The following is a 72,089-nucleotide window of genomic DNA, read 5'->3' on the forward strand; positions in this document are numbered from 1 at the left end:
CGGTTAAGGTTCAGGCCATCCAGGATTGGACTCAGCCGACATCTCTAAAAAGTCTGCAGAAATTCCTGGGCTTTGCTAATTTTTATCGTCGCTTCATCTGTAATTTTTCTAGCATTGCCAGACCATTGGCCGATTTGACCAAGAAGGGTGCTGATTTGGTTAATTGGTCTTCTGCTGCCGTGGAAGCTTTTCAGGAGTTGAAGCGTCGTTTTTGCTGTGCCCCTGTGTTGTGTCAACCTGATGTTTCTCTTCCGTTCCAGGTCGAGGTTGATGCTTCTGAGATTGGTGCAGGGGCGGTTTTGTCACAGAGAGGTTCTGGTTGCTCAGTGTTCAAACCATGTGCTTTCTTTTCCAGGAAATTTTCTGCTGCTGAGCGTAATTATGATGTGGGCAACCGAGAGTTGCTGGCCATGAAGTGGGCATTCGAGGAGTGGCGTCATTGGCTTGAGGGTGCTAAGCATCGCGTGGTGGTTTTGACTGATCATAAGAACCTTACTTATCTTGAGTCTGCCAAGCGCTTGAATCCTAGACAGGCCCGTTGGTCGTTATTTTTTGCTCGTTTTGATTTTGTGATTTCATACCTTCCGGGCTCTAAAAATGTGAAGGCGGATGCTCTGTCTAGGAGTTTTGTGCCCGACTCTCCGGGGTTATCTGAGCCGGCGAGTATCCTCAAGGAAGGAGTCATTGTGTCTGCCATCTCCCCTGATTTGCGGAGAGTGTTGCAGAAATTTCAGGCTAATAAACCTGATCGTTGTCCGGCCGAGAAACTGTTCGTCCCTGATAGGTGGACTAGTAAAGTTATCTCTGAACTTCATTGTTCGGTGCTGGCCGGTCATCCAGGAATCTTTGGTACCAGGAAGTTGGTTGCTAGATCCTTCTGGTGGCCATCTCTGTCGCGGGATGTGCGTGCTTTTGTGCAGTCCTGTGGAATTTGTGCTAGGGCTAAGCCCTGCTGTTCACGTGCCAGTGGGTTGCTTTTGCCCTTGCCGGTCCCGAAGAGGCCTTGGACACATATTTCGATGGATTTCATTTCTGACCTTCCCGTTTCTCAAAAAATGTCGGTCATTTGGGTGGTCTGTGATCGCTTTTCTAAAATGGTCCATCTGGTGCCCTTGGTTAAATTGCCTTCCTCCTCTGATTTGGTGCCTTTGTTCTTCCAGCATGTGGTTCGTTTACATGGCATTCCTGAGAATATTGTTTCTGACAGAGGTTCCCAGTTTGTCTCGAGGTTCTGGCGAGCCTTTTGTGGTAGGATGGGCATTGACCTATCTTTCTCCTCGGCCTTCCATCCTCAGACTAATGGCCAGACCGAACGAACCAATCAGACCTTGGAAACATATCTGAGATGTTTTGTTTCCGCTGACCAGGATGATTGGGTGTCATTTTTGCCGTTGGCTGAGTTCGCCCTTAATAATCGGGCCAGCTCGGCTACCTTGGTCTCTCCATTTTTCTGCAATTCTGGGTTCCATCCTCGTTTCTCTTCAGGACAGGTTGAGTCTTCGGACTGTCCTGGTGTGGATTCTGTGGTGGACAGGTTGCAGCAGATCTGGACTCAGGTAGTGGACAATTTGACCTTGTCCCAGGAGAAGGCTCAGCTTTTCGCTAATCGCAGACGCCGTGTGGGACCCCGACTTCGTGTTGGGGATCTGGTTTGGTTATCTTCTCGTCATATTCCTATGAAGGTTTCCTCTCCTAAATTTAAACCTCGTTTTATTGGTCCGTATAGGATTTCTGAGATTCTCAATCCGGTGTCTTTTCGTCTGATCCTCCCAGACTCCTTTTCCATACATAATGTATTCCATAGGTCGTTGTTGAGGACATACGTGGCACCTATGGTTCCATCTGTGGAGCCTCCTGCCCCTGTTTTGGTGGAGGGGGAATTGGAGTATATTGTGGAGAAGATTTTGGATTCTCGTGTCTCTAGACGGAAACTCCAGTATCTGGTCAAATGGAAGGGTTATGCTCAGGAAGATAATTCCTGGGTTTTTGCCTCTGATGTCCATGCCCCAGATCTTGTTCGTGCCTTTCATGTGGCTCATCCTGGTCGGCCTGGGGGTTCTGGTGAGGGTTCGGTGACCCCTCCTCAAGGGGGGGGTACTGTTGTGAATTCTGTGGCTGAATTCACTTCTGTGGTCACAAGTGGTATTGCAGTCTCTGGGCTTCCTCCCTCAGGTGTTTTGGTGAGCTCGTTGGCTGCCTTGCTATTTAGCTCCACCTGAGTCTGTCTTCCTTGCTCCTTGTCAATGTTCCAGTGTTGGATCTGAGCTACTGCATCTTTCCTTGGGCCTGCTGCTCTGCTAGATAAGTGCTTCTAGTTTGTTTTCTGTTTTTTCTGTCCAGCTTGCTATTAACTTTTGCTGGAAGCTCTGAGAAGCAAAGGGGTGCACCGCCGTGCTGTTAGTTCGGCACGGTGGGTCTTTTTGCCCCTTTGCGTGGTTTTCGTTTTAGGGTTTTTTGTAGACTGCATAGTTCTCTTTGCTATCCTCGCTCTGTCTAGAATATCGGGCCTCACTTTGCTGAATCTATTTCATTCCTACGTTTGTCTTTTCATCTTGCTAACAGTCATTATATGTGGGGGGCTGCCTATTCCTTTGGGGTATTTCTCTGAGGTAAGTCAGGCTTGTATTTCTATCTTCAGGCTAGTCAGCTCCTCAGGCAGTGCCGAGTTGCATAGGTAGTGATAGGCGCAATCCACTGCTGCTTATAGTTGTGTGAGGATAGATCAGGTACTGCAGTCTACAGAGATTCCACGTCTCAGAGCTCGTCCTATTGTTTTTGGTTATTGCCAGATCTCTGTATTTGCGCTGATTACTGAACGCTGTGTTGCCTGATTGCCAGCCATAACACTGCCCCATAGAGAAACATTGGTCCTTATGCAATGCTTTGTTTTTGCGCCTCTCATACGTTCGTATTCCTCTCTAGTGTGACCCAATTTTTCATTTAACTTTATCGTGTCTCTTTTTTCAATAATTGTTACTAGAATGATATTCTAGTAGCTTAGAAATAAAAAATAATTACATTTTCTGTAATTAGAAAAGTCTTAGTAACAGGTTGTTCCTTGGAGTTTGTCATTTAGATGCTGAGACATTAGTTACAAACACATTTAATGATTGTAATCCCAAATGCTACAGGTTTTATTACCGGAAACAGCCGTGTCTCTATAATGCAATAAAAGATGCATTCAAGGGACATAGTGCCAGAAATACCGAGCTTTGAGGGAATATGATTTCCAGTTCCATTTGTCTCCATGGTAATCTGATGCTTCATTGGGATGGACTTTTAATCCTCACTTTGCAGATGGTAATATTAAAATACCATCTGTGTAAGAGCAAATTGAAAATACTTGCCTATAAAAAGAACAATTTTGAGCCTTGAGTATTACTTTTTTTATGATATGCCTCTACCTGAAATTTGTGTAACCTTTGAATACTGAGATTGTGTGTATCTTTCTTTAATCTTTGGGTATGCATTTAAAAGTTACCATAGTGATGTTTTTGTTCAAAGATATAGTTCATGATTATGTACAATGTTTGGTCTAGGATTTATCATAATTTTAATAAAAAGCAGGATGACAGTTGTACCAGCTACATAATAAACAGAAAGGAAAAATCATTATCATAATAAAATAGGTGTTGCATTGAATATTGCCAAGGTGATTCATCAGTAATTTGCTTTTAAGCTATAATTTAGTGCAGGTGCATATACCTTATACGCAGAATATGTGACTAAATGTTAATTGTGCTAGAATCTTGTTATTCATTTGACGGCAAAGTTGACATTTCCAAGACTGACTTTAATTATTATTTGGGTGTATGTTATATTGCTAAAATTGCCTGTTACCTTCTATTGGCAGCTATACAAAGGTGGGAGACATGGGAAGATGGCAAGAGTTAGGAGTCTCAGTAAGCAGGGAAAATGAAATTACGGTAAGTACAAAGTGTAGAACAGATTGTGAAAATAGACCATTTTTATTGTTTATTTCTCAGTATTTTCTATAAAAAAATATTATAGTAATGACAGTTGTCAGTAAATTCTGAGCAACTGGGTTCCAACATGCTGCTAGAGAACCGGTTCTAGGCAATAGCGGCATGTGTTTATTTTAAAATCATTACATTTTATATACTCAATCAAACTAAAAAAATAGATTTCTGTGTCCTGCTATCCAGTTTTTTAATGTCTCTTTTTGGGGAGTATTACTGCTAGTCCTAGTGTTTTTTCAGTCTGACATGGGAGGTATATACTATATCAAAGTATTTATCAATATTGTTTCCATTGCAACTTTTCTGCATTGGATCCTGATTTTGAAATGACAACATCTACAGGAAGTTTGCATAGTTTTCCTGAGCCCCATTAGTTAATTCCAATGAATACATGCCTCCTGCAGCAGCGCTGTTCCAATGAACAATGTCACGTGACTTGCAGGAAATAACATCACCTACTTTTCTGGAACAGCTCCACTGTAGAAAATAAGTATCCAATATTTTAAATAAACCCCTAAATGTTTAAGTTTAAGCAGGTGTGGTGCAGTATTGAATAACCCCTTTAATCCAGGTACTTTTGTGTCCTCCTACAATTAAACAAATTAAGCAATCTGTTTTCTATCAAATTGATCCTAATGAGTCTATGTATCTAAAATAGGGAAAAGTAGGTGTAAGACCAATTAAAAGTGGGGATAGTTGTGAATGGTAACATCTTTTTAAATTGCTGAAAAATATACTGGCACTATATTGGCAATGGAAAATAAGCTTTTAACCCCTTTTCACTGAAGCCTTTTTTTACTTTCTTGACTTGGCCAAGTGCTTCAAATTTGACATGTGGCAACAACTTCCACATATCTCAGTGGAATAATACTTCCACGTATCTCAGTGATTCTGTGAGTGTTTCTTCAAGACACACGTTGTACTTTATGTTAGTGGTTAATTTAGGTCACTATGATTTGCATTTATTTATGAAAATATTGACAAAAATGTAGAAAAAGTCAAGAGTTTCAAAACCTGAATTTCTATGCTCTTAAAAATATAGTCATTCCACACAAAATAATTAATAAATAACATTTACCACATAACATTGTAGGGCTGAGAAATGGAAGCCTACAACATTTTTTTAAAGCTTTTTATCAGTTTAAAAGAGATCACAGAAATGTTCACAGAATAAGTAACACTGTAGTGCTGAGAAATGGAAACATACAAAATTTTAAAAAGCTTTTCATCAGTTTTAGAGGTCCCAGAAATGTTCACAGACCACAATGCACTGTAGGGCTGAGTAATGGAAGCCTAGAAAATGTTTAAAACTTTTTTCTCTGTTTTATAGATCACAGAAATGTACTCCACAATATGGAATTGAGTATAGCTGTTAAATGTAGCCCAGGAAATGTTTGAACAATTTTTGGGTGTTTTATATACCATATATAATCGAGTATAAGCTGAGATTTTCAGCCCATTTTTTAAGGCTGAAAGTGCCCCTCTCAGCTTATACTCAAGTCATTGTCCTAGGGGTTGGTGGGGGAGGGAGAGCGGCAGGAGATCGTGGCTGTCACATCATACTCACCCCCTCCTGTCACTGTCTCTGCACTTCCCTGCTTCTCAGATTGTTTCTGGCACCGGCAGCTCTTCCTGTGTTCAGCTGTCACGTGGTATGGCTCATTAGAGTAATGAATATGCATGCGACTCCACTCCGAGGTGTGGAGCGCATATTCATTACTTTAACCCCTTTCTGACATGGGACGTACTATCCTGTCGAGGTGGGGTGGGCCCCCATGACCATGGATGGGATAGTACGTCCAGCGCGATCGGCGGCGCTCACGGGGGGAGCGCCGCCGATTGCGGCCGGGTGTCAGCTGCCTATCGCAGCTGACATCCGGCACTATATGCCAGGAGCGGTCACGGACCGCCCCCGGCACATTAACCCCTGGCACACCGCGATCAAAGATGATCGCGATGTGCCGGCGGTGCAGGGAAGCATCGCTCAGGGAGGGGGCTCCCTGCGGGCTTCCCTGAGCCCCCCGCAGCAACACGATGTGATCGCGTTGCTGCGAGGGTCTTACCTCCCTCCCTGCCTGCTCGAGCCCCAGATCCAAGATGGCCGCGGATCCGGGTCCTGCAGGGAGGGAGGTGGCTTCACAGAGCCTGCTCAGAGCACATCTAGATTAGTTCCCTGGGGGGTCTAGTTTCCAATATGGGGTCACATGTGGGGGGTTTCTACTGTTTAGGTACATTAGGGGTTCTGCAAACGCAATGTGACGCCTGCAGACCATTCCATCTAAGTCTGCATTCCAAATGGCGCTCCTTCCCTTCCGAGCTCTGCCATGCGCTCAAACGGTGGTTCCCCCCAACATACGGGGTATCAGAGTACTCAGGACAAATTGGACAACAACTTTTGGGGTCGAATTTCTCCTCTTACCCTCGGGAAAATACAAAACTGGGGGCTAAAATATAATTTTGGGGGGAAAGATTTTTTTTTTTAATTTTCACGGCTCTGCGTTACAAACTGTAGTGAATTACTTGGGGGTTCAAAGCTATCACAACACATCTAGATGAGTTCCTTAGGGGGTCTAGTTTCCAAAATGGTGTCACTTGTGGGAGGTTTCTACTGTTTAGGTACATTAGGGGCTCTGCAAATGCAATGTGACACCTGCAGACCATTCCATCTAAGTCCTCATTCCAAATGGAGCTCCTTCCCTTCCGAGCCCTCCCATGCGCCCAAACAGTGGTTCCCCCCCACATATGGGGTATCAGCGCACTCAGGACAAATTGGACAACAAATTGTGGGGTCCAATTTCTCATGTTACCCTCGGGAAAATACAAAACTGGGGGCTAAAAAATAATTTTTGTGGGAAAAAATTTTTGTTTTATTTTTACGGCTCTCCATTATAAACTTCTGTGAAGCCCTTGGTGGGTCAAAGCGCTCAGCACACATCTAGATAAGTTCCTAAGGGGGTCTACTTTCCAAAATGGTGTCACTTGTGGGGGGTTTCTACTGTTTAGGTACATTAGGGGCTCTGCAAACGCAATGTGACACCTGCAGACCATTCAATCTAAGTCTGCATTCAAATGGCACTCCTTCCCTTCCGAGCCCTCCCATGTGCCCAAACAGTGGTTCCCCCCACATTTGGTGTATCATCGCACTCAGGACAAATTGGGCAACACATTTTGGGGTCCAATTTCTCCTGTTACCCTCGGGAAAATACAAAACTGGGGGCTAAAAAAATAATTTTTGTGGGAAAAAAATTTTGTTTTATTTTTACGGCTCTGCATTATAAACTTCTGTGAAGCACTTGGTGGGTCAAAGTACTCACCACACCTCTAGATAAGTTCCTTAGGGGGTCTACTTTCCAAAATGGTGTCACTTGTGGGGGGTTTCAATGTTTAGGCACATCAGTGGCTCTTCAAACGCAACATGGCGTCCCATCTCAATTCCTGTCAATTTTGCATTGAAAAGTCAAACGGCGCTCCTTCCCTTCCGAGCTCTCCCTTCTGCCCAAACAGTGGTTTACCCCCACATATGGGCTATCAGCGTACTCAGGACAAATTGTACAACAACTTTTGGGGTCCAATTTCTTCTATTACCCTTGGGAAAATAAAAAATTGGGGGCGAAAAGATAATTTTTGTGAAAAAATATGATTTTTTATTTTTACGGTTCTACATTATAAACTTCTGTGAAGCACTTGGTGGGTCAAAGTGCTCACCACACCTCTAGATAAGTTCCTTAGGGGGTCTACTTTCCCAAATGGTGTCACTTGTGGGGGGTTTCAATGTTTAGGCACATCAGGGGCTCTCCAAACGAAACATGGCGTCCCATCTCAATTCCAGTCAATTTTGCATTGAAAAGTCAAATGGCGCTCCTTCGCTTCCGAGCTCTGCCATGCGCCCAAACAGTGGTTTACCCCGACATGTGGGGTATTGGCGTACTCAGGACAAATTGTACAACAATGCTTGGGGTCCATTTTCTCCTGTTACCCTTGGTAAAATAAAACAAATTGGAGCTGAATTCAATTTTTTGTGAAAAAAAGTTAAATGTTCATTTTTATTTAAACATTCAAAAAATTCCTGTGAAGCACCAGAAGGGTTAATAAACTTCTTGAATATGGTTTTGAGCACCTTGAGGGGTGTAGTTTTTAGAATGGTGTCACACTTGGGTATTTTCTATCATATAGACCCCTCAAAATGACTTCAAATGAGATGTGGTCCCTAAAAAAAAATGGTGTTGTAGAAATGAGAAATTGCTGGTCAACTTTTAACCCTTATAACTCCCTAACAAAAAAAATTTTGGTTCCAAAATTGTGCTGATGTAAAGTAGACATGTGGGAAATGTTACTTATTAAGTATTTTGTGTGACATATCTCTGTGATTTAATTGCATAAAAATTCAAAGTTGGAAAATTGCAAAATTTTCATAATTTTCGCCAAATTTCCGTTTTTTTCACAAATAAACGCAGGTACTATCAAATAATTTTTACCACTGTCATGAAGTACAATATGTCACGAGAAAACAATGTCAGAATCACTGGGATCCGTTGAAGCGTTCCAGAGTTATAACCTCATAAAGGGACAGTGGTCAGAATTGTAAAAATTGGCCCGGTCATTAACGTGCAAACCACCCTTGGGGGTAAAGGGGTTAATGAGTGGTACCATGTGACCGCTCAGCACTGGAAGGAGCTGCTGCCCCGGGACAATGGAGAAGCAGGGAAGTGCAAAGACCGCACCAGGAGGGTGAGTGTGACTGGGGAGGGTGAGCCATGCAGTCTTCACCTGTCCCCGTTCCACCGCCAGGCTGTGTCTTCCGCGTCCTCCGGCTGTGATGTTCAGGTCAGAGGGCACGATGACAAGGTTAGTGTGCTCCCTCTGCCTGAACAGTCACTGCAGAGAGATGGAAGACACAGCTGTGCTCGGTGGTGGAATGGGGACAGGTGAATATCGCAAGTGCCAGGGGACTGAGCCAGCGGCAACACCGGCACCTGGCCCTCATAGCGCACCGGTGTCCCCACCTGCTCAGGACACCGGCACCTGGCCCCCAGCGATGAGAAGTGAGTATGTCATTTTTATTAATCGCAGTAGCAGCAGCATATGGGGAATATGATACTATGGAGCATCTTATGAAGCCATCATCCTTTATTCAGCATTACATGGGGCATATTATTCTATGGAGCATCTTATGGGGCCATTATTAACCTTTGTGCAGCATTATATGGGGCATATTTTTGTATGAAGCATCTAATAGGGCTCATCATGAACTTTATGGAGCACTATATGGGGTGTATTTTGTATGGAGCATCTTATTGAGCCCATCATGAACTGTATGGAGCATTGTATGGGGCTCCTGATTCAATATGGATATTTAAAAACAATTAACATACTGATGTCTCAATTAATTTCACTTTTATTGGTATCTATTTTTATTTTTGAAATTTACCAGTAGCTGCTGCATTTCCCACTCTAGGTTTATACTCGAGTCAATAAGTTTTCCAAGTTTTTTGTGGCAAAATTTGGGGCCTCGGCTTATACTCGGGTCAGCTTATACTCGAGTATTTACGCTAACACAGAAAATGACCTCAAAGCATGTAATACCTGATGGAGCAAAATATATTCAATTTTTTCAGCCCTCACAAAAAAAGCTGCAGCTATGTATTTGCCAACAGACTGCACAGGCCTAATCGCTACAGATTGTCACTCTCCCTGCTCCTGAGACTCTCTCTCCATCCCTAGGCTAAATGCAGATTGTATGTGATATAAACAGATAAGCAAACGATTAGCCCTTAGAAGGGCTGTTAGTATGATGGCTCAGCTTCAGCACCAGTATCAAAACTACAGAGCTCTGATGTGTTATGCTGTGCACACAGGCCTAGACAAGCAATCTCTCCCTCCAATACAAAGTGTCACAAAGCTGTGCAATGGTGTCAGTGTGCTGAGCCTTGCGTCTCCTGTCCTTTTATATTCTTTGATGATGTCAGACAGACAGCCAATCACAATAATGCCACAATCAAGATGGCTACGATATTACAGTGATTCACAGGCAATCCCCACTTGCTTATTGGCTGCGTAACAGGCGCTAAAGATGCTTGGCAGGGATTCACCGCCCATTACTCACCAAGTAACGAGACCACCGTCATACTCGAGTTATAACCAAGTATCACTGAGCAAGTTCGCTCATCCATGCCAAGTATCCATAATTTTTTGTGAGTGGTGCATGTCAAGATATGTGAAAATGCTAAGAAGGACACATTTGTAGTTATCCAAGAAAAATACTGAGGATAGACGCAAGAAAAGATGTTCCATAAATGTTATTTGAAGGGGAGTGGAAATATTTCAGAAGAGCTGACAAATACTTTTTCTTCAAGTTGCCCTTAAACTGAAAAAAGCTTTATAACCCACACAGTTTTAATACTGCTCACTGCTCAGGAATCGTTGTTAGCAACAATATATTGTGAATTTTGATTAATGTAGGAATTATACTCATATTATACATGCAATAATGTTGATTTATTAATATAGTAAATTATACTATAAAACATAAAAACAATTATACTTTTTCATAAAAATAGTTTAGTATAAATGCTTTATATAATCACATTAGTATATTTCATTGCAGCAAACTAGATCCTTCAAAAACCACTTGTTCTGCAATTTCACAGAAACAAATGAATGACTGAATTTGGGTAATGTATTCTACTTGCAAATAAAAATTACGTGAATTACAAATATTTTTAAAAATTAATAAAATAGTGGGTCTGATGTCATATTTTCAGATATTCTTGCTACTAAACTTAGCAGAACTGATTTTAGATAATGTATTATCCTAAACCCTCATAATTACATTCCAATTAGTGATTTGTGAATCATAAACTGAACTGTATATGTATTTATTGACAATCTTAATTGGTCCTACATATGAATTTCATGTATTTGGTTAGCTCTGCTCTTCGATTTGAGGTAAGAGACAGAGCCTGCAAACTTAATGACCTTCTCAAATATTAAAGCCAGCCTAAAGAAGAGGTGATAATATGACAAAGTAAAGGTAAGTAAACTTTTAGAAATTTTACTTCACGAGCTTTCTAAAAAAATTTGATTTGCTGCAAATTAGTTCCATAACCGTTTTCTAACTGAAAAAACAATGTCCAAATGTTCTCCCCTTTTTTAGGAGCATTTCATTTTTTTCTGTTTATACTGCTCAGGCCAAGGGACAAATTACCATACAGTGGGGCAAAAAAGTATTTAGTCAGTCAGCAATAGTGCAAGTTCCACCACTTAAAAAGATGAGAGGCATCTGTAATTTACATCATAGGTAGACCTCAACTATGGGAGACAAACTGAGAAAGAAAAATCCAGAAAATCACATTGTCTGTTTTTTTATCATTTTATTTGCATATTATGGTGGAAAATAAGTATTTGGTCAGAAACAAAATTTCATCTCAATACTTTGTAATATATCCTTTGTTGGCAATGACAGAGGTCAAACGTTTTCTGTAAGTCTTCACAAGGTTGCCACACACTGTTGTTGGTATGTTGGCCCATTCCTCCATGCAGATCTCCTCTAGAGCAGTGATGTTTTTGGCTTTTCGCTTGGCAACACGGACTTTCAACTCCCTCCAAAGGTTTTCTATAGGGTTGAGATCTGGAGACTGGCTAGGCCACTCCAGGACCTTGAAATGCTTCTTACGAAGCCACTCCTTCGTTGCCCTGGTGGTGTGCTTTGGATCATTGTCGTGTTGAAAGACCCAGCCACGTTTCATCTTCAATGCCCTTGCTGATGGAAGGAGGTTTGCACTCAAAATCTCACTATACATGGCCCCATTCATTCTTTCATGTACCCGGATCAGTAGTCCTGGCCCCTTTGCAGAGAAACAGCCCCAAAGCATGATGTTTCCACCACCATGCTTTACAGTAGGTATGGTGTTTGATGGATGCAACTCAGTATTCTTTTTCCTCCAAACACGACAAGTTGTGTTTCTACCAAACAGTTCCAGTTTGGTTTCATCAGACCATAGGACATTCTCCCAAAACTCCTCTGGATCATCCAAATGCTCCCTAGCAAACTTCAGACGGGCCCGGACATGTACTGGCTTAAGCAGTGGGACACGTCTGGCACTGCAGGATCTGAGTCCATGGTGGCGTAGTGTGTTACTTATGGTAGGCCTTGTTACATTGGTCCCAGCTCTCTGCAGTTCATTCACTAGGTCCCCCCGCGTGGTTCTGGGATTTTTGCTCACCGTTCTTGTGATCATTCTGACCCCACGGGGTGGGATTTTGCGTGGAGCCCCAGATCGAGGGAGATTTTCAGTGGTCTTGTATGTCTTCCATTTTCTAATTATTGCTCCCACTGTTGATTTCTTCACTCCAAGCTGGTTGGCTATTGCAGATTCAGTCTTCTCAGCCTGGTGCAGGGCTACAATTTTGTTTCTGGTGTCCTTTGACAGCTCTTTGGTCTTCACCATAGTGGAGTTTGGAGTCAGACTGTTTGAGGGTGTGCACAGGTGTCTTTTTATACTGATAACAAGTTTAAACAGGTGCCATTATTACAGGTAATGAGTGGAGGAAAGAGGAGACTCTTAAAGAAGAAGTTACAGGTCTGTGAGAGCCAGAAATCTTGATTGTTTGTTTCTGACCAAATACTTATTTTCCACCATAATATGCAAATAAAATGATAAAAAAACCAGACAATGTGATTTTCTGGATTTTTTTTTCTCAGTTTGTCTCCCCTAGTTGAGGTCTACCTATGATGTAAATTACAGATGCCTCTCATCTTTTTAAGTGGTGGAACTTGCACTATTGCTGACTGACTAAATACTTTTTTGCCCCACTGTATATACTATGTATAAGCCGACCCGAGTATAAGCTGACCCCTAATTTTGCAACAAAAAACTGGGAAACCTTATTGACTTGAATATCAGCCTAGGGTGGAAAATGCAGCAGCTACCAGTAAATGTCAAAAATAAAAATAGATACCAGTAAAAGTAAAATTAATTGAGACATCAGTAGGTTAAATGTTTTTGAATATCTATATTGAATCAGGAGCCCCATATAATGCTCCATACTGTTCATTATGGCCCCATAAGATGCTACATACAAAATAGGCCCCATATAATGCTCCATACAGTTCATTATGGCCCCATAAGATGCTCCATGCAAAATAGGCCCCATATAATGCTCCATACTGTTCATTATGGCCCCATAAGATGCTCCAAAAAAATAGGCCCCATATAATGCTCCATACAGTTCATTATGGCCCCAAAAGATGCTCCATATACAAATATGCCCCATATAATGCTCCATTCAGTTCTTTATGGCCCCATAAGATGCCCCATATAATGCTCCATTCAGTCCTTTATGGCCCCATTTAATGCTCCATACAGTTCATTATGGCCCCATAAGATGCTCCATGCAAAATAGGCCCCATATAATGCTCCATACAGTTCATTATGGCCCCATAAGATGCTCCAAAAAATAGGCCCCATATAATGCTCCATACAGTTCATTATGGCCCCAAAAGATGCTCCATATACAAATATGCCCCATATAATGTTCCATGCAGTTCATTATGGCCCCATAGATGCCCCATATAATGCCCCATATAATGCCCCATGCATTTATTGCCCCATAGGTGCCCTATATAATGCTCCATGCAGTTCATTATGGCCCCATAGATGCCCCATATAATGCTCCATGCAGTTATGTCCCCATAGATGATCCATATAATGCTCCATGCAGTTATGGCCCCATAAATGCTCCATATAATGCTCCATGTAGTTATGGCCCCATAAATGCTCCATATGCTCCATGCAGTTCATTATGGTCCCATAGATGCCCCATATGATGCTCCATGCAGTTCTTTATGGCCCCATGTAGTGCTCCATATAATGCTCCATGCAGTTATGGCCCCATAGATGCTCCATATAATGCTCCATGCAGTTCTTTATGGCCCCATGTAATGCCCTATATAATGCTCCATGCAGTTCTTTATGGCCCCATATAATGCTCTATATAATGCTCCATGCAGTTATGGCCCCATAGATGCACCATATAATGCTCCATGCAGTTCGTTATGGCCCCATATAGTGCCCCATATAGTGCTCCATGCAGGTATGGCCCCATAGATGCCCCATATAATGCTCCATACAGTTCTTTACGGCCCCATTGATGCTTCATATAGCCACATGTAATGCTGCTGCTGCTGCACTAAAAAAAAATGACATACTCACCTCTCGTCGCTGCTCCTCAGCGTCCTGTCTCTCTGCACTGACTGTTCAGGCAGAGGGCGGCGCGCGCACTAATATGTCATCGCGCCCTCTGACCTGAACAGTCAGTGCAGATGACGCGGAAGACGAGGCAGCGGTGGAACATGGAAAGGTGAATATGAAATACTCACCTGCTCTCAGCACTCTGGACGTGGTCCCCGCATGTCCCACGTCTCCAAAAGCGGCAGCTTCTTCCTATAGTGTGTTGTCACATGGCATAGCTCATTACAGTAATGAATATGTGGCTCCACCCTTATGGGAGTGGAGTCCATATTCATAACTTTAATGAGCGGTACCAGTGACCGCTGAACAGGGGAAGAAGCTGCCGTGCCCGAAGACCGTGGGACATGCGGGGACCACGTCAGGAGCGCTGGGAGCAGGTGAGTATTTGACAGGCATCGCTCCCCCTCACCAGCCAACCCCCCGCCTTCCATAACTCGAGTATAAGTCGAGAGGGGCACTTTCAGCCCATTTTTTTTGGCTGAAAATCTCAGCTTATACTCGAGTATATACGGTATATATATATACATTACAGATATAAAACACAGTAATTACAAGGGAGATATTTGCCACTTTAACATTGTTAATAATCATCACAGTATAAAATATGATGGACCGGTATGATATGTCCAGCTGTGTAGGCTGGGCCTCCATCAGAGCATTCCTGCCCTTACTACTGTATGGGGCGCGATGAACAGTAGCAATAAGGGGAGCAAGGATACGCTGGCAGCCCGGGCTCTCCACCCTTGCTACTACTGGTTGGGCCCCAGGCGCAATAGTTCATGGCCACTGCAAGCCAGATACATAACAACACTGCGGCAATTTAAAAATACAATTGCAATGTTTTAGTGCACCCAGCGGCCAGATATCGGTGCTGTACCTTTAAGCATCAGCAGGCCCAAGTGCATCATGGTCCTGATGCCGGCCATGTGACACGCTGCGCACTCTTCTTCATTCTGGAGCAAAGCAGCATGTCACGTTTGTGGGAGACCAGAGGCATTGAAGTCATCGGCGATCAGGCAGAGGAGGCGGGCAGTGTGTGTGAACACGGATGAGGCTGCAGAGGTGCAGCGAGGAGATGGGAATCTGCTGAAGTGAGTTAGGAGATGGAAGTCTGCTGAGGTGAGGTGATGGGAGGCTGCAGGGGTAAGGTGATGAAAGGCTGCTGAGGTGATGTAATGGGAGGCTGCTGAAGTGAGTGAGCATGGAGAGGCTACTGAACTGAGTTAGGAGATGGGAGTCTGCTGAACTAAGTTAGGAGAGGGGAGTCTGCTGAAGTGAGTGAGGAGAGGGTAGGCTGCTGAACTGAGTGAGGAGAGGGAAGTTTGCTGAATTGAGTGAGGAGAGGGGAGGCTGCTGATGTGAGGAGATGGGAGGCTGCAGGGGTAAGGTGATGAAAGGCTGCTGAGGTGATGTAATGGGAGGCTGCTGAAGTGAGTGAGCATGGAGAGGCTACTGAACTGAGTGAGGAGATGGGAGTCTGCTGAACTAAGTTAGGAGAGGGGAGTCTGCTGAAGTGAGTGAGGAGAGGGTAGGCTGCTGAACTGAGTGAGGAGAGGGGAGTTTGCTGAAGTGATTGAGGAGAGGGGAGGCTGCTGAAGTGAGAAGATGGGAGGCTGCTGAGGTAAGGAGATGGGAGGCTGCTGAGGTGAGGTGATGGGAGGCTGCTGAAGTGAGGAAATGGGAGGCTGCTGAAGTGAGGAGATGGGAGGCTGCTAAAGTGAGGAGATGGGAGGCTGCTGAAATAAGATGGGATGCTGCTGAAGTGAGGAGATGGGAGGTTGCTGAGGTGAGAAGCTGGAAGGCTGCTGAGGTGACGTGATGGGACACTGCTGAAGTGAGAAGATGGGAGGCTGCTGAGGTGAGGAAATAGGAGGCTGCTGAGGTAAGGAGATGGGAGGCTGCTGAAGTGAGATGTGAGGCTGCTGATGTGAGGAGATGGGAGGCTGCTGAAGTAAGGTGATGAGAGGCTGCTGAGGAGAAGAGCTGGAAGGCTGCTGAGGTGAGGTGATGGGAGTCTAATGAAGTGAGGAGATGGGAGGCTGCTGCAGTGAGGAGATGGGAGGCTGCTGAAGTGAGTGAGGAGAGGGGAGGCTGCTTAACTGAGTGAGGAGAGGGGAGGCTGGTCAGGTGATGGGAAGCTGCTGAAGTGAGGAGATGGGAGGCTGCTGAAGTGAGGAGAGGGGAGGCTACTGAACTGAGTGAAGATTGGGGAGTCTGCTGAAGTGAGTGAGGAGCCAGGTGGCTGCTGAACTGAGTGAGGAGAGGTTAGGCTGCTGAAGTGAGGAAATGGGAGGCTGCTGACATGAGGAGATGGGAGGCTGCTGCGTAGAGGAGATGAGAAGCTGCTGAAGTGAGGAGATGGGAGGCTGCTGAAGTGAGGAGAAGAGAAGCTGCAGAAGTGAGGAGAGGAGAGGCTGCTGAAGTGAGTGAGGAGAGTAAAGGCTGCTGAGGTGAGTGAAGAGATGGGAGGCTGCTGAGCTTAGTGAGGAGAGGGGAGACTGCTGAGGTGAGTGAGGAGATGGGAGGCTGTTGAAGTGAGTAAGCAGAGGGGAGGCTTCTGAATTGAGTGAGGAGAGGGGAGGCTACTGAGATGAGCGAGGAGATGGGGCTGCTGAGGTGAGGAGATTGGAGGCTGCTAAGGTGAGGTGATGGGAGGCTGCTTAATTGAGGAGATGGGAGGCTACTGAAGTGAGTGAGCATAGGAGAGGCTACTGAACTGAGTGAGGAGACGGGAGTCTGCTGAGCTGAGTGAGTCTGCTAAAGTCTGCTAAAGTGAGTTAGGAGTCTGCTAAAGTGAGTTAGGAGAGGGGAGGCTACTGAACTGAGTGAAGATTGGGGAGTCTGCTGAAGTGAGTGAGGAGCCAGGTGGCTGCTGAACTGAGTGAGGAGAGGTTAGGCTGCTGAAGTGAGGAGATGGGAGGCTGCTGTGTAGAGGAGATGAGAAGCTGCTGAAGTGAGAAGATGGGAGGTTGCTGAAGTGAGAAGAGAAGCTGCAGAAGTGAGGAGAGGGGAGGCTGCTGAAGTGAGTGAAGAGATTGGAGGCTGCTGAGGTGAGTGAAGAGATGGGAGGCTGCTGAGGTTAGTGAGGAGAGGGGAGACTGCTGAGGTGAGTGAGGAGATGGGAGGCTGTTGAAGTGAGTGAGGAGAGGGGAGGCTTCTGAATTGAGTGAGGAGAGGGGAGGCTACTGAGATGAACGAGGAGATGGGGCTGCTGAGGTGAGGAGATTGGAGGCTGCTAAGGTGAGGTGATGGGAGGCTGCTTAATTGAGGAGATGGGAGGCTACTGAAGTGAGTGAGCATAGGAGAGGCTACTGAACTGAGTGAGGAGATGGGAGTCTGCTGAGCTGAGTGAGGAAAGGGGAGTCTGCTAAAGTGAGTTAGGAGAGGGTAGGCTGCTGAACTGAGTGGGGGGAGTCTGCTGAAGTGAGTGAGGAGAGGCTGCTCAACTGATTGAGGAGAGGGAGGCTGTTGAAGTGAGAAAATGGGAGGCTGCTGAGGTGAGGAGATGGGAGGCTGCTGGGGTGAGGTGATGGGAGGCTGCTGAAGTGAAGAGATGGGAGGCTGCTGAAGTGAGGAGATGGGAGGCTGCTGATGTGAGTGAGCATGGGGGAGGCTACTGAACTGAGTGAGGAGACGCCAGTCTGTTGAAGTGAGTAAGGAGAGGGGAGTCTGCTGAAGTGAATGAGGAAAGGGGAGGCTGCTGAACTGAGTGAGGAGAGGGAAGTCTGCAGAAGTGGGTGAGGAGAGGGGAGGCTGCTGAACTGAGTAAGGAGAGGGGAAGCTGCTGAAGTGAGGAGATGGGAGGCTACTGAAGTGAGTAAGGAGAGGGGAGGCTGCTGAAGTGTGTGAGAAGAGTGGAAGCTGCAGAGTTGAGTGAAGAGATGGGAGGCTGCTGAGGTGAGTGAGGAGAGGGGAGGTTGCTGAGGTGAATGAGGAGATGGAAGGCTGCTGAGGTGAGGAGATGGGAGGCTGCAGGGGTAAGGTGATGAAAGGCTGCTGAGGTGATGTAATGGGAGGCTGCTGAAGTAAGTGAGCATGGGAAGGCTACTGAACTGAGTGAGGAGACAGGAGTCTGCTGAACTAAGTGAGGAGAGGGGAGTCTGCTGAAGTGAGTGAGGAGAAGGTAGGCTGCTGAACTGAGTGAGTAGAGGGGAGTTTGCTGAAGTGAGTGAGGAGAGGGGAGGCTGCTGAACTGAGTGAGGAGAGGGGAGGCTGCTGAAGTGAGAAGATGGGAAGCTGCTGAGGTAAGGAGATGGGAGGCTGCTGAGGTGAGGTGATAGGAGGATGCTGAAGTGAGGAGATGGGAGGCTGCTGAAGTGAGAAGATGGGAGGCTGCTGAAGTGAGTGAGCATGGAGGAGGCTTCTGAACTGAGTGAGGAGACGGGAGTCTGCTGAACTCAGTGAGGAGAGGGGAGTCTGCTGAAGTGAGTGAGGAGAGGGTAGGCTGCTGAACTGAGTGAGTAGAGGGGAGTCTGCTGAAGTGAGTGACGAGAGGGGAGGCTGCTGAACTGAGTAAGTAGAGGGGAGGCTGCTGAGTTGAGGAGATGGGAGGCTGCTAAAGTGAGGAGATGGGAGGCTTCTGAAGTGAGGAGATGAGAAGCTGCTGAAGTGAGGAGATGGGAGGCTGCTGAAGTGAGTAAGGCGAGGGGAGGCTGCTGAAGTGAGTGAGAAGACGGGAGGCTGCTGAGGTGAGTGAGGAGATTGGAGGCTGCTGAGGTGAGCGAAAGAGATGGGAGGCTGCTGAGGTGAGTGAGGAGATGGGAGGCTGCTGAAGTGAGTGAGAAGAGGGAAGGCTGCTGAGGTGAGTGAGGAGATTGGAGGCTGCTGAGGTGAGTGGAGAGATGGGAGGCTGCTGAGGTGAGTGAAGAATTGGTAGGCTGTTGAAGTGAGTGAAGAGATGGGAGGCTGCTGAGGTGAGTGAAGAATTGGTAGGCTGTTGAAGTGAGTGAAGAGAGGGGAGGATTCTGAGGTGAGTGAAGAGAGGGGAGGCTGCTGAGGTGAATGAGGAGATGGGAGGTGGCTAAGGTGAGTAAGGAGAGGGGAGGCTGCTGAAGTGAGTGAGGAGAGGGGAGGCTGCTGGAGTGAATGAGGAGAGGGGAGGCTGCTGAACTAAGTGAGGAAAGGGAGTCTGCTGAAGTGAGTGAGGACAGGGGAGGCTGCTGAAGAGAGTGAGGAGATGGGAGGCTGCTGACGTGGCTGCATCCTGCAGAGTGAGGCATGGCTAGTCAACAAGGAACGGCGACGCCAATTGCATTTTACAAGTGCCAACCTCTGCGGGCAGGTAGTAACAAGAGTAGTTGATAAATAGGGTAATCTCCTTTATGGATGACTCCCCCTGTTTGGTACAGGCTTTGGAGATGAGCCCGTGCCTTTTTTGGCACATGACAGCTGATAGGGGCACATGAAAGCTGATCTGATCAGCTCTCATGTGCCCCCAACAGATGCTGTTGGAATCATGATGCTGTTGGAATCATGATGATGATTGACATCTGTCAATCTGACAGCGGCATTTAACATGCACACGCCGGAAGCGCGTAGCAAACCATTACATCGGTTCCCATGTCACATGACTGCGGGTCGCAGATAAGTTGACATGACAGCCCAGGGTCTGCAGGAGACCCCTGTGGTTGTTGTTGCCGGATAGCAATGATCACCATCTGACAATATCTGACAGCAGCACTTAACATGCACACGTCACAAACCACACCCATCAACACCAAGTCACATGACTGTGGGTCACCAATGGGTTGGCATGACAACCCAGGGTCTGCAGCAGACCCCTGTGGATGTCATTGCTCTGCTATGAGCATCTTCCAGTGGTCAGCACTCATAGAAAGTGAGCATTTCTGCTACATAGAGCAGGGCTGCAGCTCCGCTTTGTGTAGCAGAGGCGACCAGATGATCGCAGCTTCTAGTCTCCTATGGAGACTATTGAAGCTAGTAAAAAGTGAAAAAAAAAGTTTTTAAACATATAAAAGTTTAAATCGCCCCCCATTCAAAATAAAATAAAAAAAATACACATATTTGGCATTGCCGCATTCAGAATCACGCGATCTATCAATACATAAAAAGAATTAATCTGATCGGTAAGTGGCGTAACGCGAAAAAAAATCAAAACCGGAAGAATTACTTTTTTTGGTCACTGCAACATTGCATTAAAATGCAATAATGGGCAATAAAAAGATCACATCTACACCAACATGGTATCAATAAAAACGTCAGATCGGCGTGCAAAGCATAAGCCGTCACCCAGGCCCAGATAAAAAAAATGGAAACATTACGGGTCTCAGAAAATGGCAACTTTTTTTTTCTCTTTTGACAAACTTTGGATTTTTTTTTCACCACATAAATAAAAAGGAACCTATGCATGTTAGGTTTCTACGAACTCATAATGACCTGGAGAATCATCATGGCAGGTCAGTTTTAGCATTTGGTGAACATGGTAATGAAAACGACCAAAAACATTTGTAGAATTCCACTTTTTTTGCATTTTCACCGCACTTTGATATTTTTTCCTATTTTCCAGTACAGTATTTGGTAAAACCAATCATGTCATTCAAAAGCACAACTCATCCTGCAAAAAACAAGCCCTCGCATGGTCATATTGATGGAAAAATAAAAAGTGGGTATATATGATTGGGAAACAACTTTATTTGGGAAATTGGTCTGTGCTCGCACTGCAGTGCATGAACTGGGCACCGATCTCCCGGCCCACATCCTCATATATGCTTTGAGGCTGCTGAGTTCTTGTTAGGAGACCCACGGCCCGTTCAAGCACTGCGGTCCGAGCGCAGACCGATATCCACCGACAGCTTCCATAAATGTACAGAAAACAGAATACAGTAATCTGCAATCAGAAATACAGATGATAAAAAAGTCACAATCTGGTTTCAATTATGTTAAAAAAATGTATGTGACTCATTCCCTTAAAGAAAAAGGAAAATATACCTAATAAGAGTATTGGGTATTTTAACAAACGTTTAAAAGTTTAGAGTAGGGCCCGGCCAAAAGAGTCTATCATGTCCTGGTGGCGGCTTAAAAATCTTTTGGCCAGAGCAAAAACTGATGGCTATATATATGATCTGGGAACTGTTAATGTGTGATTGGTGAAGACATGATGCAGATGTGGAGTTTTTCCAAGAGTGGGTGGTGGGACTGTGGAAGATTCGAGAGGTGGAGGCGGAGCTGGGTGGAGGCAGAGCTGGGGTGGAGCCTGGGCGGAGTCTCAAGGGGGACCAAAAATTTTTACAGTTTGGGTCCCTGAAATTCCTAGTGGCAGCCCTGTGTATAGGTAAAGCACTCACAGCTCCAGTAGGAGCAGCAGCACAGTGTGTATACAGAATGCAAAGAAAAATAGAGAGATGTGGCTGTCTTGTGGCAGTGGCAGAAGCAATATCAGCTTAATATAGAATATGATGGACAAGCAAGAGTTGTGTGGTTTTGTAGGGGCATCACTGGCAGCCCAAGCAGCAGCACACCATAGATCGGTTATAATATCAGTTGATGCAGCAGCCAATAACACATCTGGTCCATTATGCCATCTACGCTCTAATCATTCATGGTTTGACTACTTGTTATAGCTGTAGCACTGTAAAAGACAGGGAAACATTTACTCTGCACTGTACATATAGGTTTATTCAGGTAATCAACAGGCATATGCTCAGATAAAGCTCTGCCAACCAGAAATCACAGTTTATCTTGGTAAAATGCCAATTTTTACTCCCTTTTGGAAACTGTTAACTTTCTAATTTGCTGGCATAGTGACATTCTAAAAGTTTAGCTATCCAATAGTTAACCATTTCATTGATGGTAGGGATACGCCTTTCAGCACACCTTTTTATCAAGCATTCTTTGTGCCATGTTCACTAACATGATTGAGGTTTCAATTCTTTCATGTTCCACCCTCACTGCGACAGTCAGTCATGATAATAAGCATCATCATAGTCATCAATTTTACACTGTCAACCTCATCAATTGCCTGTGATAACTCAATGTTACCATCCACATCTACCTTCTGCTGATGCTACTCCTCAGTTGCCATCTTCTTCACATCCTGCTGTATGTGAAATTGTCCAAAAAGGTCCACAACAGCTCAACGGTAGCAATAAACATGATGAAGTTGCTGTTCTTCCTCCATCCATTGCTGCATCCTTTTGAGTGTTTTTTCCAATATGAATATAAGGGAGTGACTTCATTGATGCTACTATTATCATTAATTTGATACCCTTGCGCACTCTTTGAAGAGCCTCAATAGGGGGCATATTTCCCTCATTAGCAGCCAATGGTGGATTTCAAATTAACCCAAGTTCTAGTTTGCCTGATGATGTTATCAGTCACCACTTTATGCTGTTCATACAGACACTCCATGATATGCAACTTTATATATTTCATAATGCTTCAACATCACTAATCAGGAGAGGCTCAAAGAGGGCGTCCTGGCTTTTTTAAAATCTGGAGAGTACGCTTCACCATCTGAGAATGGTTGAAATGCTCTGACACTCTTTTGGCCACGACCTTCTTCAGGTGGGTATATATTTTTTTAAGCATTTTTCAAATTTGTAACTGGCATGATGCAAGGAGCATGAGTTACTTTGCCAAAATATAATGGACCCACAATGTTCAGGGCATGATGTTTAAAACAATACTCAGTTGTAATAGACAAATAGCCATCTAGCGTGACATTTGCTACTTGAGGCAAAAGAGCAACTAGTCCACTGTGTTGCATTTGTTGCCCAAGCTCATAAGCTGTAATGAACAGCATGGTGGCTCAGTAGTTAGCACTGAAGCCTTGCAGCATTGGGGTCCTGGTCTCAAATCCCATACAGCTTTGTAGCACTTAAGCATACAGGAGCCAATAGCCTGAAGACAGGGAGTAGATGCCAATGTTATTGGACATGGATTAAAGGCAGTGTAGTAGCAGAGCATGTGACTTGCCAGACTACACATGGATCAGTGAACTCCTGGGCAGCAGCATATGTGGGCCAGCAAGCAGGTACGCAGAGCAGTAAACTCCAGAAAACACAGAGCCATAACTGTGCTATACGTAGGAACTGTGGATATACAGCAATAAATCTGGACTCAAATAGTTAATTGTGGCGTTATATGATATCAGCAGACAGATGCTAAAAGGCTAAGATATAAGCAATCAGACAACAAATGGTTAATCGCAGACAGCAGTCATGAGCCAGTAAATGGGATACTTGATTGCATACTGTAGTAGATAACTCACTGTTGTAGCAGAGTTGTAGTGTGAACAACATCAAAAACCTAAAGTAGACATATGGCTAATCTGTCTGAGCTTGTAAGTTAATGCCATGAGTTGATAAGCAAGCAGGAGTTAACTGAAGAGATGATTAGCCAGCCACATGAAGTAGATGGAGAGGCAAACTCATGAAGTACAAATGGAAACTGAATGTGATGCTCACAGAATACTCAGACAACACTTAGTTGTCTGAGTCGGCCTTAAAAGGTCTTGGGTGATGATATGAAGTGTAATTGGCAGGTTACAGCAGTAACCTAAGGCAGATTTACACAAAAGTGGACTGGCCACAGGGAAAGTAACAAAAGGTTGGCATCTGAACCAAGAAAGATAAGTAACAACAAAGTTCTGCCATGTTGATTGATTGATGTACATTCCAGAGGATGTGGATGAGCTGTAGGATGAGATGGATAAGTGCTGCCTTGTGTTGAAAACAGACGTAGTACAACGGTTTCACAATATATTGTTGATACCACCAGCTTCCTTTCATGATGACGATATCCTTGTCCCTCCGATATGGTTCCTGGATAGTTTCTAGCACATAATCAGCATCATTATCATCCATAATTTAGATGACATTTTTCTCAGTGTGTGAAATATCCTGTCCTTTTTTAACCAAACTAAGTGTACCCCTTTACTTAAACCTGTAGCCTCTGTAAACCATTAGCAGGTGAATTAGTAGTGCAAAGTTCATTTATATTCTGAACACAGAAACCTTTAATAACAAGTAGAATTCCAATTCATAATATTAAAGACAGCTGAATAGTAATGAATAATACACTCTACTGTAAATGGAATGAATAAGTGGTACATTATGTAGACACTTTGCCGCTATAAAATATTTGCGGACAGCGGAGAACAACATTTTAAATGAACATGTAGAAAAAATATGTTATGCAACATTTAAAATAATCAAAAGTACTTAATGTTCATGAAATAATGATTGGGACAAAATAATTCCACAAAGCGTCATTATGTATTCTCCAGAGAACCTGATTTTATAATTGATGTAGTATCACATACTTCCTGGTTTAATCTATTTTGGGATATGTGCAATTATCTACTATATAAAGCTGAATGTGTGTATGTGTGTGTGTGTGTGTATGTGTGTGTGTGTGTATGTGTGTGTGTGTATGTCCGGGATTGGCATCTGCACCGTCGCAGCTACAGCCACAAAATTTTGCACAGTCACACGTCTGGACCCCGAGAGCGTCATAGGCTATATTGTGAGGCGAAATTTTAACCCCGCGCGTTCCAATTCACCAAACAATTTTGCCCCTATCTACATAATTGGGAAAAAGTGAAATGAAAAGTGTTGGAGGCGTCGCAGCTACAGCCACAAAATTTTGCACAGTCACACGTCTGGACCCTGAGAGCGTCATAGGCTATGTTGTGAGGTGAAATTTTAACTCCGCACTTTCCAATTCACCAAACTATTTTTCCCCTATCTACATGATGGGGAAAAGTGAAAGGAAAAGTGTTGGAGGCAAATTGACAGCTGCCAGATGTGAACAAGGGGGACTTAAAGAATGAGAGCGATGGCGCAAAAGAGTATATACCGTACAGTTGCTAAGGTGGAGCCCCGACATGGGATACTCACCACACATGGGGATATGAACACACACACAAAATGCGCCACACTACCACGTGCTTGAACACATATACCACCCTCAGCACACATTTCACCACACATACACCAACCTCGCCACATAAAAGTCGAAACACAAAAGTCGCCGCTCAAAACTCGCCACGCGCAAAACTCGCCACATGCAAAAACTAGGCTCACGCAAAACTCGCCACAAGTGCAAAACTCACCTCATGGAAAACTCGCCACACGCAAAACTTGCACACGCGGAAAAATTGCCACATGCACAAAATTTGCAACACATGCAAAAGTTGCCTCACACAAAACTTGCACATACTCAAAAGGCACCAGACATAAAACTCACCACGTGCAAAACTCGCCATGCGCAAAACTTGCTGCACACAACTTGCTACACTAACCTTTTACATGCAACTCGACACACAAAAAGTTGCTACACGCATGTTGCCACACAAAACTCATCTCACAAAAGTCGCTACATGCATGTCACCACACACAACTCAACACACACAACTTGACAAACGAAACTCACCCTAAAACACACACAAGTCTGGTATTAGCCTTCAAAAATAAAAATCTGATTAATAAGCAGACAAACTACAAGAGCAACAAATGTACCATATAGGAAATACAGCAGCTGTCAGTCACATGACCTGTCTATTATGTGTATGTGTGAGCTAATATATACTGCCAAGGGGAGGGCTTCCTGTTGGCTGGGGATTTATCAGGCTGCCAATTTATCTTACAAATACTGAGGTAAAAATACTGAGCAAATAACGTGTTAACGAGGTCTAATACAGGAGATCACACAGGTATATACTATATACAGGGGAGATGACACACAGATATATACTATATACAGGAGAGATAACACACAGTTATATACTATATAGAGGAGGAGATGAAATACAGGTACATACTATATACAGGAGGAGATGACATACAGGTATATACTAAATACAGGAGGAGATGACACACAGGTATATACTATATACAGGAGCAGATTACCTACAGGTATATACTATATACAGGAGGAGATGACATACAGATATATGCTATATATATAGAAGATGACATACAGGTATATACTATATACAGGAGGAGATGGCACACAGATATATACTATATACAGGGGAGATGACACACAGGTATATACTATATACAGGAGGAGATGACATACAGGTATATACTATATATAGAAGGAGATGACATACAGGTATATACTATATATAGGAGGAGATGACATACAGGTATATACTATATATAGGAGGAGATGACATACAAGTATATACTATATATAGGAGGAGATGACATACAGGTATATACTATATACAGGGGAGATGACACACAGCAGGTATATACTATATACAGGGGAGATGACATACAGGTATATACTATATACAGGAGATGACATACACGTGTATACTATATATAAGGGAGATGACAAACATGTATATACTGAGGTGAAAATGAGAGGTATGAGGTGAAAATGAAAAGGTGTGAGTGCAAAATGAGAGGAGTGAGGGAAAATAGTGTAGTGATCGGAAAATGACAGATGTGAGGTCGAAATGACAAGTGTTAGGGGGGAATGAGAGGAGTGAGGGAGAAAATGAGAGGTGTGAGGGAGAAAATGAGAGATGTGAGGGGGTAAATGAGAGGCGTGATGGGAAAATAAGAGAAGTGACGTGCTATAACTAACCACAGATATTTACTATGCCCAGGCAACGCCGGGCTCTTCAGCTAGTATTATCTATTAATGTTATTTATTTTAATGACCTTTGGCTCTGTCTCGAGCCATGGGGAGTTGATGAATAAACAATATGTAGGAAGATTGATCTTGAGCAAGCTTAGAAAGGTCCACCAGTATCTTCTCCTCCATTAACTTGACAGAATCAAGCCATCAAGTTGTTGGTCTTAATTTTAACGACATCATTGGTTTTAGCATGTCATGTACTAGAAAACGGGAAAGAATTCCAAGTGCGGTGAAATTGCAAAAAAAGTGCAATCCCACATTTATTTTTTGTATAGCTTTGCCATATATGCCATTTTGATTCTCCAGGTCATTACGAGTTCATATACACCAAACATGTCTAGGTTCTCTTTTGTCTAAGTGGTGAAAAAAAATTCAAAACTTTGCTTAAAAAAAATTGCACCATTTTCCGAAACCCGTAGCGTCTCCATTTTTCATGATCTGAGGTCAGTTGAGGGCTTATTTTTTGCGTGCCAAGCTGGCATTTTTAATTATACCATTTTGGTGCAGATATGTTTTTTTGATCGCCCGTTATTGTATTTTAATGCAATGTCGAAGCAACTAAAAAAACGTTATTCTGGCTTTTCACATTTTTTTCTCGCTACGCTGTTTAGTTATCAGGTTAATCCTTTTTTTATTGATAGATCGGGCGATTCTGAATGCGGCGATACCAAACGTGTAAGTTTGATTTTTTTATTGATTTATTTTGAATGGGGCGAAAGGGGGGGGATTTAAACTTTTATATTTTTTTTATTTTTTCACATTTTTTTTACTTTTTTTTACTTTTGCCATGCTTCAATAGCCTCCATGGGAGGCTAGAAGCTGGCACAACTCGATTGGCTCAGCTACATAGCAGCGATCATCAGATCATCGGATCATCAGATCGCTGCTATGTAGCTGAACTGCAGGTGTGCTATGAGCGCCGACCACAGGGTTTCAGGGACCTCTATGGTTACCATTCTGATGCATCGCTGATACCTCGATCATTTGATGGGGGTCCGCGATGTGCTCATTTCCGGCGGGATGGCTGGATGCTCCGGTTAAATGCTGCTGTCAGCGTTTGACAGCGGCATTTAACTAGTTAATAGCGGTTGGTGAATCACGATTTCACCCGCCGCTATTGCGGGCACATGTCAGCTGTTCAAAACAGCTGACATGTCCCGGCTTTGATGCGGGCTCACCACCGGAGCTCGCATCAAAGCGGGGGTTCTGACCTCGGACGTACTACCCCGTCCGAGGTCAGAAAGGTGTTAAGGGAATGTGTTACCTTTGCATTTATCATCAACATACAAAAGGCCTTATTTTATTCTAATTTTTATTTTTAATTTTTATTCTTACTTCATTCTTATTCTTAATTTTTATTTTTTATCTCAAGAAGAAAAAAATCAATTTTTAATAAAGTAATGTCTATTACAAGAATATTGCTTCATTAAATATAGTGATCATAAGGTTTCATTATAAGAGAAATGTTTCAATTCCGAGTTAAATACAATTCTTTAATTCATTCATTCATATATATATTCTTTTTTTGGTTCATGGCTATACATTCTTACATATTATTGGTCTAATAAATAAAGTTTATTAATAAAATTTTAGTAATAAAGATGGAAACAATTGTTACATAAAAAACACACTGACATGTATGAGTTCAAAAAGAAATGACACCTATGACATAAAAATGTTCTATCACATGAAGAATATGGTTAATAATGTATTATCATTTATTAATATTTTATTTTTCCAAATATGAACTCCATACTAGTATTCTGATAATAATTATATGAATATTATTGATTGCTATGGTACGCTGTGATATTACAGGTTAGGAAAATTACCAGATTTGGTATAGAATAGGGAATGAAAACTTCAGTCAAGTCCTCCGGCGCTGTGCTTTCCTCTGCACTGTCAGCGCCGGTCAGCCGTAAAGCAGAGCAGTGATGTCACCGCTGTGCTTTCCGGCTGGCCGGCGCTCACAGCCAGTGCAGAGAAGCACAGCGCCGGAGGACAGACACGGAAGGTAAGTATGTAGTGTTTGTTTTTTTACGTTTACACTGGTAACCAGGGTAAACATCGGGTTACTAAGCGCGGCCCTGCGCTTAATAACCCGATGTTTACCCTGGTTACCAGTGAAGACATCGCTGAATCGGCGTCACACACGCCGATTCAGCGATGTCAGCGGGAGATCCAGTGACGAAAGAAAGTTTCAAACGATCTGCTACGACGTACGACTCTCAGCGGGGTCCCTGATCGCAGTAGCGTGTCAGACACAGCGAGATCGTAAGGATATCGCTGGAACGTCACGGATCGTGCCATCCTAGCGATCAAAGTGCCACTGTGTGACGGTACCCTTACCTTTATACATATATATTTATATATATATATATATACAGTGCCTACAAGTAGTATTCAACCCCCTGCAGATTTAGCAGGTTTACACATTTGGAATTAACTTGGCATTGTGACATTTGGACTGTAGATCAGCCTGGAAGTGTGAAATGCACTGCAGCAAAAAAGAATATTATTTCTTTGTTTATTTTTTTTTTTAAATTGTGAAAAGTCTTTTCAGAGGGTCATTTATTATTCAACCCCTCAACCCACCAGAATTCTGTTTGGTTCCCCTAAAGTATTAAGAAGTAGTTCAGGCACAAAGAACAATGAGCTTCACATGTTTGGATTAATTATCTCTTTTTCCAGCCTTTTCTGACTATTTAAGACCCTCCCCAAACTTGTGAACAGCACTCATACATGGTCAACATGGGAAAGACAAAGGAGCATTCCAAGGCCATCAGAGACAAGATCGTGGAGGGTCACAAGGCTGGCAAGGGGTACAAAACCCTTTCCAAGGAGTTGGGCCTACCTGTCTCCACTGTTGGGAGCATCATCCGGAAGTTGAAGGCTTATGGAACTACTGTTAGCCTTCCACGGCCTGGACAGCCTTTGAAAGTTTCCTCCCGTGCCAAGGCCAGGCTTGTCCGAAGAGTCAAGGCTAACCCAAGGACAACAAGGAAGGAGCTCCGGGAAGATCTCATGGCAGTGGGGACATTGGTTTCAGTCAATACCATAAGTAACGTACTCCACCGCAATGGTCTCCGTTCAAGACGAGCCCGTAAGGTACCTTTACTTTCAAAGCGTCATGTCAAGGCTCGTCTATAGTTTGCTCATGATCACTTGGAGGACTCTGAGACTGACTGGTTCAAGGTTCTCTGGTCTGATGAGACCAAGATCGAGATCTTTAGTGCCAACCACACACGTGACGTTTGGAGACTGGATGGCACTGCATACGACCCCAAGAATACCATCCCTACAGTCAAGCATGGTGGTGGCAGCATCATGCTGTGGGGCTGTTTCTCAGCCAAGGGGCCTGGCCATCTGGTCCGCATCCATGGGAAGATGGATAGCACGGCCTACCTGGAGATTTTGGCCAAGAACCTCCACTCCTCCATCAAGGATCTTAAGATGGGTCATCATTTCATCTTCCAACAAGACAACGATCCAAAGCACACAGCCAAGAAAACCAAGGCCTGGTTCAAGAGGCAAAAAATCAATATGTTGCAGTGGCCTAGTCAGTCTCCTGACCTTAACCCAATTGAAAACCTGTCCACAAAGTCCACATGAGACACCCAAAGAACCTGGATAACTTGGAGAAGATCTGCATGGAGGAGTGGGCCAAGATAACTCCAGAGACCTGTGCCGGCCTGATCAGGTCTTATAAAAGACGATTATTAGCTGTAATTGCAAACAAAGGTTATTCCACAAAATTTTAAACCTAGGGGTTGAATAATAATTGACCCACACTTTTCTGTTTAAAATTTATAAAAATTTAACTGAGCAACAAAACTTTTTGGTTTGTAAGATTTATGCATCTGTTAATAAATCCTGCTCTTGTTTGAAGTTTGAAGGCTCTAACTTATTTGCATCTTATTAAACCTGCTAAATCTGCAGGGGGTTGAATACTACTTGTAGGCACTGTATATATCTTTTCAAGTGATAGAGACCGTCCTCCAATCTATTAGGTTGGGTGACTGGGACAGCAAAATATTGCAGTGTGAAATGAGGTGGATCTACCTCCTGGAGTCTATGTCTCCCTTGGGACTGAATGAGTAGCTTAGTTTTACTAGCTTTATCTAAATGGTGTTCACTATGGTCTGTATGACAGGAAAAACTGGATGATTGTATGGGTCTCTCAGGAGGCCACATGTGTGTTTATCACTAAAGAGTGAAAACAATACCAATAGGTTCTTTCAAATTATATTCCACCAATCCATGGGTGGTTAATGATAATATTTCTGGCATCCACATACTATGTTGTGGCTGTACGGCCATGTCTCTGCTTCGAATTCTCCCGCAATTATATTTATGTAAGTTTCTGGTGCCTATAATTTATGCATCAACAACCTTATGCTTTATTAGTTATTATTATTTGTTTATTGTTCTATTACTTTATTGTGCCCTGTACAAACAGTTCGGCATATATTATGGAGCGTTGTGCACTGGAATGGCATAATCCAGGCTTTAGCAAGCTAGGGTGTCACATTCAGCTGGCACCACCCCCAAACATTAGGTTGTATTGAGTGGAGTGCATCAGCGCTCCACAAACCGGAAACACTATGGCGCTATGCATCATCACGAGTCATTTCCGGCTCTGTAGCTGACTATCATGGCGGGGAGAGGGATAAGAAGCGGCGAATGGTAAGACACGTGCAGCCCTTCATTGTGAGCGGTCACGCCGAGACGCGGCATACTACAGCTGCCTCGTACTGTGAGAAGCCCTACTCCTTCCCCTGATGAACCCTGGTGTATTGTCCTAGGGGGAAACGCGTCGGGATGGGCGACAATAAATGATGAGTACATCCTTACTTTTTTTGACCATTATGAAGATGCTAAGTTACCATCTGTATTAATGCCTGTATGAAAAAATGGAGGTGCATTTGTATGGCAGTGTTAATACTGCCCTGATGATGCATTGATACATTATTATCTCCCTAATACCAATATGTATCTATAATATAACGCTGGGAGCGTCACTCTGTCCAAAGCCTTTATAGACTGCGCAGGCGCAAGCGCCGGCACAGTCTGGCCCCCACAGAGTGACGCTCCCAAGAGATCGCGGTATGCGTAAGCCCTGAACGCATACCGCGATCTCCACCGGAGAGTCAGGGACCGTGGACGCTCCAGGAGGGAGGGTAAGTATATTCACCTGTCCTCCGTTCCAGCGCTGCGTGCGGCTCCGTCTCCCGGCTCCTCTGCTGTGACAGAGTCCAGTCACAGGCAGAGGAGCCGGAGTGTGTGTTCAAGAAAATGGCGCCGGAAAGCGCGGACTGCGCAGGCGCCGATTCCTGCTGCCGGAATCGTCGCCTGCGCAGTCCACGCTCTCCGGCGCCATATTCTTGAAGACACACTCCGGCTCCACTGCAGGTGTGTCTTCAAGAAAATGGCGCCGGAGAGCGCGGACTGCGCAGGCGCCGATTCCTGCTGCCGGAATCGGCACCTGCGCAGTCCGCGCTTTCCGGCGCCATTTTCTTGAAGACACACCTGCAGTGGAGCCGGACGATAGGTGAGTATGGTATTTTTTTTTTTTTATATGGCAGCAGCATACGGGGGCATACACACTGGAGCGTCGTATGGGGGGCACATAATACAATAGTGGCGCAGGATGGGAGCAGCACATGACAGAACGGGCGCAGGATGGCAGCAGCACATGACAGAACGGGCGCAGGATGGCAGCAGCGCATGACAGAACGGGCGCAGGATGGCAGCAGCACATGACAGAACGGGCGCAGGATGGCAGCAGCACATGACAGAACGGGCGCAGGATGGCAGCAGCGCATGACAGAACGGGCGCAGGATGGCAGCAGCACATGACACAACGGGCGCAGGATGGCAGCAGCACATGACAGAACGGGCGCGGGATGGCAGCAGCACATGACAGAACGGGCGCAGGATGGCAGCAGCACATGACAGAATGGGCGCAGGATGGCAGCAGCACATGACAGAATGGGCGCAGGATGGCAGCAGCACATGACAGAACGGGCGCAGGATGGCAGCAGCACATGACAGAACGGGCGCAGGATGGCAGCAGCGCATGACAGAACGGGCGCAGGATGGCAGCAGCGCATGACAGAACGGGCGCAGGATGGCAGCAGCGCATGACAGAACGGGCGCAGGATGGCAGCAGCACATGACAGAACGGGAGCAGGATGGCAGCAGCACATGACAGAACGGGCGCAGGATGGCAGCAGCACATGACAGAACGGGCGCAGGATGGCAGCAGCGCATGACATAACGGGCGCAGGATGGCAGCAGGATGGGAGCAGCACATGACAGAACGGGCGCAGGATGGCAGCAGCGCATGACAGAGCGGGGGCGCAGGATGGGAGCAGCACATGACAGAACGGGCGCAAGATGGGAGCAGCACATGACAGAACGGGCGCAGGATGGCAGCAGCGCATGACAGAACGGGCGCAGGATGGCAGCAGCACATGACAGAACGGGTGCAGGATGGCAGCAGCGCATGACAGAACGGGCGCAGGATGGCAGCAGCACATGACCTAACGGGCGCAGGATGGCAGCAGTGCATGACATAACGGGCGCAGGATGGCTGCAGGATGGGAGCAGCACATGACAGAACGGGCGCAGGATGGCAGCAGCGCATGACAGAGCGGGGGCGCAGGATGGGAGCAGCACATGACAGAACGGGCGCAGGATGGGAGCAGCACATGACAGAACGGGCGCAGGATGGCAGCAGCGCATGACAGAACGGGCGCAGGATGGCAGCAGCACATGACAGAACGGGCGCAGGATGGCAGCAGCACATGACAGAACGGGCGCAGGATGGCAGCAGCACATGACAGAACAGGCGCAGGATGGCAGCAGCACATGATGGAGACCATATACCAATATAAATGCTCGCCACCCGGGCGTAGAACGGGTTCAATAGCTAGTATATATATATATATATAACTAAGGTAATTAGGTATACCATAGGTGTGATACATTCCCTGTTATCATTGGCAGGACTATTATTGCTGAATATCGCTAATGTTTAAGATGTACTTATTTTGTCTTTGATATTAGACACCTACTGCATCTCCTATATATATGTATAAGGGTAACAACTTATAGACCCTTTGTTGTGGAAACTGATCCACAAAAGATTTCAACAGCTTTCATCTTGCACCTTATAAGCACAATTGCACTTTAGATAAGGTTTGGTGTGGTGGTAGTTTCATTTGTTAAGTTCCTTTGAGGGTTAGGGGTTTTTTGGTACTCTTTTTGGTTATAATCCAATAAACCACTAAATTATTTATGAAAATATCATGAAATTTTTCTTTAAGAGTAACGCATCTGGTAAAGAGTCCTGATTAAATAAATGTGCGAAATAGGCATATTTAACAGAAATCCCCACATGTATTCAAGCTGTCTAGCAGCCATAAATCATGCAGCTGCGTTGAAATAAACTAAATCTCCGAGCACTAAAAAATATTCGGAGACCACACGAGCAACGAGTATACTTGCTCATCACTACTCACTCTACTTTGAACCATGCCAAGTCGCTGTATTCCGTTCAGACTATTGCTTTTTGGTCAATGTGAAGGCAAAACACATTGACATTGAAGCTAAAAGGCAAGTGCAAAAAAGTGGTGGTTAGTAGTGTAGAGGTTTTTTGTAAACAAATTGATAGTGGAAGTAAACAATAAACCAGCCGCTGTTGCTTGTGGCAGATATCTATGATGGCAATCATGTGAATGCAGTGTAGTTGTCAGGAATCTGTATCTGAGTGGGGCCATCACATTCCTGGGTGGGCTCCAGCTCTTTGGCGGGTCTCCCCTCATCCTTCACTAGCCATGAAGAGCGCAGTGTTACCTCTTGGGGGGAGAGTTTGCAGGGGTGCTTGCTCAGTCTGCATATATCGTGTTCTAGGAGATGCACTCCTAGCATCGTGGAGAGGCAGGATGCCACTTCTCCCAATGAATATGCTGTACGGGGACTCTGGGACGCCGGGTCCACTGGTGTCAACTACTGCCTGCAGGTGCGGAAAGCTGTACCTGCTAGGGCAGTCAGATGGTGGGACGTTCCCTCAAGTCTTCTCTCTCATCCTCCAGTGTCTCTGTGGTCTGGGGGTAGAAATTGTCCATTGCCCCAGCATGGTCAGGTGACTGCTGAGAGGCAGATTTACACATGCCATTTCCTCTGATTATTGTTGCCATCTTAGGGTTTGTTGATTATTTTCAGTTCTATCGGGTGGTTAAAGTCAATGTTGCTCTGCTCCTCTGGAGGTTAATGCTTTGGTGCCTGTGCTTGGTTTATCATTGTTCACCTCAGGTTCTGCAGTTGCACTGCAGTTTTTGCCCTGTCTGCTATTTTTGTGTCCGGTCACCAGCTACCGTGCTGCTCACCACCTGGGAAGGGCTGTACTAAAATTTTCCCTTTCCAGGATCGGGAGGCGGGTGAAGAGTTTACCTAGCACACAGCTTATGTGAGCTAGTAGTAGGTTATTACACCATCACCCATTATAACAATAGTCCAGGGAAAGTACAGATTTTCAAGGTGCGATCAAGTTGATATAAGTTCATTTTGTGCAGCATACATATTTCATCACCAAACTGATTGTTGGTGGATAAATGTATAGGTAGGCTCAAGCACCATAGAGAAGGCAAGATGAATCTTCTGAAAGGTTCTCTTTAATTATATACCATGTTCCTTATTACAATTCTAATTTGAAACTTTACAGCACTTCAGAAAAAACACAGTTTTAAAAAGGCACTGTCAGCAATGATCTTTAAATATTGAGACACATGTCAATTCAGCCAAGCAGTGTGTGAGATCAAATTTGCATAGTTTTTATAATTTATGTTTTTACTACTTTTCAAAAGTAGAATATTTATAGCATATTTTTCCATCCATGAGCCAAAGCAAGCACTTTTTGACTGATTTTGTTACAATCAATCGGGTGACATAAAAAAAGCAAAAACATTGTTCATTAAGGTACCGTCACACTAGACGATATCGCTAGCGATCCGTGACGTTGCAGCGTCCTCGCTAGCGATATCGTCCAGTGTGACAGGCAGCAGCGATCAGGCCCCTGCTGTGCTGTCGCTGGTCAGGGAAGAAAGTCCAGAACTTTATTTGGTCGCTGGACTCCCCGCAGACATCCCTGAATCGGCGTGTGTGACACCGATTCAGCGATGTCTTCACTGGTAACCAGGGTAAACATCGGGTAACTAAGCGCAGGGCCGCGCTTAGTAACCCGATGTTTACCCTGGTTACCATCCTAAAAGTAAAAAAAAACAAACACTACATACTTACCTACAGCCGTCTGTCCTCCAGCGCTGTGCTCTGCACTCCTCCTGTACTGGCTGTGAGCGTCGGTCAGCCGGAAAGCAGAGCGGTGACGTCACCGCTCTGCTTTCCGTCCGCTGTGCTCACACAGACAGTACAGGAGGAGTGCAGAGCGCAGCGCTGGAGGACAGACGGCTGTAGGTAAGTATGTAGTGTTTGTTTTTTTTACTTTTAGGATGGTAACCAGGGTAAACATCGGGTTACTAAGCGCGGCCCTGCGCTTAGTTACCCGATGTTTACCCTGGTTACCGGCATCGTTGGTCGCTGGAGAGCGGTCTGTGTGACAGCTCTCCAGCGACCAAACAGCGACGCTGCAGCGATCCGGATCGTTGTCGGTATCGCTGCAGCGTCGCTTAGTGTGACGGTACCTTTAGGCTAAAATCACAACCCATTGGCACCCTGCAATTACATTGCTCTTCTTTTTGTACCAAAACATTGATCTTGCAGTGCTGGAGTCTAAGGTACAAAGCCAACCAAGAACAACATCTGTTCTCCTTGCAGTTGTGTTGGTTTTCTCTCACACTCAAACACCATACTGATAGGGTCAGTAAAGTACTGTAGAAATTAATGGTGCTATATATTGACTTTAAGAGTTGCTGCTAATAATGTGTGGCACTGGGGTTCTAGTCCTCTTCCTCTCTGAAGAGACTATTTGAATAACACTGACCTACAAAGCCATCCATAACCTGTCTCCTCCATATATTTCTAAACTAATCTCCTGATATCTTTCCTTATCCATAATCTCCGATTCTCCCAAGACCTCCTTCTCTACTCCACACTTATTCAATCCTCACCTAATCCTCTCCAAGACTTCTCCCGAATATCCCCATCTTCTGCAATTCTGTGCCCTATCAGAACCGATTATCAACCACATTCAGATCCTTCAGATGGAACCTGAAAACCCACCTCTTCAAGAAAGCTTACAGCCTGCACTGACCCCGCTGCCTCCTCACCACTACCGGAGCTACCGCTTTACAACACCAGAGCTGCTCCAACCCTCTAACCTACTGTTTCCTTCCCAACCATCCTCTCCCCTCTGTATCAGTCTGTCATTGTTAGTTTGCTTACTGTAAGTGATATCTGTAATTTGTTTGTAATCCCTTCTCGTGTACAGCACCATGAAATCAATGGTGCTATATAAATAATAATAATAAGTTATTAAAATAAGTAGAAAATAAATGACATAGTCAACAGCAACTACAACTTAAAGGGAACATATCACCTTGGAAAATGCTATATAACTGAAATATAGGGTTAATCTGTAAGTGTAAGTGTTACACAAATTTCCAGTTGCCTTACTGAAAATTCCCTACTGAAATGGAAGTATTTCCTTCTGGGAGTCACCAAATTTCAGTCATGGGTGCATGTATGTAGAGGCTAAATTACATATACTGTGTGTGGTGGCTGTAAGTATGTCCTAGCACTTCAATGGACGGCTGACTCTTGACAGATGTGTTGCAGCACCATCTGTAAACTAAACTTTTGGTGGCATGGTTACAGCTGCCACTCACAGTGCAGTGGGAGGTGACAGTAATCACTTAGTGCACACCTCTAAAGGTACCGTCACACTCAGCAACTTTGCAACGAGAACGACAACAATCTGTGACGTTGCAGCGTCCTGGATTGCGATCTCGTTGTGTTTGACACGCAGCAGCGATCTGGACCCCGCTGTTATATCTCTGGTCAGAGCTAGAAGTCCAGAACTTTATTTGGTCACTAGATCGGCATGTATCGGCATGTTTGACATCAACAGCAACGACGCCAGCAACGTTTTTACATGGAGCGAGAACGATAAGTGAGTCGCCGTTACTAGGGTTGAGCGAAACGGGTCGAACATTTTCAAAAGTCGCCGACTTTTGGCTAAGTCGGGGTTTCATGAAACCCGATCCGACCCCTGTGCGGGGTCGGCCATGCGGTACGCGACTTTCGCGCCAAAGTCGCGTTTCAATGACGCGAAAAGCGCCATTTCTCAGCCAATGAAGGTAAACGCAGAGTGTGGGCAGCGTGATGACATAGGTCCTGGTCCCCACCATCTTAGAGAAGGGCATTGCAGTGATTGGCTTGCTGTCTGCGACGTCACAGGGGCTATAAAGAGGCGTTCCCGCCGACCGCCATCTTACTGCTGCTGATCTGAGCTTAGGGAGAGGTTGCTGCCGCTTTGTCAGAAGCAGGGATAGCGTTAGGCAGGGTCCATTAACCACAAAACCGCTTGTGCTGCAGCGATTTGCACTGTCCAACACCACCCTCGGTGTGCAGGGACAGTGGAATTTTTTTTTTTTTTTTTTTTCCCCTCAGCGCTGTAGCTCATTGGGCTGCCCTAGAAGGCTCCCTGATAGCTGCATTGCTGTGTGTACGCCGCTGTGCAAACCAACTGCTTTTTTCAAAGCACAAATCCTCTTGTTCCTTCCTTTCTGCACAGCTATCTTTTTTGTTTGTCCACACTTTTTATTTCATTTGTGCATCAGTCCACTCCTTATTGCTGCCTGCCATACCTGGCTGAGATTACTGCAGGCAGGGAGATAGTAGCTGCCTGCCATACCTGGCTGAGATTACTGCAGGCAGGGAGATAGTAATTGTAGGACATTCCCTGTTTTTTTTTTTTTTTTTTTTTTGGTGGGAGATTAAGATTGGCAATTTGGCATTTCTGCTAGAGTGCCATCCCTGTGTGTGCCATCTCTCTCACATAGTGGGCCATAGAAAGCCTTTTCATTTTTCTGTATTTTTTTTTGTGGGGTGTATAAATTCTCCCTGATAAAAATACAGTGGGAGATTAATATTGGCCTTTGGGCTTGTGTGCCAGTCCTGAGTGTGCCATCTCTCTCACAAATAGTGGGCCATAGAAAGCCTATTTTATTTTTTTTTGGGTTTTATAAATTCTCCCTGAAAAAAAGGGAGATTAATATTGGCCTCTGGGCTTCTGTGCCAGTCCTGAGCGTGCCATCTGTGCCAGTCCTGAGCGTCCCATCTCTCTCACAAATAGTGGGCCATAGAAAGCCTATTTAATTTTTTTTTTGGTTTTATAAATTTTCCCTGAAAAAAGGGAGATTAATATTGGCCTCTGGGCTTGTGTGCCAGTTGTGAGCGTGCCATCTGTGCCAGTCCTGAGCGTGCCATCTCTCTCACAAATAGTGGGCCATAGAAAGCCTATTTAATTTTTTTTTTGGTTTTATAAATTTTCCCTGAAAAAAGGGAGATTAATATTGGCCTCTGGGCTTGTGTGCCAGTTGTGAGCGTGCCATCTGTGCCAGTCCTGAGCGTGCCATCTCTCTCACAAATAGTGGGCCATAGAAAGCCTATTTAAATATTTTTTTGGTTTTATAAATTCTCCCAGAAAAAAAGGGAGATTAATATTGGCCTCTGGGCTTCTGTGCCAGTTGTGAGCGTGCCATCTGTGCCAGTCCTGAGCGTGCCATCTCTCTCACAAATAGTGGGCCATAGAAAGCCTATTTAAATATTTTTTTGGTTTTATAAATTCTCCCAGAAAAAAAGGGAGATTAATATTGGCCTCTGGGCTTCTGTGCCAGTCCTGAGCGTGCCATCTGTGCCAGTCCTGAGCGTCCCATCTCTCTCACAAATAGTGGGCCATAGAAAGCCTATTTTATTTTTTTTTTGGGTTTCAGAAATTCTCCCTGGAAAAAAAAAGGGAGATTAATATTGCCCTTTGGGCTTGTGTGCCAGTACTAAGCGTTCCATCTCTCTCTCTCTCTCAGTCAGTGGGCCATAGAACGCATATTTTTGGTTTTATTTGTTTTCTAAATTCTCCCTGAAAAAATCATTTTATTTTATTTGGTTTCTAAATTCTTCCTGATAAAATCATATTTTTTTTATTATTTTTATTTCTAAAGTCTCCCTGAAAAAAAAAAAAAAAAAAAACAACCAAAAAAACAGTGGGAGATTAATATTGGCCTTTCTGCTTGTGTGCCAGTCTTGACTCCTGGGTGTGCCATCTCTCTCTCTCTCTCTCTCTCTCTCTCTCTCTCTCTCTCTCTCCAATTGTGGTCCATAGAAAGCCTATATTTTTTTTCCTTGATTTGGGTTCTAAAATCTACCAGAGAAAATAACTACATCAATCATTGGTAGAAAAATATTGGCCTCTGGGTTTGTGTGCCACTCCTGACTCCTGTGTGCGTCATCTCTCAGTCAGTGGGCCATAGAACGCCTATTTTTGGTTTTATTTGTTTTCTAAATTCTCCCTGAAAAAATTATTTTATTTTATTTGGTTTCTAAATTCTTCCTGATAAAATCATATTTTTTTTATTATTTTTTTTTCTAAAGTCTCCCTGAAAAAAAAAAAAAAAAACAGTGGGAGATTAATATTGGCCTTTCTGCTTGTGTGCCAGTCTTGACTCCTGGGTGCGTCATCTCTCAGTCAGTGGGCCATAGAACGCCTATTTTTGGTTTTATTTGTTTTCTAAATTCTCCCTGAAAAAATCATTTTATTTTATTTGGTTTCTAAATTCTTCCTGATAAAATCATATTTTTTTTATTATTTTTTTTTCTAAAGTCTCCCTGAAAAAAAAAAAAAAAAAAACAACCAAAAAAAACAGTGGGAGATTAATATTGGCCTTTCTGCTTGTGTGCCAGTCTTGACTCCTGGGTGTGCCATCTCTCTCTCTCTCTCTCTCCAATTGTGGTCCATAGAAAGCCTACATTTTTTTTCCTTGATTTGGGTTCCAAAATCTACCAGAGAAAATAACTCCATCAATCATTGGTAGAAAAATATTGGCCTCTGGGCTTGTGTGCCACTCCTGATTCCTGTGTGCGTCATCTCTCACTCAGTGGCCCATAGAAAGCATATAGTTTGTTACATTTGTTTTCTAAATTCTCCCTGCAAAAATCTATTTTTTTTTTTTTGGGGGGTTTCTAAAGTGTTCCTGAAAAAAATAAAAATAAAAAAAAAATAATAGTGTGACATTAATATTAACATTTGTGCTTCAGTGACAGTCCTGCGTGTGGGGCATCTCTCTAATTTGCAGCCACCAAAAAAAGAGTGTGTAACATTGGGCCTGATTTTCGCTGTGGTCTCACCAACCTGTAAAGGGGTAGCTAAATCATACAGAAGTTATAGCTCACCGTGTAAGTTGTGTGACTGCAACAAATAACGTTAGTTTGGTTACGTTTTTAAAACAATGAGGAAGTCTAGTGGAAGAGGTCGTGGCCGGGGGCGTTCATTGTCAGCTGGTAATGAGGGTAGTGGTAGTGGTGGAGCATCAGGTGGTCGTGGGGGAAAAAATATTGCACCTAAGTCTGGAGCTGTGGAGCCAGGTTCGTCGTCCGGCTACACAAGGCCTCGAACGCTCCCTTTTCTGGGATTAGGAAAACCGCTTTTAAAGCCGGAGCAGCAAGAGCAAGTTTTGGCTTATCTTGCTGACTCAGCCTCTAGCTCTTTTGCCTCATCTCGTGAAACTGGTAAAAGTAAAAGCAGCGCGTCGTTAGTGGATGTTCACGGTCAGGGACAAGTCACTTCCTTGTCCTCTTCAGCAAAAACAACAACAGAGAAGAATGCAGCAGGCGACACAACGGGTTACTCCATGGAGCTCTTTACACATACCGTCCCTGGCTTAGAAAGTGAAGCAGTTAACAGTCCATGCCCATTACAAATTGAATCTGACATGGAGTGCACTGACGCACAGCCACAGCCAGACTACTATGCTGGTCCTTTGACTCAGACCACAACATTGCCCTCGCAGGGTGCTGATCAAGAATCAGACCCTGATGAGACTATGTTGCCCCATCACGAACGCTATACCACCGAACGACACGGTGACACAGACGAAGTTGCGCAGGAGGTACAAGAAGAGTTATTAGATGACCCAGTTCTTGACCCCGATTGGCAGCCATTGGGGGAACAGGGTGCAGGCGGCAGCAGTTCTGAAGCAGAGGAGGAGGAGGGGCCGCAGCAGGCATCAACATCGCCACAGGTTCCATCTGCCGGGCCCGTATCTTGCCCAAAACGCGTGGCAAAGCCAAAACCTGGTGGAGGACAGCGTGGCCATCCGGTTAAAGCTCAGTCTGCAATGCCTGAAAAGGTATCCGATGCTAGAAAGAGTGCAGTCTGGCATTTTTTTAAACAACATCCAATTGATCAGCGCAAAGTCATCTGTCAAAAATGTTCTACTTCCTTAAGCAGAGGTCAGAATCTGAAAAGTCTCAATACTAGTTGCATGCATAGACATTTAACCACCATGCATTTGAAAGCTTGGACTAACTACCAAACGTCCCTTAAGGTTGTTGCACCCTCGGCCAATGAAGCTAGTCATCAACGCAACATCCCTTCCGGCAGTGTAGGACCACCATTTAGCGCACCACCTGCTGTATCTGTGCAGGTATCTTTGCCAGGCCAAAGCAGTCAGGGTCAGGGAATCACCAGTTTCGTAGTAGGAAACACTGCATCTAGGGCACCGGCGGCAACAATACCATCTCCCACCGTCTCTCAGTCTGCCATGTCCACCGGCACCCCCGCTAGTTCCACGATCTCCAGCTCTCCAGTCCAGCTCACCCTACATGAGACTATGGTTAGAAAAAGGAAATACTTAGCCTCGCATCCGCGTACACAGGGTTTGAACGCCCACATAGCTAGACTAATCTCGTTAGAGATGATGCCCTACCGGTTAGTTGAAAGCGAAGCTTTCAAAGACCTGATGGACTACGCTGTACCACGCTACGAGCTACCCAGTCGACACTTTTTTTCCAGAAAAGCCATCCCAGCCCTCCACCAGCATGTTAAAGAGCGCATCGTCCATGCACTCAGGCAATCTGTGAGCACAAAGGTGCACCTGACAACAGATGCATGGACCAGTAGGCATGGCCAGGGACGTTACGTGTCCATCACGGCACACTGGGTAAATGTGGTGGATTCAGGGTCCACAGGGGACAGCAAGTTTGGGACAGTTCTGCCTAGCCCACGGTCTAGTAAACAGTTGTCTGTAGCCGTTCGCACCCCCTCCTCCTCCTCCTCCTCGTCCTCCTGCAGAAGCAAGAGCTCGTCCACAGACCGCAGTCGCACAAACACTCCATCCGCACCTGCCACTGTTGCACACCAGGTCTCCCATTATGGGGCAGCTACTGGCATACGTCAGCAGGCTGTATTGGCTATGAAGTGTTTGGGCGACAATAGACACACCGCGGAAGTTCTGTCCGAGTTCTTGCAGCAAGAAACGCAGTCGTGGCTGGGCACTGTAGATCTTGAGGCAGGCAAGGTAGTGAGTGATAACGGAAGGAATTTCATGGCTGCCATCTCCCTTTCCCAACTGAAACACATTCCTTGCCTGGCTCACACCTTAAACCTGGTGGTGCAGTGCTTCCTGAAAAGTTATCCGGGGTTATCCGACCTGCTCCTCAAAGTGCGTGGACTTTGCGCACATATCCGCCGTTCGCCTGTACACTCCAGCCGTATGCAGACCTATCAGCGTTCTTTGAACCTTCCCCAGCATCGCCTAATCATAGACGTTGCAACAAGGTGGAACTCAACACTGCACATGCTTCAGAGACTGTGCGAACAGAGGCGGGCTGTTATGTTTTTGTGGGAGGATACACATACACGGGCAGGCAGTAGGATGGCAGACATGGAGTTGTCAGGTGTGCAGTGGTCGAAGATTCAAGACATGTGTCAAGTCCTTCAGTGTTTTGAGGAATGCACACGGCTGGTTAGTGCAGACAACGCCATAATAAGCATGAGCATCCCCCTAATGCGTCTGCTGATGCAAAGTTTGACGCACATAAAGGATCAGGCGTCTGCACCAGAGGAAGAGGAAAGCCTTGATGACAGTCAGCGATTGTCTGGTCAGGGCAGTGTACATGACGAGGTACCGGGCGAAGAGGAGGTGGAGGATGAGGAGGATGATGGGGATGAGTATATTTTTAATGAGGAAGCTTTCCCGGGGGCACGGGAAATTGGTGGCGTGGCAAGGCCGGGTTCTGGTTTTTTGAGGGACACAAGTGACGTAGATTTGCCTGCAACTGCCCCTCAACCAAGCACAACCGCAGATTTGACAACGGGAACTTTGGCCCACATGGCGGATTATGCCTTGCGTATCCTCAAAAGGGACACACGCATTACAAAAATGATGAACGATGACGATTACTGGTTGGCCTGCCTCCTTGATCCTCGCTATAAAGGCAAATTGCAAAATATTATGCCACATGAGAACTTGGAACTAATATTAGCAACAAAACAATCAACTCTTGTTGACCGTTTGCTTCTGGCATTCCCTGCACACAGCGCCCGTGATCGTTCTCACACGAGCTCCAGGGGCCAGCAGACCAGAGGTGTTAGAGGGGCAGAAATCAGAAGTGGCGTTGGACAGAGGGGTTTTCTGACCAGGTTGTGGAGTGATTTTTCTATGACCGCAGACAGGACAGGTACTGCAGCATCAATTCAAAGTGACAGGAGACAACATTTGTCCAGTATGGTTACAAACTATTTTTCATCCCTTATCGACGTTCTCCCTCAACCGTCATTCCCATTTGATTACTGGGCATCCAAATTAGACACCTGGCCAGAATTGGCAGAATATGCATTGCAGGAGCTTGCTTGCCCGGCAGCTAGTGTCCTATCAGAAAGAGTATTCAGTGCTGCAGGTTCAATACTAACAGAAAAAAGGACTCGTCTGGCTACCCAAAATGTAGATGATCTAACCTTCATTAAAATGAACCACAACTGGATTTCAAAATCTTTTGCCCCACCCTGCCCGGCTGACACCTAGCTTTCCTATGAAAAGGTCTTGCCTGTGGACTATTCTGAATGACTTTTCCAATCTCGTAATTTTCTTCACCTGATTGTCCAGCATACGACATGTTTCCACCTCACGAAATGGCCAAACTCCCCACACGGGGCCGTGCTATCGCCACTTTGCGCTTGGACCCTTGAGAGTGCTGTTTGTCTGAAGAGGTGGGTGTGGCCGCTTTTGGTCGACGGCACTGCCACTGGGTCCCTCATAGTACAATAAAGTGTCTCTGGCGGTGGTGGTGCGCACCCAACGTCAGACACACCGTTGTAATATGAGGGGCCCTGTGCCTGTACCGCCGGCCACAAGACAGTTCCCCCCCCCAGCTCAAACAGTGCTCTACCACTAGCAAAATTATCTCTCACAGCTTCACCAATGTGTAGTCTAGCCGCTGACATCCTTCAATGCCTGGCACTGACAATACCATTGTTTTGACATTTTTGTTATGTTAGGCCTTCGAAGCCTGTCTGCGGTCCCTTCTTTCTACAACTACTACACTGACCAGGCCACTGCTGGCCGTGTTACCCTGGAACCAATTTAAAAGTGCCTACAGTCAGCCCAATTTTGTTATGTTAGGCCTTCGAAGACTGTCTGCCGTCACTCCTTCCACTAGACTTCCACTGACCATACACTGCTGCCCATGTACCCCTGGAACCAATTTAAAGTGCCTACAGCCAGCCCAATTTTGTTATGTTAGGCCTTCGAAGCCTGTCTGCGGTCACTCCTTCCACTAGACTTCCACTGACCAGACCACTGCTGCCCGTGTACCCCTGGAACCAATTTAAAAGTGCCTACAGCCATGTGTTATTATTTTAGGCCTTCGATGCCTGTCTGCGGTCACTCCTTCCACTAGGCCTCCACTGACCACACCACTGCTGCCCGTGTACCCCTGGAACCAATTTAAAATTGCCTACAGCCAGCCCAATTTTTTTATTTTAGGCCTTCGATGCCTGTCTGCGGTCCATTCTTTCAACTACTACTACACTGACCAGGTCACTGCTGCCCGTGTACCCCTGGAACCAATTTAAAATTGCCTACAGCCAGCCCAATTTTTTTATTTTAGGCCTTCGATGCCTGTCTGCGGTCCATTCTTTCAACTACTACTACACTGACCAGGTCACTGCTGCCCGTGTACCCCTGGAACCAATTTAAAATTGCCTACAGCCAGCCCAATTTTTTTATTTTAGGCCTTCGATGCCTGTCTGCGGTCCATTCTTTCAACTACTACTACACTGACCAGGGCACTGCTGGCCGTGTACCCCTGGAACCAACATCAGAAAATATAAAAATAAGTATTTTGCTTATAAAAAAGAAAATACTGGTGAGATATCAAATGCAGACATTTTAACATTAAAAACAAACACACAACTCTAATCTGGTACAGTACTAAAAATGGCCACCAGCTACAATTACTTTCTCCTGCAAGTAGTTAACTGAAAGTTTTTTTAAATTGAAAACACACATATGGCATCCACCGAGTGTTGTCCTGTCGCGTCTTCTTTATATTATTGCCGAGAAGATGCAAAATAATGAAAATAATAAAATCATTAATTACCAAAATAATAGAGAAAGTCAACACCACATTGCAAATAAACATTCATTCCAAATAAAGAAGCAGGGCGCGTCCGAGGGTGAGTATATACCTAATAAGAATATAATCACCCTCGGACGCGCAATGCTTATTTCCAACAGCCTTCCTTCCTAAGAATCAGCCCTTCCGTCGTGTAGAGAGACGTTGTGTTACACTCCAAGGTGTTCCCCAGGTTGCCTTTCCTGAGCTTCGATCTTCCGGCTCTCGTTTAGTAGTTCTTGGAAACTACTCTGCATTAGGCCTTCAAATTGGGTATGGGGTGTAGAGAGATGGTGTGTTCCACTCCAAGGTGTTCCCCAGGTTGCCTTTCCTGAGCTTCGATCTTCCGGCTCTCGTTTAGTAGTTGTTGGAAACTACGCTGCATTAGGCCTTCAAATTGGGTATGGGGTGTAGCGAGAGGGTGTGTTACACTCCAAGGTGTTCCCCAGGTTGCCTTTCCTGAGCTTCGATCTTCCGGCTCTCGTTTAGTAGTTCTTGGAAACTACACTGCATTAGGCCTTCAAATTGGGTATGGGGTGTAGAGAGAGGGTGTGTTACACTCCAAGGTGTTCCCCAGGTTGCCTTTCCTGAGCTTCGATCTTCCGGCTCTCGTTTAGTAGTTGTTGGAAACTACGCTGCATTAGGCCTTCAAATTGGGTATGGGGTGTAGCGAGAGGGTGTGTTACACTCCAAGGTGTTCCCCAGGTTGCCTTTCCTGAGCTTCGATCTTCCGGCTCTCGTTTAGTAGTTCTTGGAAACTACACTGCATTAGGCCTTCAAATTGGGTATGGGGTGTAGAGAGAGGGTGTGTTACACTCTAAGGTGTTCCCCAGGTTTCCTTGCCATTGCTTCGGTCTTCCGACTCTCGTTTAGTAGTTGTAGAAAAGTACACTGCATTAGGCCATACAAAATGGGTATGGGGTGGAGAGAGATGGTGTGTTACACTCCAAGGTGTTCCCCAGGTTGCCTTTCCTGAGCTTCTATCTTCAGGCTCTCATTAAATTGTGGTTAAATGGAACAACTGCATTTGGCGTACTAGTTGGTTTGGGGCCTACTATCGGTGTCTGCCACTCCTTGCTGTTCTCCTCCACTGAACAAAGCTGTGCCGCCTGTTTACTACGGTTGCCAATTTTGAACTGCATTTCGACTACTTACTGATTTGGCCCTACTCTCTGTGTCAGCCTCTCATTCCAGTTGTCCTCCACTGCAATGCCCCCTGGTTATTCCTGTGTTACCAATTTTGAACTGCATTTAGCCCACTTTCTTCTTTGGGCCTATATCTGTGTTTCCACTTCATCGTGCCCATTGCCCAGCCAGTGATAGATGAGTCTGCTGGTACATTGACCCATAACGCAACATTCCCCGTGCACGCTACACAACAACATTGTGACCCTGCTGAAAGTCAGGTTGCTCTTCCCGCATACCATACCACCTTACACGGGGACAAAGAGGAAGGTGCAGATGAAAGTGCAGGTTCCTTCATCAGGTGGGGGGAGGAATACTAGTTGGCGACGTCACTGGCACAGGGCCTCTCATAGTACGCAAAAGTGTTGCTGCCGGTGGGAGGCGCCCCCGCCGTGCAAACACACCGCTGTACTTTGAGGGGCCCTGTGCCAGTGCCAATGCCAACGAGTGGGCCCCCCCTGCTTGCTCAGGTTCACAGCACTTGCAAAGTTGAAATACTTACCTCTCCCTGCTCCACTGCCGTGACGTGGTCCAGATTTCCTGGGCCCACTAATTACTTGAACCAGCCCTACCCCCCACAACTTTAGCCAAATGACCCCCAATTTCAAATGCCTTCCAATTATTATAAGGTAAATTACGCTTGACAAGCTTCATTAAGAAGAATGGATGGTTTTGACATTAAAATGGCCACTCTAGGTGTTTTCCTGGCCCCCACTCACTGCCGACTATGCTGCCCCATTGACTTGCATTGGGTTTCGTGTTTCGGTCGATCCCGACTTTACGTCATAATCGGCCGATTTCACTCGACCCGACTTTGGACATAGTCGGGTTTCGCAAAACCCGGCTCGACTCTAAAAAGGTCAAGGTCGCTCAACTCTAGCCGTTACGTCACTGGATCGCTCCTGCATTGTTCTGGAGTTGCTGTGTTTGACGTCTCTACAGCGACCTAAACAGCGACGCTGCAGCGATCTAGTTTAGGTCGGATCGTTGTCTATATCGCTGCAGCGTCCCTGAGTGTGACGGTACCTTAACACCGATGGCAGGATACCAAAGAAAACTCCAGCTTTCCTTGCAAAAATAAAAAAAAGCCTACATACAATCCCATTGACAGAAGTGTGTACAACTTATCGATCTCAGAAAATGGGTACACAAAGCAATTTTATTTAGACATGTTTACTGTGAAATAGTAATAGTGCATAGATGAAACCATATACATTTGGTATTGCTGTTATCATACTGCAAAATTAAGGTTTATCAAATGTAAATATCTGTTGATCACAAGTAATAAATGCAATAATTTTTCTCTGGAAGAGAAAAGAAAAAAGTGTTCTATTAGATCTTAATACGGAGATTTTTTATATTGATTTCAGATGTTTTTAAATATTTTTTTCAAAAATGTAATTCTGCAGGACATTGTGTTTTGGCCAGAACTAAAGATGATAGAATCGATCTGATGCAAATCGACTTTGCATTGAATTATATGAAATTCTCAGGACTTGGCAAGTTCAAACATTTTGAGATTTGATTTGCATGGATTATAAAATAATAAAACTAACACTTACAGATTGCATCAGCCAGTGAGTGTGCTTCCCCATAATGCCCTGCAGCACTCAGATCACATGATTTTGTGCAGCCAATCATGTGGGTTTATCACTGGCATTAAAAAGGGCAGTAGAGATTGGCAGCCGTCTCTTTTGATGATCCTGCTCTCATGGCTCCGCTCAACAAGAGCTGGCTCTTTTGGATCCTAAATGGATCCCTATTTAAAATGATGTGAATGTGGCCAAAACTCTGCCCACCCATGGCCACACCCCGCCTACTTGCAGTCAGCCTATTAAGTTGATAAATGGACGGAGTTTGGATCAGGTGGACTGAGTTACATCCCCCGAACCCCATAATTTTACGCCCAGTGAGAGCCATTCAGAGAATTCAGTGGCTCTCACTATGGTGCCAGCCCCCATCGTTCACAGCAGAGAGCCATCTCTTTCTACCAGATCGTTCACAAATGACCAATCACGAAAGGGCAGGGGCAACAGTTGCCATCTTAGGGTTTTAAAGCCTAGGGACAGTCAGTCACAGCTTATTATTACAGATAGCATCAGAAGCTGGCTAGGACTGGTTTGCAAAAGGCACTTTCATAAATTGGGGGCAAAGAATCATATAGTAAGAATGATGTCTCTTGCCCTCATTGATGTCTCTTGCACAGCAGTACATGCATATTAGGGGGAAGAACATTCCCTGATAGCAGCATAGAACATATCCCAGTGAATTGAATGAGTGTTGATTATATTGCACAAATGACCCGCACCAAATCAAAATGGATTTTTAATTTGAATACTTTGGTTCCAAATAGTTTAAACCATGACATATAGTTATTTGGGTTTCAATTATCATTTTTCTGTTGATCATGTGACTATGTTTTGTATGGTATCCAGAGGAAAATATGATGGGCACACTGTAGAGTTCAAAGAGAGAGGTGCTGGCTGGACATCCAACGTCAAATATACAAGAAAAACAGCCGCACTCAAGTCTTTATGTGGAAAATTTTGTTGTTTTTATTCAAGTGCACAGGCGCCACCAAATAATTTTTAAAGAAAAAGGCAGGAGATTGCGGACAACAAGGTAACGTTTCGACCAGGCACTGTCTTTCTCAAAACCTCACTTAAGTAAGAGGAGTGAGTGGGAAGAAAGGATATAGGAGGAGAGTCCCCAAGAACAGCTCCAGGTGATGCATCAGCAATGACACGGACACCTTACCCCTGAACTCTACCTGGAGCTGTTCTTGGGGACTCTCCTCCTATATCCTTTCTTCCCACTCACTCCTCGTACTTAAAGGGAACCTGTCACCCCGTTTTTTGAGATTGAGCTATAAATACTGTTAAATAGGGCCTGCGCTGTGCGTTACTATAGTGTATGTAGTGTACCCCGATTCCCCATGTATGCTGAGAAATACATTACCAAAGTCGCCGTTTTCGCCTGTCAATCAGGCTGGTCTGGTCAGGTGGGCGTGTTCACAGCGCTCTTTTCTTCCCCAGCTTTCCGTTGGTGGCGTAGTGGTGTGCGCATGTCCAGAGTTCCGACTTCCCTGCGCCCACGTGAAGACACAGCGCGCGATCTGCGCTGTAATCCCTTGCATCGGTGGGGGCGGCCATCTTCCTGGGGCCGCGCGTGCGCAGATGGAGTGCTCTGCTGCACGGGGCTTCAGGAAAATGGCCGCGGGCAGCCGCGCGTGCGCATTAGAGATCGCGGCGGCCATTTTCCCAAAGCCGAGATGCAAACTGTTTTTCTGTGCGGCTGTTTTTCTTGTATATATGTTTCGTATGGAGCATATATTTATTAATAAAAGTTATATACTATATATAAGTGTATTATGATATTAAGTTTTCAATATCTGCTTCTCAACACATGTGCTGCATCTGAAAAGATACTATTTTAACCCCCCTCTTTATTGTCCTTTTATGTTTATTTATATTTATACAGTATATATTTATTTTTATTTGCACATTCTGAGTATTTTTTATATCGATTTAATAAAGTAAGCATATTTTTTGTTCACATTGATATCCATTTTAATAACCTTAATAAACCTGCTCTGCATCATAATGCATACATCTACAACTTGCTAAGTAGGCTGATAATTGCTGAATAGTGCAGCAAGCATTTATAGCACCATGGAGCAGCACATCTAAAGTCTCATCTGATGAAGGAAACAGTGGTTTGCCAAAATGCATAAGGAGAGAGATGAGCGATCCCGAACTTAAACGTTTGTGGTTCACACTGGACAGTTACTGTCCAGTGACAAACCCTAAACATGGATTTCTCTTGGAAGTCCTTTGCAATATTTGTGGTTTCGGAGGAAGTCCGTTGCAGAGAAAGATTTTCCAGCTCAAAAGTTTGAGTCCATTAGTTTTCAATTTGGTGCGGGTTCTGGTTCAAGTTCGGGTCAGTACTGTTACTAACCGAACCAAACTTTGCAATAATGTTCAGGTTGTGTTCAAGAACCCAAACTTCCATGAGTCTGCTCATGCCTCGTAAGGAGCAGCGCTGTCCTCTTTAGCCTCTGTACCTCACAGACTGTGTGACGTCAAACACTGCTTGTAGCTTTGCTTCTACCTCCAGGGACACCGCATTACGAGCATTGTGGACATTTCCATTGCAGAAACCCACTGCACCTGCACTTCGAGCTCACCATACCATACATCAGCGTGTACTTCTAATTGAATATATGTGATTCAGCTGATATTCTGCCCTTGTTGGTCATCTAGTAGCAATTTGATATTACCATATTCACTTTCGTTTTTTGCCAGTTTACTATTAACTAGAAATCTTGTTTGTTTGACCTTTTCCCAAGTTATCTTTCGCGTTATTCACATTGAAGTTGTTATACTTGGTCTTTGTGGCATACATATTATTATTGCATTGCACATTTTGCTGCTTTCTGTAGCTACTTTGAAGTGTGGTCCACAACTATTCACTTTTCTTTAATATAGTATCATTAGTTGCCTGTAATTTTATGGTTCTTCTTGAGCAGTTTACATTTATACTAATACATTTTTGACAGGGATGTACCTTTCCATATGCTGCTCAGTTTGTGACCAGTTTTCAATTTGAACGTATTGGCATGGATGTTCATTTTATATTATATTATCCATACTATGAATACACAGTTGCTTTGGAAAATTCTTGTAAGTGCCAAACATCTATAATAATCTGCACAGCCTAACAAAATTGCTGTTTTGCTCCAATACCCTCAGAGTCTGTTTTATTTGTTGCAATGGGTATGCATCTCAGTGATTCAATTTGTTTTATTGTCCATATTCCATTTAAAAGTAAGAGTCCTTTTTTGATCAGGACAACTGATCCAGATAACTTGCCCTTCCCACATTTTCTGCTTCATTTCACTCTCGATACAGTGCAGAGAAACTGTGGTGGGACTGTCATCTACCGACCTTTCCCATTTGGAATCCAATGCAGTTTTGGTAATGCACTCAAAGTGTATTCCTTTCAAACACCAATAACACCCACCCTATTCTGAATTTGGTGCCACCACCATGCAAAATTCTGAGAGGAGCCCTACTGATTCTCCTCTATAAGCAGCCATTCTAGGAAAACCAAGTATGAAACAAAAAAACCCTTAAAAAATAACCTTTGTTTCATATTTATAAAAGCCCATATCGCTACCCAGGGTGCCAACCTCCGCTGCCAGGAAGGGATAAATATAGGGAGACGCACAATCTATTCTCCCTAGATTCTTCCTTTTGCATTATTTATGCATTAGTGCTAAACTAATGTGCTATTTCTGTATTTTATATCCCAGTGGATAAATTCTACGGGATTATCATTACCAGACCCTCTAAAACTCCTTTTTTAAGAAGATAAAATTATGGTATATATTTGGGCTTTTATGAATATCAAATAAAAGCTATTTTTTAAGGTTTTTTTTGTTTTATACTTGGATTTCCTAGTTCGTCTTTCAATCCAAAAAAACCAGTACTTCTGTCATGATCCATTTTTGGATTTGTGGCAGATCTGGTTTTCCTCAGTTTAAAACCTATTTCCTTTCAGGTCATCAGGGGTTAATGCAGTTTCCCCTATGGCCTGCAGGTGTATTACATTGCATTGCTGCTAGGTCAGCAGATATTGGTGGTGACCACTCCCACCATCCTCTAAGAGGTCACCTGGTGCATCAGCTGACTGTTGGTGTTAGTTCATTCTGCAGCAACCTAGCAGGGAGAAGGAGCTTTCTGGGAACAGTGTTCTACAGCTGAGTTCGGATTTCCTGGTGCCATTTTCTTGCTGTGCAGTGCTTTACAGCAGAAAGCTAAGTGTGGTGATCTTATTACCCAGTCCCTTTTTTGGTGTCTGTCTTTCCTTACCTCTTGTTGTATTAGTGCAGTGGTGGGACCAGTGCTCTCACCTGCCAGTTCCCTACGTAGGGATAAGAGCAGGGCAAGTCAGGGACAAGGTATCCTGGTCGGCGATGGGCTGAAAGACCCCATATAGGGATGATAGCAAGATCAGGGCACATCCTCAGCAGAGTGCAGCAGGTGTCCAGTCCCCCATTCCCTACCGACAGGGCCCACCATTGTAATTGTGTCCCCGGTGTTGCATTGTTTGTTGTGTTGTTTGTGACCGACCTATGGCTGGGTCATTCTATACCAGGTCAGTCACATCGTGACATTAACACCAACCATCACATTTTTTTCTGGAGAGCCATGGTCCAAATGCAGGCATTTGCCCAACTGCTCCAGACTCTCACCACTGAGCTTAAGGATCTGCATGGTGAGGTGGTGCAGCAGCTGCAGGAGTTGTTGGGATTCTGGGCCTCGGCTCAGATACAGGCTCAACCAAAATCCAAGATATCTTTCCCTGACAGATTCTCTATATTTCAGGCTCCGCCCTCGTCCATCAGGGAGTGAGAAACAACTGGTGGGAATCATCATTTCTCTTCTTAAGGGTGATCCCCAATCCTGGGCCTTCTCCCTGCTGACCGGTTCTCCATCTCTATGGTCAGTGGATGAGTTTTTTGCAGCTCTGGTGCTGGTGTATGGTGATCCTGATGGCGTCTCCTTGGTGGAATCCCGACTCAAGCAGGGAGGCCAGCTGGCTGAGGAGTACTGTTCAGCATTCAGGAGGTGGGCCACTGACACACAGTGGAATGACTCTACCCTTAGGAGTCATTTTGTGCAGGGTCCGTCCCCTAGGTTGCAAGATACTCTGGTGCAGTACTCTGCCACCAGGTCAATGGAGGCCGCAATGTCCCTTACAATCCGGGTGGATAGATGCTTGAGGGAGAGTCATACACCAAATGTGCCCACTGTATTCCTTGCTAGGGAGGAGGACACACCTAACCAGGCAGATGAACCCATGCAGGTGGGAGGAGTTGGTTCCCAAACGGGGTTGCCTTTGGTTCACCGTGGAGTGGGGGCATGTTTTTACTGTGGGCAGACCGGTCATTTTATCAATGTCTGCCCAGCTCGTGCCAAAGTACCTGCACCATCTAAAGAGCAGCATCTTCCTGGTCATGTGGAGGGAGGCAACCAGGGTGTGTATATTTCCTCCATTTTCTCATCTAAGTGTACCTTACCTGCTGAGGTGGTTGTTGGTGAGGTAACTGAGAATATTCCTGCCATCCTTCTACAACATACCCCTTCTTGTCCAGTGGGGGAAGTAGAGATGCTTCCAGGGAGTAGGGGCAAGACTCTACCCTCATTACATGCTAACTCGGTGTGTCAGAGACCTCTTAGGAGGAGGGGTCAGAGGAGGGTGGTGGTTCCCTCGGTGCATAGTGGGAGTGGGAGTTTGGTGACACAGGGGGACGCCTCTGTAGTCGGTTCTGTAAAGAGTTCACCATCTTGTGGCAGACGCATGCATGAAAATAAATGTTCAGGTCTGGACCTGTGTGTGAATGAATGCATATGTCCACCAAAAATATCAGGTGGAAGTATGGTACTGGAATCTGGAGTTTGAGGGTAATCAGGCCATATCGGTATTGGCCATTTTCAGGCTGGGGACTTACCTGCTGGAGTTACGCTCAGTAATGCCCATACACAACTCATTCCACAGGTCGGCGCTCTGGAGATTTGTGCCGCCTACATTGTCATCCCATCGTGCTGCGTTTACCTTAAACCTGAGGGTCAGTTGACTGCCGAAGTGAATTCTGGTGAATCGAGACGTCCTCACTGTAGGCTGCTTACTGGTGAGGTCCAATTTTGAAGGTCCAGAGGCCCCTCATTCAAAGGGGGTACTGTCAAGATCCATTTTTGGATTTGTGGCAGATCTGGTTTCCCTCAGTTTAAAACCTCTTTCCTTTCAGGTCATCAGGGGTTAAAGCAGTTTCCCTGGTGGCCTGCAGGTGTATTACATTGCATTGCTGCTAGGTCAGCTGATGTTGGTAGTGACCACTCCCGCCATCCTTTAAGAGGTCACCTGGTGCATCAACTGACTGTTGGTGTTAGTTTATTCTGCAGCAACCTAGCAGGGAGAAGGAGCTTTTGGGGAGCAGTGTTCTACAGCTGAGTTCGGATTTCCTGGTGTCGTTTTCTTGCTGTGCGGTGCTTTACAGCAGAAAGCTAAGGGTGGTGATCTTATTACCCAGTCCATTTTTTGGTGTCTGTCTTTCCTTACCTCTTGTTGTATTAGTGCAGCGGTGGGACCAGTGCTCTCACCTGCCAGTTCCCTTCATAGGGATAAGAGCCGGGCAAGTGAGGGACAAGGTATCCTGGTCAGCGACGGGGTGAAAGAACCCGTATAGGGACAATAGCAAGATCAGGGCACATCCTCAGCAGAGTGCAGGTGGTGTCCAGTCCCCCATTCCCTAATGACATGGCCCACAGTTGTAATTGTGTCCCTGGTGTTCCCTTGTTTGTTGTGTTGTTTGCGACCGACCTACGGTTGGGTCTTTTCATACCGGGTCAGTCACATTGTGACATCTTATGTCTATAGAATGGCTGCTGATAGAGGAGAATATAACCAAACCAGTCCATCAGCCTAATTCAATTGTAAAACACCTCACATGGAAAAGCTGCTTTTCTGTTGGAGGAGACTGATGGACAGGTCTGGTCACATGCTCCTCCAACAGGTAAAATTGTATGGATAGAAGTGGTGATCAATTTGTGAGGAAGCCTATACGAATTAAAGAAAGAAACCCAACAAAAATGGAAGTAGAAAGTCCAAGTATAAAAATACAATATTTATTAGTTGATCAAAGCCATGACAAACATGATAAAAAAGATTCATAAGAGTATGGGACACAGAGAGCCTTCCTATACAGGAACCGGATGAGCACAGACTATTGATGTAACCACTGGTTAAGGTCTTACAAATCTATGCACTCAAATTTATTTAATTTAAGTTTTATCTCAGTTCTGCCATTTATTTAGGAAAATGATTTTTTTTACTGTCTATGAGTGTTGTGCTGAGATGTGAAAAAGCAGCTATTTCTAAATAAAGAAAAAGCAAATATATTTGTGTCACTGATATTCAAATGCATTAGGATGACTGTCTCACCAGAACATATTAGTGTCCAGAAAAGTCACAACAAAGTGAAATAACAATTATTATGCAATTATGCTGTAAATGTCTATTTTATGCTATCATCTTGGTTAACAGTCTTTTTTAAATGCAAATTGTTAGTGCTGCTTTCTTGAAGTACTTTAGCGCAAGTGATTCTAGATGATGCACGCTTTCCTTACCATCTTCTTTCCAATCAAGCAAAAGAGCAAGGCACAACGTTAATTGTTTTTTTTAATTAAATGTATTTACATTTAAAGAGGTTATTTGGAATTGTAATAATAATGGCATATCCTTAGGATTGTCCATCAATATTTGTTCATTGTAGTATTATCTCGAGGCACAGTGGTACACTATGAAAGGGTTATGGTTCCCTTGGCAAATTATCAGAAAAGCCATTTTGGCTGTGTAGATAGTTGAATAATGCTTTTCTCTGATGTCAATAGCAGCTTTAGGAATTACGGTATTTTCAGTGGTAAGTTATGAATAGATTTAAGACGTTATCCAATAGTAAGTGCTATATAAACACACCAGAAAAACAACAAATATAAACAATACTCACCTCTAATTTACCCAAACAATCGAGCACTAACGTTCAGGCTGTATTTCAGGTCAGGACTCCATTTGCTGAGTGGTAATGCAACAGTATGGCCAATCAGTGGCTGCAGCACTCACCTGCCATCCACTTGTAAACAAAGACCAGGAAGACCGCTGGAGCACACATGATGGATTGCAAAAATAAGAAAGTCTTAAGTATTGTTATGTAATTTTATACATTTTGCAGTTATTTTAACCTCTTCTCAACATGGTCAATTTCCATTCTTTTGGTTTCATTTTTTTCCTCCCGTTCTTCTAAGATCAATAACTTTTTAAATTCTTCTGTCCAACATAAATGTATGAGGTCTTGTTCTTTGTGGAACAAGATGTACTTTTGAGGATGTTCATCACACCCAGAAATGAATTCCTTAATGGGGTGTAGTTTTCAAATTGGGGTGAAATGTGAGGGTTTGGCACTTCAGGGGCTCTGAAAATGCAACATTCTAGTCAAATTTAAGTTCTGAAAAACATACAATGCTACTTCCTTTCTGAGTCCTGCCATGAGCCCTAAGAGCAGTTTTCGATCACATATAGGGTATCAGAGTACTCAGGAGAAATTACCCAACACACTAGGGTTTACATTTTCACCTTTTACCCTTTAAGAAATGAAAAATGTGGAGCTAAATTGACATTTTAATTAAAAAAAATGTAATTTTTCATTTATTTTTTCCAGGTTAAATTAATTCCTGTTGGTGATTCAACAGCGACTGGGTCCGGTGGGTGACAAATAGAGATGAGTGAACTTGTTCAGAAAATGCTCGCCAATCTCATGTTTGACACGAACGCAACACATTCGGATTCGTGTTCGCTTTTCCGAGCATTTTTCCTCAAACTCATCAAAATTCGGTAAAAATCGGTAAATGATCACTCCCAGAATTCCTTTGTCTTTTTTGGGCATAAAATTATTTACATACATTTTTCTATCTAACGCGTTACCACAATATATTTTTTATTGTACATCATGAAGATTAGGGTAAAAAAAAATGTTGGGTCTTAATTGGTTGAACAGGCAAGGAGTTAAGGGGATATACGAGATAATTAAATAAAGGTATCTTCACACTGAACGATATCGCTAGCGATCCGTGACGTTGCAGCGTCCTGGCTAGCGATATCGTTCAGTTTGACAGGCAGCAGCGATCAGGATCCTGCTGTGACATCGTTGGTCGGAGCAGAAAGTCCAGAACTTTATTTTGTCACTGGACTTCCCGCAGACATCGCTGAATCGGCGTGTGTGACGCCGATTCAGCGATGTCTTCACTGGTAACCAGGGTAAACATCGGGTTACTAAGCGCAGGGCCGCGCTTAGTAACCCAATGTTTACCCTGGTTACCAGCGTAAACGTAAAAAAAAAAAAAACACTACATACTTACCTTCCGCTGTCTGTCCTCCGGCGCTGTGCTTCTCTGCACTGATTGTGAGCGCCGGCCAGCTGGAAAGCAGAGCACAGCGGTGACTTCACCGCTGTGCTTTCCGGCTGGCGCTCACAATCAGTGCAGAGAAGCACAGCGCCGGGGGACAGACACCGGAAGGTAAGTATGTAGTGTGTTTTTTTTTTACGTTTACGCTGGTAACCACGGTAAACATCGGGTTACTAAGCGCGGCCCTGCGCTTAGTAACTCGATGTTTACCCTGGTTACCAGGGGACCGGCATCGTTGGTCGCTGGAGAGCTGTCTGTGTGACAGCTCTCCAGCGACCACACAATGACGCTGCAGCGATCCGGATCGTTGTCTGGATCGCTGCAGCGCCGCTAAATGTGACGGTACCTTTAGAGGAATTAAGGTCGTAATAAGCAATTGGATTATTTTAATTTTCAGAGTTTTATATTTACATTTCATCAACAAAAGTTCTTTTTGACAAATTTGCATGTGAAGGCAATGACACCTCCATTCTGTTCACATTGGTAGCTGAACAACAAGCTGTTAAAGAAAACAAATTCTAGAGCAATATTTCTTTGAGTACAAAGGAGATAACACATGATTAAACGATACCTTGCATAGCAGATAAACACTGCTGTTCTTTGTTATTCCTGACTTGTGAGAACAGCAGAGACAATTCTGTAGTGATACTCTTATGATTCTTAACTCAGTGCTGCTCTATGATAGTGTACTGTACTTTCCCAAATTATAGATAGAATAACTGTGCTTCATGTGTCATTACACAGATCCAGATTATAGTGCTGACCTACTCTACAGCACTTATCAAATGTTCCAGTGGGATGGGAAAGATGAGAATAAGCTGGTTATATAATCACATCTCGGTATTAAAGGCTAACCCCATTTTTCTGTAATCTAATAACAATGTGCCGTTTTGTGTATTTCAGTTTCCATTGGAATATTCACTTATGCATTTTCTTTCAACCAAACTTTCATCATGTTCTGTTTTAGCAAGAATTCAGTGGAGTCTCTATCCCTTGTTGATTAAAATTAGATATTAGTTATTTAATTGGAAACATGTTACTGCTTGAATATAAAGTAAACCTAAAAATAATTGCTACATTCAAACTATAAAGTGATCATTTTATGTACTTGTAGTGTAAACAGTGTAATAATATTCTAAAATAAATTTCTAAAATAGCTTTTTTTTAAACATCATGAAAATAAAACCTTGCAAAACAAAAGCTGAAATATTCCCAAATAGTATTTCTTCAGTACACCATAAAAATTATTAAATACTAGGTAACTTTTCAAGTGCTTTATTTATATAACTTTTCAAGTACTGTACTTTTGCCATTGTGTAACTTTTCAATTTTTCTCCATTATGTCCATACCTAAAGTCACAATACTGCTCTTATTACCAATGAGCTGTCAGCGTATACATTTCTCAAATGTAGATTGTATTTTTCAGATTATATGACACACTTTTCTCCCCAAATTTGAGAGGAAAATGGGGGTGCGTCTTATAATGCAGATATACCTTACCGCCCACGGTGGAGCAGGGTCCCAGGGTCGCGGCTGGAGGATGAAAGAGTGGAGCGTTGCTGCAGGCCACAGGCTGGGATGAGGAGGTGTTCGGATGTACGGCGCGCCGCTGCGGGTGTCTCGTCTCCGCTGCTGCAGGTGTCTTCTATACTGCTGCGGTGGCCTCAGAGAAAATGGCTGCTGGGGGTGATCTTGGTGCCGAGATCTCCATCTGCGCATGCGCCACCCTCGGCAGCCATTTTCTCGGAGTCCACCACACAGGAAACCATGGAACTGCGGGGGCTCTGGCCTTTCACAAAATGTCGGCAGAGCCCCCACAGCATCGGAGACACATGCAGCAACACCGGAGACACCCTCAACAGCATCGGAAACACCCGCAGTGGCGCGCAGCACGTCCAAACACCCCCTCATCCAAGCCTGCGGCCTGCGGCAACGCTCCACTTTTGCCTCCTTCAGCAGCGACCCTGGGACCCCGCTTCACCACAGCCACCACCCCCGGTAAGCAATAGGACACATGGATTATAAGAAGGACTACCATTTTATTAAAAAAAATCCGGAGCTTTTTATAATCCACAAAATACAGTATGTAAAAAAACAAAATAAAACAAAACCGGTGTTCTTTAAATAAAATACATCAACAATTAAAAATATGAAAACATGTACTTTGCATTCATTTTATGCAGAAAAAAAGAAAAGTAAAAAAAATCAATTTAAAGTAAATCTGGAGTATGCAGCTGCAAGAAGAGCAAACCTCTATAAAACAAGTAATTCGAACATACAGTATACTTCATAACTTTCAATTTCTCAGTCTTCCAAGCTGGGTAAACTTTAGGCTACTCTAAAGCTGTTGCTGTTATTTAAACCAATGATCTCGGTAATCTTTAATTTAAGGTTTGCTTTCCGTAGGGATTCAATAACTTGCCCTTTACATCCAAAGCTATGCATACATTAGATGCTTTTTATGTACTTTATATGTTACACTGAAAGGTCAAATATTTGGCGGTTTTGGAAAGAAATCACAAATCACCAGATCCATGCAATATTCTTCTTTTCAATGTTTCAGTGTGTGGAAGAAATGGGTAGAATTACTGACTCAAGCAGTGACCTCTCTTTAGTTCATCCTCTAATCATTTTTGGAATGTTTTATTGGGTATTAAATCTGTTTTCAATTAGAAAGACTGAACCAATATAACCTATAACATCTTAAGATTACAACATACTGTATATTCAATCACTACAACTAGAGATGAGTAAATGCGTTCAATAAAACCAAAGAAATGAGCCATACCATAAGTTGGCATACATGCAATGTCGAAGCACGTTCACATTGTGGCCATTTCACAGACAAAACCCAAGAAAAAGACCAAAGTAAACATGCCTGTAGTAAGTAAAAAAGTAAATAGTAATTGTAAATTATAAATAAAAAATAACATAGGGTGCACAGTTAACAGTATTTTGATATAAAAAAAACCATAAAAGCCATTCCACCACGACAAGGTGTACCCAAATGGGCAGTCCTATCCTATTGCTAGTATTAAAACCACCTTATGTCAGCTGACCTCAATATAGAGAAGGGCAGTGGAGGATACAGACCCAACTATTCAGGCACCTGCCCATGGGAACCTATATAAATGAATTGTCTAGCTCAAAAAAGGGGAGCTACACCCATTTTTGTACATAGTACAAGAAACTAAAGCAAAACGATATATGGTAAATTAGCTGGAGCAAAAGTTGGTATACATGCAATGTAGGTGCATGTTCACACTCTGGCTACTTCACAGATAAACACCCCCCCCCCCAAACAAAAACAACAATCTACCATGTGCCGTGTTGTAAGTAAATTATTAAATAGTAATAGTACATATAAATAAAAGCCTTCCCATTCTGACAGGGTGTATCCAATCAGGTCAGTATTATCCTATCTCTAGACTTAAAACCTCATCTTGTATCATCCAACCTCGATGATATTGAAGTATTGACACCCCTGCAATTCTGTCAGATAATACTCAGTTTCTTCCTGAAAATGATTGCAAACACAAATTATTTGGTATTATTATCTTCATTTAATTTGTCTTAAATGAAAAAACACAAAAGAGAATGAAGAAAAAAGAAAATATTGATCATTTCCCACAAAACTCCAAAAATGGGCCAGACAAAAGTATTGGCACCCTGAGCCTAATACTTGGTTGCACAACCTTTAGCCAAAATAACTGCGACCAACCACTTCTGGTAACCATCAATGAGTTTCTTACAATGCGCTGCTGGAATTTTAGACCATTCTTCTTTGGCAAACTGCTCCAGGTCCCTGATATTTGAAGGGTGCTTTCTCCAAACTGTCATTTTTAGATCTCTCCACAGGTGTTCTATGGGATTCAGGTCTGGACTCATTGCTGGCCACCTTAGAAGTCTCCAGTGCTTTCTCTCAAACCATTTTCTAGTGCTTTTTGAACTGTGTTTTGGGTCATTGTCCTGCTGGAAGACCCTTGACCTCCGAGGGAGACCCAGCTTTCTCACACTGGGCCCTACATTATGCTGCAAAATTTGTTGGTAGTCATCATACTTCATAATGCCATGCACACAGTCAAGCAGTCCAGTGCCAGAGGCAGCAATGCAACCCCAAAACATCAGGGAACCTCCGCCATGTTTGACTGTAGGGACCATGATCTTTTCTTTGAACGCCTCTTTTTTTCTCCTGTAAACTCTATTTTGATGCCTTTGCCCAAAAATCTTTACTTTTGTCTCATCTGCCCAGAGAACATTCTTCCAAAACGTTTTTGGCTTTTCAGGTAAGTTTTGGGAAACTCCAGCCTGGCTTTTTTATGTCTCGGGGTAAGAAGTGGGGTTTTCCTGGGTCTCCTACCATACAGTCCCTTTTCATTCAGATGCCGATGGATAGTATGTGTTGACACTGTTGTACCCTCGGACTGCAGGGCAGCTTGAACTTGTTTGGATGTTAGTCGAGGTTCTTTATCCAACATCCGCACAATCTTGCATTGAAATCTCTTGTCAATTTTTCTTTCCCGTCCACATCTAGGGAGGTTAGCCACAGTGCCATGGGCTTTCACCTTCTTGATGACAATGCGCACGGTAGACACAAGAACATTCAGGTCTTTGGAGATGGACTTGTAGCCTTGAGATTGCTCATGCTTCCTCACAATTTGGTTTCTCAAGTCCTCAGACAGTTCTTTGGTCTTCTTTCTTTTCTCCATGCTCAATGTGGTACACACAAGGACACAGGACAGAGGTTGAGTCAACTTTAATCCATGTCAACTGGCTGCAAGTGTGATTTAGTTATTGCCAACACCTGTTAGGTGCCACAGGTAAGTTACAGGTGCTGTTAATTACACAAATTAGAGAAGCATCACATGATTTTTTGAACAGTGCCAATACTTTTGTCCACCCCCTTTTTATGTTTGGTGTGGAATTATATCCAATTTGGCTTTAGGACAATTATATTTGTGTTTTTTCATTTAAGACAAATTAAATGAAGATAATAATAACAAAGAATTTGTGTTTGCAATCATTTTCAGGAAGAAACTGAGTATTATCTGACAGAATTGCAGGGGTGTCAATACTTTTGGCCACAACTGTATGATACATAAACTACTTGCAATGGTTATAAAACAATTATTTGACTCTAGTGATTTAAAAAGATCTATTCTTATAAATTAATAAGCGTTGTTCAAGGCCCTTTAGTGAACATGGAGAGTTTGAAAACAAGTTTTATTTTCTAATTCTGCCACATGATTTTTGTATGATGTATGAATTGGCTTCTCTAAAGCCTGCACAATATACACCACATTTTAATATGGTTTTATATTTTTACATGCTAAGCACCTTCTTATTTATGCTATAGGCAGGAAATCGTTGGTTTATATTAGATTGGATGTGACAAAATCTACTAATAAAAATAATAAAGAAATCACTAGCGCTCTCACTATAGAAATGATAAAGGAAAAACAGGAAAGCAGTAAGCTGCAGACTAGTGATAAGGGAATTTGTTCTGAAAACAGTTGCCAAACATAAATTCAGCACAAATATGGCACATTCAGATTCGTGATCGGAAACACAAGCAAAATTTTATAAAATCATGAAAATATTTGCGCTGCCACAAAAGTATTTGCAGCAGTTTAGCAACGATAATGGCGGTGCATAATGAATGTTTGGCACGTGTTTGATGAGGGGAGGGGGTTTGGAGAGCTTAGAGGCACAGTGTTCTTGTGAACAGAATTTTTTTTCCCTAACTTTATGTGTGCACATTGCGGTTAGCCAATCAGGGCTCAGGAAACATCCACAATGTCCTGACACAATGGCTTGTGTCATTGGCTACTGAAATTACATGGCCCTCTCCATATCAAGCGTGGACATCTTGTTTTAGCGCCATTTTGGCACTGTAGCAGCGCAGAGAGGCTGCTCCAGATGCTGGCACTGTCAGCAGCAAGATTTTAGCTAGTTAGCTAGGCGGCTGTATATCAGTCAGATAGTGTAGCTAGCTAGTGTCCAGTGTGGCTGTTAAATTTACTGAGATCTACAGACTAAGTCAGCAGGGCACATGTCCTGCAAAGTGTGTTGTGCACTGCTTCTATTGTGCTCCATACACGAGTATAGCATTCTAAATATTTTTTCACTAGATAAACACGAAACAGCCTGCTGTATCCCAGATTTTAGCTAGTTAGCTAAGCGGTTGTATATCAGTCAGACTAGCTAGCTAGTGTCCTGTGTGGTTGCTAACTTTACCTTCCAGCATTTTCTTTTTTGCCCATTACTTAGGTCCACAGACAAAGCCAGCAGGGAACAAGTCCTACAAGTATCCCACCTTGACTGTGAGAGAGATGCAGGAGGAGATGTTATGATGGATTGAGATAGTTGTCATGTGCTCGTTCTGTAAGATCGGTTAAAAACTTGCAGGCATGTCCGCTTCCATTACAGCTGACATTGGGCTCTCAGTCAGCATGCCTGGAGGTGTTAATTATCCCAAGGTTCTGCAGTCGAAGACCTGTGTCTCAATAGTTGGCATGGTAACAGAAGAGGAGGAAGAAGCAGATGTGATTGATGGGGCAGCTGATGGCTGTTGAGGTTCGCTGGTCCACATTTTAGCACAGTAGGATTCCCAGAGTAGTGCATGTTGATTGCGCATGTGAAGGTTCATGTAGTATTCAAATTATTACACTTTTTACTTCTACTGTATTTTTTGCAAATTTGACAGATTACATTAGTTGGCTCATCCTTTGCAGTGTCAAAAAAGGCCCAGGCTAGGCAACCCATTGCCACCCCTGCGTGCTGCAGACCTGCAGATGCTGCAGGTCACAGCCACAGTTGTGGCTGAAGATGCATTGCTCAACGTGGCTGCATCACTACGTGTCTGCGACGTACAGTGCATTCCAAACTCCTCATCTTCCTCCTCAGATGACCTACTCAGCAGTGTGCCTTTATGTTCACACCAACTGGGATCTAACACCTCATCATCATCATCATCCTCTTTGTTATCACATTCTTTGCCCATGGAGTCACCCTCCTCTTTTTCCTGCCCTGACAGCACAGTACAGTTTACATGAGCCTCAGATATTGGAGTCTCATCAGGATCACCTCACCCCAGGGGTTAACATCTTATCATGAGGGTCAAGATGCTGTTCGGATCCTACTTCGTCCTGCCCCAGATCCAAGCTAAAAAATATTTGGGCATTGGTGAAGATTTCCTCCTCTTGACTCTGTGATGACCATAGCATAGAATTTGTGAATAGCTCTTCAGACTCACCCATCTGTGGTTCCGTACAGTCAGTTGTACGGTTGGAGAGTTGGAATGTGGAGGGAAGCAAGGGGAATTTAGGTGCCACCTCTGTGGAATGTACTGGGTGTGATGTTAATTTGTAGGAAGAATAGGAGAGGCCACTTGAAGCTGTGCTTGCCATCCACTGGAGTACATGCTCTTTCTGGGCCTCATCAACAAGGTGCATCACTATGCATCTGCCAAAGAAAGGTAATGGAGTAGCCCATCCAGTAACAGAAGTTTTCAGTTGTCTTTGCATTGGACGTGATGTTGGTTTACTAGTGCTTTCACAAACAATACCATCTACCCCATGTACACCTAGAACACCATGCCTAATTACCCTTCCACCACGGCATCGCTTTTTCCCAGTCATGTTGCTCAGATAGTGTGGTAGGGGCACAGTATTAGCAACAAAAAAATAGATTTTAAACTCTGCACCACCTCTGCAAACAGCTGAATTTCAGAGACAGTAAATTCCAAGACGAAATATGGCATGCTGTATCGTGTTAGTCACAGAAGAAAGAATAGCTAGAGTGTGGATGAGGTCTGTATGACAAAGAAGATATGCTACAAACAATTTGAAAGTCAGATGCCCCCTAGAGTATGACATTATGAACTCAAGAAATTTTTGGTGACCTGTGGATAAGGCCTCTATAACACACTAGATTCTACAAGCTATTTTAAAGTCAGGTCCCCTACTGTATGACTTTAGGAACACAAAATTTTTTGGGTGGCCTCTGGATCTGGAATCTACAACTTAATTTCAACCCAACAAAATTACAAAGTGTGATACAGTGGGCTGTCTACCTTTTTGTAATTAAAAAGATAATTTTTTTTTAATGTGCCTTAGGCCTGCAGACAGTTTCATATCACCACAGCACTAAATGACAAGGTGGGATACAGCAAGGTGTGATTTAGTTATTGCCAAAACCCGTTAGGTACCACAGGTAAGTTACAGGTGCTGTTAAATACACAAATTAGAGAAGAATCACTTGATTTTTCGAACAGTGCCAATACTTTTGTCCACCCCCTTTTTTATGTTTAGTGTGGAATTATATCCAATTTGGCAATTCTTTTTGTGTTTTTTCATTTAAGAAAAATTAAATGAAGATAATAATACCAAATAATTTGTGTTTGCAATCATTTTCAGGAAGAAAATGAGTATTATCTGACAGAATTGCAGGGGTGTCAATACTTTTGGCCATGACTGTAAAAAAGGGGGTGGACAAAAGTATTGGCACTGTTCGAAAAATCATGTGATGCTTCTCTAATTTGTGTAATTACAGCACCTGTAACTTCCCTGTGGCACCTAACAGGTGTTGGCAATAACTAAATCACACTTGCAGCCAGTTGACATTGATTAAAGTTGATTCAACCTCTGTCCTGTGTCCTTGTGTGTACCACATTAAGCATGGAGAAAAGAAAGAAGACCAAAGAACTGTCTGAGGACTTGAGAAACCAAATTGTGAGGAAGCATGAGCAATCTCAAGGCTACAATTCCATCTCCAAAGACCTGAATGTTCCTGTGTCTACCGTGCGTAGTGTCATCAAGAAGTTTAAAGCTCATGGCACTGTGGCTAACCTACCTAGATGTGGATGGAAAAGAAAAATTGACAAGAGATTTCAACGCAAGATTGTGCGGATGTTGGATAAAGAACCTCGACTAACATCCAAACAAGTTCAAGCTGCCCTGCAGTCCGAGGGTACAACAGTGTCAACCCGTACTATCCGTTGGCGTCTGAATGAAAAGGGACTGTATGGTAGGAGAACCTGGAAGACCCCACTTCTTACCCCGAGACATAAAAAAGCCAGGCTGGAGTTTCCCAAAACTTACCTGAAAAAGCCTAAAACATTTTGAAAGAATGTTCTCTGGTCAGATGAGACAAAAGTAGAGCTTTTTTGGGCAAAGGCATCAACATAGAGTTTACAGGAGAAAAAAAGAGGCATTCAAAGAAAAGAACACAGTCCCTACAGTCAAACATGGCGGAGGTTCCCTGATGTTTTGGGGTTTCTTTGCTGCCTCTGGCACTGGACTGCTTGACCGTGTGCATAACATTATGAAGTCTGAAGACTACCAACAAATTTTGCAGCATAATGTAGGGCCCAATGTGAGAAAGCTGGGTCTCCCTCAGAGGTCATGGGTCTTCCAGCAGGACAATGACCCAAAACACACTTCAAAAAGCACTAGAAAATGGTTTGAGAGAAAGCACTGGAGACTTCTAAGGTGGCCAGCAATGAGTCCAGACCTGAATCCCATAGAACACCTGTGGAGAGATCTAAAAATGACAGTTTGGAGAAAGCACCCTTCAAATATCAGGGACCTGGAGCAGTTTGCCAAAGAAGAATGGTCTAAAATTCCAGCAGCGCATTGTAAGAAACTCATTGATGGTTACCAGAAGTGGTTGGTCGCAGTTATTTTGGCTAAAGGTTGTGCAACCAAGTATTAGGCTCAGGGTGCCAATACTTTTGTCTGGCCCATTTTTGGAGTTTTGTGTGAAATGATCAATGTTTTGCTATTTGCTTCATTCTCTTTTGTGTTTTTTCATTTAAGACAAATTAAATGAAGATAATAATACCAAATAATTTGTGTTTGCAATCATTTTCAGGAAGAAAATGAGTATTATCTGACAGAATTGCAGGGGTGTCAATACTTTTGGCCATGACTGTATTATCTATTATTTTGATATTTGCTGCTCTCTGAGTAGATTTATTTCTAATATTATCTATTATTTTGATATTTGCTGCTCTCTGAGTACATTATATTTCTAAGCAGCAGTCTGAAAAAAATACATCTATGTAGACCTAGACATAGATGAACAAAACCTCTGTTGGGTGCCAAAGGATTTTATGAAAACTAACAGAATGCCACTTTAACTGAAAATACAGATAAAGGGAGACTTTGAGGGTTGAAAAGGCTACTGTGACCTTTACTATAAATGGCATGAGTCAGGAGAGGCAGTAAATACATCTATGGCTGTATACTTTATTCTTTTATTATCATTATGTCACCCTGGCTGTTTGATTTAGTAGTTTACAAATAAAGAAATATATCCGGTCTATGTTGATGCGTCCACATTAAGTGAAATATCATTTTATTCTGAAATTAATCTTAAAGGGGTTTTCTCAACAAAAATTACAAAGTATTTGTAAAAATATTTAGAATTGAGAGTCTTCAGTGGTCCTCAATTCTAAATATTTTTTATCCACTGGCTAACACGGTACCAATATATATATCTTTCCTGTATCAAAGTATTTGTAAAATCTTACATCTTACCAATTTTCCACTTCTCAGGAATAAAGGTAATTTTGTGTGCTGTTTGTTGCACAGGTTGCTAGCCACTTCTCTAGTTTATCAAAGGGGACTGGTATTCTATGCAAAGAGCTTAGCACTTTCAATCTCTTTATTAACAGCTTTTAAGCACTGCTCCGAAGCTTGCCAAGTCCAGAATTTAACTGTGTATTTGTTTTTCATAGTATGAAAAATATGCTGCATAGCATGGATGCTTTAAAAAAAATAGCAGTAATAATAGTTGACTTTTATCAATTAATAAAAATGCAAAGTGAGCAAACAAAAGAATATTTTAAATTAATAAATCAAATCAAGACCTTTGCCTTCAAAAAACAGCATCAAAACATCACTAATTCTAAGTATATCTGCACATAATTTTTCAAGGAAGTCGACGGGGAGAAAATACCAGCAAACGTTCAATTTCTGCACTGTGAGTTGAATTTCCTGGAAAAATTTACATGATTTGGCAAATTCAAAATTTTGCTAGATCCGCTCATCTCTAATACTCACTTTACTTCTAACCTCTCCAGATTCTCCTCTCCTTACCATCACTCATCCAGTCCTTGTCACATCTTACGATATGCTTCGAATATGCTAAAATCCCCACCATTATGTAAATGTGCAGGTCATTGTGGGCGTCATGATGTTGTGCCCTTACTTGTGCAGAACCCTCCTGTGCACCATCAGGACCAGAAATCCCCAGCCTACTTGGGATTTCAGTGCTTGTGGCAGTGATAAAAAGTTGTGGTGACTACTGGACGGGTGACGGTGAGGAGATGAGAGGCCAGAGAGGTCAGCAGAATGGTGAATATGAGGATTTTCTTTACTTTTTACATATAACATTTAGAGAGACTGCCAAGGATAATAAGGGACAATAAATTACCAGAGAATAGCGTCCTAGAAATTCCGCATGAACAAACTTATTCAAACTTTGACTGGTCCACTCATCTACAGTATAAATAACATATCTGTGTAATAACTGTTAGATCTTTGGTGAAGATGTTTCTATGTAGATTTTGATTGATGCATAGAGTCACTTATATGGTGAATTTTAGAGTGGCTTAAAGTGGTCAACTAAGATAATTCTATTTGGGATGTTGGTGTCCCACATGTAAGAACTAAGGCAGCTATTTATACGTTTAATATGAGGATATATCACTGAACTACACTGCAGATATTGCATTGTTCTAGATAGTTCAATGTATCTGGAATTGCACATGCATGTGAGATCCCGACATCACACCAGCTTTCATCTTGTTAAAGCCTTGTTAAGCAAGGCTTTATGAAGCAGCTAGAGGTAAACATGATAAGGTTAGGCCCGTAAGCAGAATTTTCCAACAATACCCTATAAGTTCTCATTCCCTTTTGATTTGTGATCAATCCCACCAAATTTATTTTGCTTGGCAAATTTCAAAGTTTATGGGGCTTTTCCACTGAAGACCTCTATACCATAAGTGGCTTTTGTGACCCTGCACGTGGTTGCCCAGTTGCTTGCAGATGTTAACAATAATCTCTTTTAGCGGCATTAAGGCCATTCGTCATCTAAATTTTTTTTAAGTAACTTTTTCCTTTTTTGCCTTCTGGTATTCATTGTTGTTTTTGTACCAAATTCTTTAAATGGTGCACATACAAGAATTTACCGCAAAGTCAGAAATAGCCTTAATTTTTATCTTTAACCTTTTTTTGTGAAACGTTTAGCTCTAAAAATCAAAGGTTTCTCAAAATGGCATATCATTTGTGCCTAAAATATCTGCAGTACATTAAATCACTCCATGGTTGGACATGGTTGTAAATGTTTAAACTGCATGGAAAAATATCTGGAACCCCTAGTTTCTACTGACAGTGGTGAACTAAAAAATGAGGTGAACACACATAAATTTAGTTTTCAAAATGGTTCAATTTAAAAGACTAAATAGTTGCAATTGAAAAATTGTTGAAAAACACCAAACACTAGACAAAATCAGGAGCAATTGCAATAATAAATAGGGTGGTATTTTATGTAATTTAAAATTGAAATCAGATTTAAAAAAATCATATTATTGAAGGATAGTAGTAGCGTAAGATCCTTGAAACTCAAGTCATGTCTTTAATAGTCTTTTTCCTTTCTAATATTTTGTGCATTTTAACTCAACCTTGCTGCAGAGTAGCTGGCGTTAATTGTTAATGTTTATTTGAAATCCCTATATGCTAGATGTCAAGATCATTTACTGTAAATGCTTCAAACTATTTTTGTAAGCCTCTGACCCTTTTTATTCATTAGTAGTGTTGAGCATTCCAGTACTGAAATATCGGGTATTGACTGATATTCGCTGTAACGGAGTTCCAATACTGAGTTCCGATACTTTTAGAATATCGAATACCGGAATCAGAAGTTTCCATAATTCAATGAGCCAGTTTGATTTTATTCAGCCAATGAGGATCCTAAGAAGTGTGGGCACATCCTGTTAGGCATGTTAGGCATGTTAGGTAATGGCATGGCTGTGATTGGCTGCTGAAATGATGTCATGATGCACTATAAAAGCCACCGCCGCTATTTTGGGTTCACTCTGCTGTGAATTAACTTAGGGACAGGACACTGTTGTTCTGACTCTGAGGGACTGTTTGAGCTAGTGATTTGCTGTGTGAGAAGCTTTCTTTTGCCTTGCAGCGCTGTTCACGGCTGTCTGCGAGGTCTCTGTGTGTGAGTGCAGCTCACGCTGTAGTGTGTTCTGCAACCACCTCCGGTTGTAGTCCGCTCAGCATGCATCACTGCCTAATACAGTGTTCTTTTTTGCATTAGTGCTGCTCATTTTTCCTGATTTTTCCTATTAGTGTGATTCCATCCATATCCAGATAGATTGCTT

Source organism: Ranitomeya imitator, chromosome 6 (genome assembly GCF_032444005.1).
Source record: "Ranitomeya imitator isolate aRanImi1 chromosome 6, aRanImi1.pri, whole genome shotgun sequence".
NCBI classification, from domain to species: domain Eukaryota; kingdom Metazoa; phylum Chordata; class Amphibia; order Anura; family Dendrobatidae; genus Ranitomeya; species Ranitomeya imitator.